This window comes from Homo sapiens, chromosome 22, assembly GCF_000001405.40.
Source record: "Homo sapiens chromosome 22, GRCh38.p14 Primary Assembly".
NCBI classification, from domain to species: Eukaryota; Metazoa; Chordata; class Mammalia; order Primates; family Hominidae; genus Homo; species Homo sapiens.
In genome coordinates, this window is record NC_000022.11 from 26,973,411 (window position 1) to 27,045,499 (window position 72,089).

Below are 72,089 nucleotides of genomic sequence, written 5' to 3' on the forward strand. Positions count from 1 at the left end.
ATAAAGTGACTTTGAGCAGAAACCTGGATCAAGTGAGGATGGGGTAAGCCAAGTAGAGATGCTTCAGCAATGGGAACAAGTACAAAGGTCTTGGGGTGGGACTGAAACTCAGGTCTATCTGTGGTTAACACCTTTTCCCCCACTCTGCTGTATTCAATTCAACATGTACTTTACTGAGCATGTGCTATGTGGCAGCCTGAATCAGAGGCTGGATAAGATAATGAATTCTGCCAGACCCAATTCCTGCCCTCAGTGTTTTTCACAAAGTAACAGGGGAGATGCACACATCCAGTGGACATTCTGTGAGGACCCCAGGCAGATACAGAATAGGTGAAATAAAATAGGAATGGGAGCTTGTCTGGACAAGGAAGAACTTGCCCTGGAGTTCGAAGGCAGTTGGATTTTTTTTTAAAGCTCCTCTTAGTAGTATAAATACACCAAACAAGTGCACGGCTTGATACATTTCACAAGATGAATGCCCCCAGCACCCTCATCATGAAACAGAGTATGGCAGGCTCCCCAGAAGTTCCTGAAGACTCCTTCCAGTGACTCCCAGGTAACCCTTAGCCCGACTCCTAGCACCACAGATTATTTTTTCCTGCCTTTTATGTCTGGTTTCTCTTGCTTAAGACTATGTTCGTGAGATCCATCCATGTTGTGTGTAGCTGTACCTCATGCATTCTCATTACTATCCAGCACCCCAGTGTGTGGATACACCATAATTTATTTGCCCATTCTGCTGTTGCTGGAGAATTGAGTTGTTTCCGTTTTTGGCCATGGTGGGTTGTGCTGCTATGACATTCTAGTGCATGTCTTTGGAGGAACATATGTACACATTTCTGTTGGATATGACCTAAGAGTAAGCTTTCTGGGTCATGCGCTGTGCATATGCTGAGCTTCAGTAGACTCTGCCAAGCAATTTTCCAAAATGGTTCTACCAATTAACACTCCCACCAGAAGTGTATGAGCATTTGAGCAGTGTATCCTCAATAACATTTGGTATTTTCTGTCATTTTCATTTTACTTCATTTTTATTCTTTTGGGAGTGAGATGGTATTACATTGTAGTTTTAATTTGCATTGCCTTGATGACTAATGCAGCTGAACATGTTTTCATGGTTACTGGCCGTTTGATAATTTTCTTTTGGTGCAGTACCTGTTCAAGTCTTTTGCCTATTTTTATTCTATTGGGTGCTCTACCATTTTCTTATTGGTTATAGGTGATTATACATTCTGGATACAAGTCCTTGGTTGAAGATCCTATTGCAAATATCTTCTCTGCTCTGTGGGTTTCTCTCTCATTCTCCTAATGAAGACATTTGATGGATAGATATTCTCACTTTTAATATAGTACACTTTATCTCTCTTTTTTCTTACAGCAGAATAGAATTTTCTCAAGGATGTTTAAACGCAGAAAGCAGTCTTTTCCAGTGGAGGGAGGGGTGGGAAGGTGGGAAAGTCAGGGTCTTGGAGGACATAGGTGTGACCTGACCCTCAGAGATGTGTAAAAATCTGGGAGGTGGGGAAGGCTGCAGAAGTTTTGGGGGACCAATCATGGAGGCTTCCTTAAAGCTATGCTGTGAAGTTGGACTTCCTTCCTGAAACCGACAGAGGACTGAAGTTTTGAGCAGGGGTTGGCAAGACCACAGCTGAGGTTAGGAATGTTAATCCCACAGTGAATGCCTGATAGAGTAAAGTGGAGTTGGGGAGGGTCCAGCCTGGAAAGACTTGGGGCAGCCTTATAGAGAGGGCTTGACATTCTTTCTCCCCACAGGAGGATAGCCAGGGGGTGGAGTTGGGGACATATTTATGGATGATGTATCCTTAAGGATAATGTCACAGCCCTCTCTGGCCCTGACTTAGTATAGAGCTGTTTTTCTGCTGTTATGTAGAAGCTCAGAGAATAAGCAGATGCATCAGAGGATCACAGGTCAATCCTTTATCCATCAGCCCTCAGAGCTTTGGAGGAGATGGGGCAAGCTTGCCTGTCTTATGTCTGGGAAGAGTTCTCTGAGGTGGAAGACAGGGTGGAGGCCTGGGAAGAACTGGGGGGCATGGGCAGGAGACCTGGATTATAAGCTTGGTTCTACTTCCGTCCATTGACATATGACCTCGGGGAAGTTTCTTCCCCTCTCTGGGCCTGAGTTCCCTTATCCACAAAAAGGGTTGTAAGACTCACATGAATGCATGGACATGAAATGGTCTGTGACTAACACTTCACAAATGTAATGAATTACTGTGTCTTCCCCTTCCTCTCTCCGCCTCCAACCCAGGAACCTGGGGATCAGAGAACTTTCCATTTATCCTGCTAATGATTATGCCTGCACTGGTCTATCTACAGGGACTGTATTACTAGACCTAACCCAGAATTAAAGGTATTTGTCACCTAGGCTTCCTTGCTTAACTGAGTTACGAGGAGTTCCCACCAATACCAACCTCCTCTGTCTGAAATCTAAGCATCTTACAACCCAGATAGGGACATGGAAATTATGTATTTTCATTTGTAATGTATTCTCAGTTTCTCTAAAAATATTTAAGGTGACTGGCAAGATAATAATAACTATATCCTTAGGTCAGACACTATGCTGGTCATCCTGGTAGGAGACACGCTTGGAGTTGTGCACAGACAGGATGCTACCAGCAGAGGCATGTAGTCGGAATAGAGCAGGAGCTCAGAGAGCCTGTGGTGGGGAGTTGCATGTGTCAACCTGGTGAGGCTATCGCACCCAGTCAACCCCACACTGATCTAGGTGTTGCTCTAAAGGCATTTTGTAGATATGGTTAATATCTACCATCAGTTGACTTTAGATAAGGAGATTATCCTGAATAATCCAGCCCTATTCAATCAGTTAAAAGGCCTGAAGAGTGGAACTGAGGTTTCTCTGAGGAAGAAGAAATTCTGTCTGAAAACTGCAGCATCAGTTCCTCCCTGAGCACTTCCAGCCTGCTCTTCTGTCCTGCAGATTTTGGATTTGTTAGCCCCACAATTCCGTGAGCAGATACCTTAAAATAAGTATCTTACTGTATCTCTCTATCTCTATCTCTCTCTATGTACCTCTATCTCTACCTCTATTTCCTTTTCTATTTCTATCATCTTCATCTCCATCTCTATCTCTATCATCTCCATCTCCAATTCATCTCCATCTCTATCTCCATCTCCATCTCTATCATCTCCATCTCTATCTCTATTATCTATGTCTCCAACTCTGTCATCTCCATCTCCATATCTATCTATATCTTTATCTCTGTTATCTCCATCTTTATCTCCGTCTCCATCTCTGTCTTCATCTCTATCTCTATGTGTGCATCTACATCTCTGTCTACATATCCTATTGGTTCTGTTTCTCTGGAAACGCTCCCTGCCAGGCACAGAGCCCTAAGAAAGTACTTAAAGCCAATGTCGGTGGGAGCAGTGGATGATGAAGACCAGCTCTCTGGCCTTAGCATCTTCTATTTTCTCTCCTTTACTCTGCTCTAGCCTCAAAGACCTTCTTTCTAGTCCTTAAACATGTCAATCACATTCTAGCTGTCAGACCTTGGCACTGACTCTTCCCTCCACTCAGAGAGCTCTTCCCCACAACCTGAGCATCTACTTTATCTAGGTCTCTGTGTAGATGCCACCTTGTAGAGAGGCTTTCCCCGATGTCTCTAATCTAAAATATCTACTGCCATCATCCTCTTTTTACTCAGATATTTTTCTTCCCCGTGGTTGTCACTGTTGGCTATTTCGTATCTTTCTTTTAATTGTCTACTTTGCCCACTGGAATAGGAGCTCCATGAGAGCAGAGACATCACTTATTCTTTCCTATGTCCTAGTCCTTATCACAGTGCCTGGCACAGAGTGGCACTCAATGGGTCCAAAATTGTGGTAGATTTTGAATGCTGGGCTAAGTAACTGTAAGGAGTTGAAACCAGCTTCACCAACTGATCTCCTTCTGACAGCTGTGGACTCCCAGAGGGACGGCATGGAGGGAACTTGCAAAGAGACGCCAGCACGAAACAGCTTGGAGGTACTTGACAATTTTCCCTTATCTCCAATCCACGTTGCCTGGCCAAGTTGTTCATGAAGGAGGCCTTATGATGCATCTCAAAAAAGCAACCCCAGCCTATCAATCACTCAGCAAATTTTGGAAGGAAAAACAGATATCAAAAACGAAAGTGCACAGTGGTAACATATGATATCAGATCCGTCATTCTTTACAGCAACATGGATGATGACGTTTGGGAAACAGCAGTTGTACCCAAAAGATAGACAGGCAGTTTTGACATATCTTGCCAGAGAAGGATCACCCACCTCATCCCGGTATCCCCACCTTCCCAACCCGATCACAAAGAATGACAGAATTACAAACAATCAGGCAGATAGCAGAAGCTGCGGACATTTGGGGGTGGGTAGTAACCACAAGATGAAGTTCCAGGGAACCAGGTATCAGCATATTCTCAGTCTAGGCAAGGGGGTGGCTGCCTACAAGGTGAGATTTGGTAGGCTCTGGGAGGACTCACTTGCCTCCAATAATGCTTTCAGTGGTCTGTCCAGGGTGCTGAATTGGCACCGCTCAGGGTTAATTAGTGTTGGCAAGGAGTCTAACAGGTGATGGTTATCAGCCATTGGCTCCTTTGTGAGAGTGAGTTTATTGTGAGCTAATAAAGCTGGAGTAGGGAGTAGATATCTAGAAATTACAATCATAAGCTTACAAAGGCCAGTTGATAACATAAGCAAGTTATAAGGCAATAGGGAGTGGTGGGGATTGTGGTTAAGTTGAGAGTACAGGCTCCACCTAAAAAGGGAAGCCACCACCCAGTTTCAGCTGTTTGAGGCCAGGTGGAATGTGAGACTGGCGATTTTAATCATAATTTATAGGAGGAGCTATACGCCTCTTTTATGTGAGATCTCTTGGTTTTAAATCCTGGCAACTAATTTTAATGTGTTCTAGGCTAACTCCTTATCTTAAGGCGAGGAGATCCAGGCCCAGAGAGGGGAAGAGACTTGCTCATAGCAGCTCAGAAAGTTGGCTTCAGGGTAGGGACTGGAATCCCATTGACTGACTCCCAGTTTAGTGCTCTTTCCTCTTTACTCCAGCATGCTTTCCTCTTCAACAGGAGAAGTCTTTCCTCTCTGACCCCTAAACTTAGAAAATACGAGTGAAGGGAAGAAACAGAGTTGGGGAGATGTCTGAGCAAACCAATTCTAAATTTTACAAGAGCACAAGATAGCCACAATTATTTCATCACACTCTAGCTCAGCTGAAGCTCCAGGCTGAGAGGTTAGAGGCTGGAGAATGAGGATATTAGGATTGATGGAGCAGTAGGCTTTGCAAAGATATGTGCCCCTCCTGGGCCATCTGCAGAGTTCTGGGACATCCCCTTGGGAGCACCTCTGAGCTCAAAGCCAGATGCTCCCCCTTTTCCTTTTATCCTAACCAGGTTTCACAAGAACAGATCCTATTGATCCCCAGTAGTAGCAGATTCTCTTTGTAGGAGTTCTCTGGGCAAGAAAAATCAGGCAGACCATAGGGAATAATCAGCCAGGAGGTATCTGGTCTAGCCACCTACCCTACCTCAATCCCATCCTCCATCTACTCCGAGGCTTGGGGCCCCTGAGCCCTCATCCCCAAAAGCTGGAGGAATCTTTCTTCCTTGACAATGCTGGGGACAGAGTCTGCATTAGACAAATCAACAAGGCCATCTCAGAAGAGACCAAATAGGAAATAAGAGGCCCCATTGCCTAATGGGACTTATCAATTATGATCTAGGGCCATATTTCTTTGAGGGGTGATTGTTTCACGGAGTCTGACATCTCATATAGCTTTAAATTACTCACAACCGGGATGGCTTACAAGATAGCAGTAAAATCAGGAGAGGATTGGGCAATGTAATTATAGTATGGAAATGATGTTGATCACTCAAGCAGGGAGCAGACCTTGAATAGAAAACCCTGCTCTGTCTCCCCACCCCCTGCCTTCCACAGCTCCCACTGGAGCTTTAGCCACCACATCCAGGAAACCGGGAGGTAACCTCCTTCCTACTTGGAAGCTGGAAGGTGGCCAGGTCCCTATGTAGAGTATAATGAGGTGTGGGGCTGGTGTGGACCAAGGGATCAGGACCAAGGGCAGATCCCATGGGACCCATTATCAGGTTAATGGGAAAATCTGAGTCGGCAGGGCTAACCCATTACGCTAGTTTACGAAGGTAACAATTTCCCAAACGGTTAATATGTGCGAAGAACTATATTAGGATCTGAAATTTTATACATATCCTTCCTTCCTCCCTCCTTCCCTTTCTTCCTTCCTTTCTCCCACCCACCCTTTCTTTCATCCATTCATCTATCCATTATCCATCCACTCTGAAATACTTCATTTCATTTTTAATTCCCCTCCTCCTTCCTTCCTTTATCCCGCCCATCCTTCCTTTCTTTCATCCATTCATCCATTCATGTATCCATCATCCACCCATCTGTTATGAAACTATTAAATCCATCCTTTCTTTCTTCCTCCCTCTCTCCCTTCCTTCCTTCCTTCCTTTTATCTACTCATTTACTGAGTACCACCTCCATGCCAGAAAATATGTAAGGCTTTCAAGGATACAGAGATGGATTATTTCAACTATTCAGTGAGCATATACTATGTGCAAACATTGTGCTAGCATCCAGATAAGGAAAAACTCATTATTCCTATTATTCCTCAAATACTTACGGATAATTGACAAGTTTGTAGGACTACTCACTGCTCATCAAATCAATTTCTTTTTTTTCCTGAGCACACAGTTTAAGCTACATCTCCCAGCCTTCCCTGCAGTGAGGTCTGGCCATGTGACTGAATTCTAACCAAAGAAACTTGAGCAGAAGTGATGTGGGCTAGTCCCTGGCTTAGCCACAAAATCATCCTACTCTTTCTCCAACCTGCCAGCTGGGCTTCAGCACCCAGTGTGACCCTAGAAGGCCACTTGTCGAAACTTGCAGGATCATCAGGAGCCTGGGTTCTTGAATGAACAAGTGGAACAGAGCTTCTCTCTCACTCCTGATCCTCTGCTGCCCTGAACCTGCATTGCATCATCAGGTAAATAAGATAAACCTGTGCTTTTTGGGCTGAAGGGGCATGGGTATTGTCAGTTGCAGTAGTCAGCTACACTCTATACCAGGTGCCGGGAATGTAAACATACATGCAAACCTTTCCTTGGCACCTACTGTGGTCCAGGCAGCATACTGAGTGCCCGGAATGTGGAGCACAGCTCATTCATTCAAACACTTATTGTTCTAGGCTCTGGGGCTATGGAGACAGATAAATAGCAATTAATTGGTCATTTTCACAAACATTCATTAGGTAATTAGTATGTCCTAGTCTTGGAGTTAAACACTGGGGGCACAGAGGACAATTTATTCAATCATGGATTAAGTTTCCTACCACGTGCTGGACACTAGGTTAAGCATTAGGGAATCGAAGATAGACAAGACTCCTGTCCTCAAGGCATTCACCATTTGGTGGAAGAGCCACATCACATCCTGGTGGTGTAAGTACAGAAAGTGTTCAAATAGAACTTTTTATGAGGTTGTGTGGTAACCCAGGAAATGATCTCTACTTGGAGCTGAGAAAGAAGAGGTGGGAGCAGGGAAGATTTCAATAAGTGGTGGTTTTATATCTGGGCAGATAATAGGTGGAAGGGAAATCCAGGCAGAGGACACAGCATGTACTAAGGAGGTGTGTCCTGGGATCAATGAGTTCTGCGTGACCGGAGCTCAGAGACAGGTGGCAAGGACAGAAGCAGGTGAACAGGGTGGCAGCCTGACTCCAGGGCAGATGCTCTTCTCTTTCTCCCTGCAGTGTTTGTGTGATTGGAGCTAGCAGGGGTCAGAGGCTAAGACTGACTCCACCTCTGGCTGAGGTGGGAGTAGACATTCTGTCTTATGCCTCTCCCACTTCCAAGGACGGCGGCTGTTTTGTTTCTCCTTTTTAAACAATACCTTTTACGGGAGCGCGAGCTCTTAATGTTATCCCACTAATATTATCTCCATTTTATGAATGAGCAAACTGATTATCAGAGAGGTAAATTACTCACTCAAATCACACAGCTGTCTGATCCCAGGGTTGGCACTTAAATGTCCAAGTGAGATCACATTCACGATGTGCTCGTGGCCCTTGCAGAGTAAGAAACAAGTTTCCAGCCCCAACAAAGATGCAGAGGCTCTGAAAGTCTCTGGGGGTGATTGACTATATTTGGCAGAGGCCAAGGAGCTTCTCCTCCCAAACACTAAACAGAACTGGCTCCACATGGAGCTGGTGTGTGTGTGTGTGTATGTGCGTGCAGTTAGGGGTATAAGGGTGGGGGAGTCCTAGCTGAGCCAGGACCAGCCCGAGCTATGCCGGGAAGGAATAAATCTCTCTCTGAGCCAACATTAATATAAGCTTGGCAGGTTCTGGGCAGGCCCCCGGTTGATTATGCCAATGGACACTGGGGAGGGGAAGATTAAGCTGCCGGAGGGTGGTGTGAATGCATATCACACAGGGTAATGCCTTGAAAATATATAGCATCTAAGCAGGCAGACAACTGAAGGCAGGGTAAAGGAGGATGGTGGGAGGTGGGGGATGGCATCTGTTTGCAATTATGATGACCAGAACCCACTGAACAAGGCTGAGGAATAAGATACCTAGGGTACCTACTTTAAGTGAGTTGCAGGAGAGCCAATTCTAAATTCATTACATGTTTACTGGGCACCTACTCAGTGCCAGGCACTAGGGGTAAAGGAGTGAATAGCCAGACACAGCCCTGCCCTCATGGAACTCATAGACCTAAGTAAGCCATCATGCCAATTGGATACATGTAACTGCAAAATGTGCATTAAGGAAGAGGGCAGAGAACAGTGAGGGCCTGTAGCAGCTTAGGTGGAGATCAGGGAGGTCTACCTGGAAGAGATGACATTTGAAAGGAGAGCTGGCCGGGTGCGGTGGCTCAGGCCTGTAATCCCAGCATTTTGGGAGGCCAAGGTGGGTGGATCACTTGAGGTCAGGAGTTCAAGACCAGCCTGGCCAACATGGTGAAACCCTGTCTCTACTAAAAATACAAAAAATTAGCTGGGCGTGGTGGCAGGCGCCTGTTAAGCCCAGCTACTTGGGAGACTGAGGCAGAAGAATCGCTTGAACCCAGTAGGCAGAGGTTGCAGTGAGTCGAGATCACACCACTGCACTCCAGCCTGGGCAACAGAATGAGACTCCGTCTAAAAAAAAAAAAAAAAAGCAAGTGTATTGGGGTTAATTGGTTCATTTTATCCCAGCACATCTGTGAGGGAATTTGACAAAGGTCATGAGGCTCAGCCCAGAATTTGAGAGCCATGGACAGCCATGTCCTAGAGAAAGAGCATGATGACCTGCATAGGAGTCTGGCTTGGAGATAGCTAATGGGAAAGATCTGAAAAGGCCAAGGGTCTATGGAGAGCCAGAGACCTCAAGACAGCATAGCAGAGCAGGTCACAGAGTAGGCTTCTTATCCCAGGGCTTTGGAGGCTAAGAAGCTGCCTTGAGCACTCATCAGCTGGAAATTCAAAAAGAAAATAACAAAAACCAAAATAAAATTTAAGATTATTTCCTTTGGAAACATCTTCTCACCTCAAGTTTGGAACGAGTGGTCTAATCTATTTGTCATGTATTAGTATGGTCATATTCAGCCAACATAGTGGTAATTATGGTAATAATGGATACCGGTAACAATAATTCATTCATTTGGTGAACAAATGAGAACTTACTATAGGACCAACACTAAACTAACAACTGGGAATAGATTGGCAGAGACTGGGATGAAGTCTGCTTCCATGGAGCCTGCTGTTTTGTCTAGGGTAATATTAACTACCCTTAGTTGAGAGTCTGCTAGGCACCATCTAAACAAGATGTGCCATGTCCCCATCCCCTTCCTTAACCTCCCAGCCACCCTCTGGAGATGGCACTCACAGCAGACATTGTTGGTCCCTGTTCAAATCCTCTTTGCCTGGTCGGTGCACCCAGCCCTGAGCTACTATGAGTGTTGGTTGCTGACTCCTCTCCCTGCTTCCCAAGATTGGCTCTAGAACTACCTTGCTCAGAAATGCCTGAGAAGTTAGGCACACTCAGGGATTGTCTGTAGTCAGTGACTAATATAGGAGCTCCCCTGTCTTCCTGGAGGGCAATATTTTGGTGTCATTCATGGTCCACAGCTCCCAGGAATCAGGCAGAGGTGAGCACTGAATTGAAACCACTACTTTGCCTGGCTTCTTCCCCTTCTCTGTTCAGTTCCCCTCATCTTTACAAGTTTTTCTCCTGAGAGCTCTCCCAAAAGAAATCTCTTGCATAAGAGTCACCAGAGCCTCAGGGACAGGACTAGGGTGAGGCAGAAGAGGCACTCAGGGCACAAAATGTAAGGAGGCTTCTACTTTCAGGGGTTGGCTTTGCACCTGTATGTGCCGGAGAGTGAGGGTTTCTTTAAATTTTGTACCCTGTGCACCTCACTTGCCATCTAAACAAGATGCGCCATACACACCCTCTTCTCCTGTCCTCACTCTGGCCCCAGTTCCAGACTTAGGTTCTCCTTAGGAAACACAACTCAAGACAGTATCTTCTATTGTACCTAATCCATAGTTGGAGACATGAAATTGGACAGACTCAGAAATTTATCCAGGATCCCACAGCTTGGAAGTGGTGGACCTCAGATAATTTGAAGTCAAATCTGATTGTATTGTCTTCAGGGAAATATGTTTGCTTATATTGGGAGCTGAGACTCAAAGGTGAGTTAAATTGAGAAAAGACATCCCAGATCTTCAAAGAGACCTCCAGTTTTATCTGGTGCAGCCACTGCCTCTAGGCACCTACGACAGTTGCTATGGCCATTTTAAGGATGAGGAAACTGAGAACCAGGTGGTTAAAAGTCAAGACTGAAGCCACACTAAAGGCTTAATTCACCCTTTCAGAGCTACCTGAGTGAGGAGGAACAGAATCAGGACTTGGATGCTCATGTCTCTGGCTTTGACACTTTGAGGTGGTCTTGAAGGTTGAGAGGGATCTGGGGGGGCAGCCGGTGGTGGGTGGTAGAAGTAGACAGTGCTGCCCAAGATGGTTGGCATGATCCAAGAAAGGCAAACCTCTACCATGGATCTGACCTGAGTTTCAGAGGAATGGGGTTGCCCTCCATATCTTTAAGCCTGGGGTGTGTACCACTGTCTGTTGGCATGGGATTTATTCTCTGCCTGTAATCCATGCATGGCCTTGTAACTGCCTCTCTGCTAAGTACTGACACAATCAGGTCTCAAGGAAAAACGGTTTTCCTTTGCTCACCTCATATTTATCTTATTATGATCTGTCCCTGCAAATAGAGCAGCTGATTGTGCTATTATAATGATGGCTTAAGATGTCCCCTCCTTTTCTAGTTCAGTTTCTAAGCGGAATTACCTGTTAAACCTGCCATCTTGGAGTTGCTAAAATGGAAATACAGGAAGAAAGGAATTAACCTGTGGAATGGAGGATCAGTAGGCTGGAGGGGGAACACCTGGGTGTGTGATCTTTGGCCAGTCATGGCTCAGTCTGGACTATAGTTTCTTCCTCTGTAAATTGGTGGGAGGGAGGCTCTGTCCAACCCTATTTTCTCTCTCCATCCTTCTAGATGATCCCACCTCCCCAAACTCTATGGTCTTCTGGATGTGCAAGATATGTGCACTGGTGATGCACGCGAGCCTAGGAGGGGGTAGATTCCAGAATATGAGTTTCTGGGGCCTCGGAAAGGAAACAGCTATTTATCATGCATCATTATACACCCTGCTGTCTGCAGATACTTCAGTGTTACTGCAGGGGATTCTCTGAATTTCTCCGCTTTTGGCTTCCCATTTTCCCCTTCCCCCAGCTCAATCCCCCATTGATCCAGTCCCCTGCACTCTGGAGGCTGTTTCAATGGAAACTTATGATCTAGATCTAAATGACTTTTAAGTCACCATTGCCTGGTTCTGTGCCAAACCCATGCAAAGGAGGAACTGCAAAATTACCTAACTTTTCAGAGTCCTGGTTCCGAATCTCTTACTCCATGCCATTCCTTACTGTGTACTGGACTGTCTTCTGCTTCCCCCAAGTTTCTTGCTCCATCTTTCCTCCCCTTGATGGCTTGATGTTTCCTGCAACATGATTCTGGATAGATTCTCAAGAAAGAGAATGAGCTGCTGTATATGAAGTTCTATGTGTCCCAAATGCTTTCAGCTAGTCCAAAGACCAGGAACCATATCCCTAGGTTTTACCTCTTCCCTGTATCCCTGACATCTATAAAATAAAGGCTTAACTCTTCAGCAATACAACAGCTAGTCTCAATGAGTCCTTCCCCTCTCCATGCCATTGTCCAGGCTGTTCTCCCTAATTCTCTCTAATTAACAGTTAATTAGAGCTTATTTTGTGTTTTTATGACAAGGGGATGCAATAAGCAATCTCGAGAGCTGTGGATTCCAGAAGAGGGAGGGCTGGATAAGATTGTCACTCCCCTCTTGTATTTTGCTATAATCCACATGGAGAATCTAAGGCTTGCTGAGTAATGTTCAGGGAGCTAGTTCTCTTCTCTAAGCCTCTGCATTGCCCATCTGTTCAAATGGGTGGGCTGGGTAGACTCAGAGCCAATGGTTCTCTGAGATGAAGCCTTATGTGCTGTCTGCTGGTCTTTCCTGAGTCTCATGGGGCAGAAGGGTTTTGAGAGCATTCATCAGTTAATGCATCACTTGTTCATTAAAGATTCTTTCTAGACATTCCACTTTTCCAGGCATTCAACCCCCATTCCCAACCGTGCCGACAAATTGCTGCTTGAAGTTCCTGGTCCCAGAGGCCTTCTTAAAATGTTCAGGAATGCAGGCATGGAAGGTAAGGAGGGGAGTGTGGGGGCGTGCTGGCTGGAGGCCAGCAGCCACAGCCGCGGGAGGAAGGGACAGAAGGGTGGGGTGCAGGCACCCCGAGATTGCTCAGACAGCAAGGCGGTCAGTGGCATCCTGACTTTGAAAGCAATCCAAAACAAGGCCTGCGTCTTAGTCTCCAGTGATGTCACAGCTAATCATTAGCCTGGTAATTACATTGAAAGCCTTCTGCGATCTTATCCTCAGCAGGGTCATTAATGCAAGGCAACCACACCAGTAAATGTCTCATTAGTCTTATTTGAGACTTATGTATTTTTCAGGACTACAGAATTTTAATAGTCTGCTTTCCTCTCAGCTCCCCCTCCTGCGACATTAATATCTATTCCTCATGCCAGACTCTTCCAACACAGCCCCCTCCCTGTTTTCCCTGCCTAAATCCCCCAAGAGGAAGGCCCAGCATGGAAGGGAGGCTGGAGTGGGGGTTGGTAGGGGAGAGTCTTTGGCTTCCTCGCTAGCCCCAGCTCTGTTTCTGGCCCCAGTCTTTTTCCTGTAATGACAGCCTTGTCCTGTGTATTCTATGTCTTCCTCAGGAAGCCTCACTCTTTATTTTAACCCTCTTTAAACCGTTTTTTTCCCTTATTATTAAAGAAATGTATGCTCATTACAAAGACAGGAAGAAAAAATTACTGTTAATCTCAGACTTCAGGAAGAATGATTCCCCGACCGTCTCTTGCTCCCCACTCCAGCTGTGCTGGCTTTTCTTCTGTCCCTGGAGTGGGCTGGTCCTCTCCCCTCTCAGAGCCTTTGAACATTGCTGTGCCTTCTGCCCAGAGCACTTTCCTTTCTACTCTGCCCCTAGCTGACTCCTGCTCATTCTTCAGGTTGCAACTCAAACATCACTTCCTCCTAGGAGCCCTTCCTGCCTGCCGTTCTCATTCAAGTTTAGAATTGTGCCTCTGTCATTTGATGCCATAGTCTCTGCCACACATCCCACAGGTCACAATCACCATTAGCCATCTATATGTGACACTGATTGGTTGCAGTCTGCCTCAGTAGGCAGCATACTTCAGGTGGGCAGAGACTACCCCTGTGTGGCTCATCAGCTATAGAGTCCCGTTTGTCACTTTATGGGCAGCAGATACAAGGAAGTACTCAATAAATACTTGTTGAATGAATGGATGAATGGGTGGATGGATTGAAGAGTGAGTGGATGAAGGGCTGCATGAGTAGATGGCTAGACTGACTGATGAATGGATGAATGAATGAATGAATGAATAGATGGATGGATGAATAGATGAGTAGATGGATGGGTGAATAGGTGGTTGGATGGATGAATAAATGGGTGGATGGATGGATAGATAAATGGGTAGTTGGGTGGATAGACCGATGAATGGGTGGATGTTTGGAGGAATGAATGGGTGAGTGGATGAATGGATACATGAGCATATGGGTGAATGGGTGGATGAATGGCTGGCTGGCTGGCTGGATGGATAGCTGGGTGGATGAATGGGTGAGTGGATGGGTGGATGGGTGAATGGTTAGATAAATGAACGAATGGAAGGATAGCTGAACTTATTCTGCATATCCTTCTTCAGTTTTTCCTTGACAGTTTTAGATATCAATAAAATAATACAATGTGTAATTTTGTATCTGACTTTTTCATTCTACGTTTTTCTATGTATTAACAACTATAAGTACTTTTGATGGCTGTGTAGTATTCCATTGGGTGGACACTCCCTAATTCACTCAATCAGTTTCCTACTGGTGTGCATTTGAGAAGATGATATTTCATGAAAGTTAAGGCATTGGGCTCCAGCCCTAAGCACCAGGGTTCAGAAATTGCCATACCAGCATCTCAGCAGCATGACCACGTGATTACAGACAGGCTGTGTAATCTCTCTGTGTCTCAGTTTCCTCATCTGTAAAACAATGGTGATAACTTCTGGAGTTCTTATAATGATGAAATCAATTCAAGTAAAATATGGTGAACAGTTCTCGGTACCTAGTGAACACTAATGACTGTTTTCAGTTGTCACTCATACATGATTCAGTGAGGACTGTCCAGGTGGATGGAGCCTTAACTGTATCTCTGACTGTTCTGTCAGGATAGTCAGAGTGTTGCTAGAATTCTAAACCTTAGAATACTCAGGACAGGAGCCGAAACATCTCCTTTTCCACTAATGGACTCACAATTTAAAGTGACCATTCTGCAAAGCATGTCTGTCAGCAACCTGTACTATCATTTCTCTTTCACATTTCTGGCCTTGTCCTCAGATCTTTCCTCCTAACAGTGTGGCAGGAAGAGCCAGGGCTTTGGAGTAAGGGAGGCCTGGAGAATTTTAGAAAGTAACTTTCAGTTTTTGAGCCTTAGTGTTATCCATAAACAGTAGCAAACATGCCCAGATTGCAGGGGTGCTGAGAGAATCAATGGACAAATATATGTCTGGTGTTTGACCTGTGCCAGTGCTCTGACCTCTTATTCCTCAGTGGTCACCATCCTCAGACATGTGCTGAGTGGCCCCTGTGTACCTGGCCACATGTCAGGGGCTTGCCAGGCTGTATCACAGTAAACAAGCAAAGAAAGGAAGGAAGAAAGGCAGGCAGAGAAATGGGTAGATTTTGATTATGGAAACTCAGAGATGCAAAACAGACCTTTTCCTCCTCTTTGCAAGCTTTGGTTCTGAAACGTTCCAATAACATCACCCTTGCAGTCCTCATTTATTTAGCATCAAGAATTTCATGGTAGGTGAGGATGATTCCATGAGATAACTGTTAATACACAGTGAGTAAGCTATTTTGTTTTCCTTTACTGTAAAAAGGGACAGGCCCCGAAGAACCCGAAAGTCACAGAATCAGAGTGTTATGACTGGAGAGGAGCTTGGAGATCGGGTCTTCTTACTCCTAGAGCTGGACAGACCCTCTGTCCTGAGTCACACTGCCTCTGGTTTCCATCATTGATGCTTACTGAACTCAGAAATGAGGTAACTATCACGTGTCCCCCACCTCACCTTACTCCCAAATCTTTTTTCTCATTGCTATGGAGCCTGAAGGCCCTCTTACCAGACTATCACGCTAGGTCACGAAGATGTGTCATGGAGTTTGGGGACCTTTTCATTGGTGTATGTGCATCACAGGGTATGATTCATGTGGATCTTTTTTGCTATTGGGTACACAGAGACTGGCATAGTGCCTGGCCTGGACACATGTAGGGGCCTCATAATTATCTGTTGAATGAATGAGGGAATACATTTTTACCTGGAGAAGGAGCTGCAAGCCTAGAGAGGCCAGCTGCCAAGCCTCCTTCCCTGGCTCCTTCCCTGAAGCCTGTGATATTTAATTAATATGAGCCAAGCAGAGCCCACTTTATGGTGCTGGCCCAGGGGCCACCCATAATTGAGAAATGATAGGAGGCACCTGTGACTTGACCTTGGCTAATGATGAATGGACCCATATAGAGACCAGGAGCCAAGGATTCATGGGCTGGAGCATCCATCCAGAGAGCACATGTGGAAGAAAGGGAAAAGAGATGTTTGTAGCCCTGGTCTGTGATCTCAGAAAGTGGAACAGCTCCTGTGAAATTCTGATGATAGCATTTCCCAGGGGGAACATGCAGAGGTGTTGAGGGCTTGCCAGAAGCCAGGCTGTGGCTGAGCACTTTACAAGGAGCCTTAGAATGACAGTAGGTGCTGGTGTTCTTTATGGGGACTTAGTACATATCTGTTTGTTGAGTAAATAAATGAAAGAATCGAGGGATGCTTTGTAGGGAAGCAGAATAGAAATAGCATCTCACCAGGTGAAGGGGAATGAGCCTTAGACTAGTGCAGCCCTCTCTGCTCCTGCCTTTTGGCTCTGGTGATGTTTTGGGGGTGAAGAGGAGCTCTATGTTGCAGACTCCAGTCTGGGGTCAGCTCGTCTGCTTCCCTGGCTCCAGCATCTGAATCCTCAAAGATACAGCCCCCTTATTTCCCTCCCAAGGGAAGAGGGCTCTATTTGAGGGAGATGCTGCCATCATTTCCATCTCCAGAGAAGCAGAATCTTCGGGGCCTTAGGTATCCCCCACCTGTGCTGAGCAATGTTCTGGCACAGAAAGGAACACCAGAGGCCCTTTCACACCCTCCAGAGGAGACATTGCACTTGCCAAAGGTATAAAAGATGGAAATAGAATTCAGGTAACAAGGCTCTGGTGGGTGGTGGTGGGGCCTTCAGCAGGGAAGACATTTGGCTCCAGCCACAAGGTCACAGAAGCGTGGACCTCCTATGACCAAGAGGTGAATGCAAAACGACAAGATTGCAGAAAACAGTGCTTTAGAGTTGATAGGGCATTTTTCAAATCCAGCATGGAGAGAAGAAAAATACAATTTTAATGTTTCTATGAATGGAGGCACCAACTGCTGCTTGGAGAGCAGAAGCTGCCAGCCGAGGGCTCAGGGCTGAGCAGTATCAGCACTGAGCACCGAGATTCAAACCACGGTTCCAGGCCAATGCTCTGCTCTCTTCCCCCAACCGCTCTCCACCCCTTCTGAGCCCTCAGGAGAGAAAGAGAGAAAGAGAGAGAGAGAGAAGAGAGAGTACACATCTCACCCTCTCTCTCTTTTTAATTTTGGTAAAATACACATCACATAAAATCTACAATTTTAGCCATTTTTAAGTGTACATTTCAGTGACATTAAGTACATTGTTATGCAGCCATCACCACCATCCATCTCGAGTACTCTCTACATCTTGCAAAACTGAAACTCTGTACCTATAAAAAGATAACCCCATTCGCTCCTCCCTACCTTCCAGTTTCTGACAACCACCATTCTACTCTGTGAATTTGACTCCCCTAGGTACCTCATATAAGTGGAATCATTTGGTATTTATCTTTTTGTGACTGGCTTATTTCACTTAATGTCTTCAAGGTTCATCTATGTTGTGACTGTATATCAGAATTTTCTTCCTTTTATTGCTAAACAATATTCCACATATATGAGTTGCATGGATATATCACATTTTGCTCATTCATTCATCTGTTGATGGACAGGGTTTATTTCCATGTTTTGGCTATTGTGAATATATTGCTATGAACATCGGAGTTCAAATATCTCTTTGAGATACTGCTTTCCATTCTGTAGGGTATATAACCAGATGCAGAATTTCTGGATGACAAGATAATTTTTGTTTAACTTTTTGAAAATCTGCCAGACTGCTTTCTGCAGCAGCTGCACCCTTTTACATTCCCACCAACAGTGCAGATTTCCGGTTTCTCCGCATCCTCGCCAACACTTGTTATTTCCTTTCTTTCTTTTTTTTTTTTTAATAGTGGCCATTCTAATGGGTATGTGGTGGTATCTCATTGTGGTATTGATTTGCATTTACCTAATGTATAGAGGATGTTGAGCATTGTTTTCATGTGCTTGTTGGCCATTTGTAAATCGCCTTTCCATGTGATGCAGAGAAAAGAGCCCATCTTTTAAGAGTCCAAAAGGTCCCCTGCTAGCCTAGTCACGGCTCAACCTTTAACTTCTTCACTGTGTGACTTTGCAAAAATGGCTTCACCTCTCTGGGCTCCAGTTTCTTCATTGATGAAATAAAGAAAATTATGCATGCCCATGGGGGCCAACATGAGGACTTGAGGAGGGTTTAAGATTCTAGTTTCTAGCTCATATGAAACCCTTAATGAATGCTAATTCATTTACCTCCATAGTTCATCTTCTTTTGAAGTTGGGATGCTGGTGATTGACTAGGGGTGCAGTATCTCTGTGAACTGGCCTCAGTGACCAGCCAGAGGCACAAACAGGCATTCAGGGAAAGGGTGATTCTGACCTATGTCTTTGCTTTTTTAAAGAATGGGCTTGAGGCTTGCACCATATCCAGTTTGGCCACTCCAGTGCTGTGCCGGTGGCTCACCACCCAGAATTTGTGGTTCTTTGAGGGCTGGAGTCATGCCCTGTTCCTTTCTCTGTTACTCCATAATGGCTAGCATTGTAGATAAAGCAAAGACTGTCTAATTGTTCAGCACACTAATTTTCCATTGCATCTAGACCTATAGGAAGGCCGCATTTCCAGCCTCTCTTGCTGTGGGTTGGGGCCATCTTACTGCGTTCTGGCCATGGTCATTATGAGAAGGGTCAGTGGTGAGGGGGCTGCCATACCCACTCGGTCATAAGGACTTACAGCTGAGGCCCATCCTGTTCCACTCCCTGCCTGGATTGTGCTTCTGACTCCCTGAGCAGTTCTACCTCCCACCAGAAGCAGCCTCTGATTACAGTCACACTGTCTCCAAACCACCCTGACCAGGCAAAGGACTGTAGCCCAGTGGTTTCGAAACCCAGGTCTACTACTGCCTCACTGTGTGAACTTGAACATGAGCACTCACTGAGCCTGCTGCTTCCCTTGTAAAATGCGTGTGATTAAAATTCCCACTTTGTTGGGTTGCTGTGAAGTTGAAACAAGATTATGCCTAACATGCTGACAATGATGACATTTCCCGGGGAACCCAGTTAGTCTCTAGAAGGTCAGCATCTGTAAAATAATCTTGGTGAATCACTGTGGAATATCAAGTGCTCCCTGTCACACCAGGGGCAGCCTTGGGAGAATGGGGATCAGCAAACTACAGCCCATGAGCCAAATCTGGCCCACTGCCTGTTTTTGTGCATAGAGTTTTATTGGAACACAGTCACACTCACTTGTTAGTATATGACTGTTCATTAATGTAGGGCTGCTTTTGCAATATGATGGCAAAGGTGAGTAGTTGCAACAGAGACCTTGTGGCCCTTGAAGCCTAAAATATTTCTCATCTGGCTCTCTACAGTGAGATTTTGCTGATCCTTGGTGTAGAACAATATGAGCACTGGCACTTATAAGACCAGAGTTCGAAACTCGCCTTTGCCTTCCTTGGCTGTGTGGTGTTGACACATATTACGTAAAACCACCGTTCCTCATTTGCCAAATTGAAGTGATAAATTTACACCATAGAATTGTGGGGGTGATGAGATAAGATGTTTGTGCAAAATGCTTCTCACTGTGTCTGCATGCAAGAAGAACTCAAGGAACCTTCAGGCTTTAGCTACTGTGTGTCACAGTCCCTGGTATCCAGTGAGTGCTGAATATGTTCCTGTTGCCTCATGCAGGAATCTTCCCCATCATCTCTGCCTAGGCAGAGGTTGGGGACCTGATCTCTGCTACAGAGTAGTTAGTTTCTGGCCCCATGGTGGGCACTCAGCAACGGCAACTAAAATGAGTCCACTTAGCCCTTCAAGGCTCAAAGCAAATCCACCAATTCAAAAGCTGCTGTTGGCCTGGGCATGGTGGCTCATGCTTATAATCCCAGCATTCTGGAAGGTGGAGGCAGGTGAATAGCTTGAGCCCAGGAGTTTGACACCAGCCTGGGCAACATGGCAAGACCCTGCTTCTACAAAAAATGCAAAAATCAGCTGAGCATGATGGTGCACACCTATAATCCCAGCTACTCGGGAGGCTGAGGTGAGAGGATCACTTAAGTCCAGAAGGCAGAGTTGCAGTGAGCCAAAACTGCACCACTGCACCCAGTCTTGGCGACAGAGAGAGACTCTGTCTCAAAAAAAAAAAAAAAAAAAAAAAAGCTGCCCTTAAAACCAGAGTGGCGGCACTTTTCTGTCCTGTTGCCCTGTACTCTCTGCTCAACTGCCATCACACTTCCTGTAAGTGATGGAAAGAAGTCAGTCAGAGGAAAAAGACAGATTGAGTGCCTCCGTGGCCCTGGCATTTCCCTGCAGATCTCTGGATTTCCATATATTTGAAAACCTAATATAAACAACAGAGAAGAAATTTGCATTTCGGGCAGCAAGGAATGAAAAATTGAGGCGGTGTAACGTATTGCTGAGCCAGAAAGAGGGATGACCGTGGTGAGTCCAACCTCTTACGACAGACCCAATAGGCCAGTGGTAAACTCATTTCCTGGCAGAATATAGGGTTCATCTGTTGGAACATTTAACAGGCATCAAAGAAAGATCGCTTCCACCTCTCTCGCCCGAGATGCCGCGCTCCTGCCTCTCTTCTTGCCATTTTATTAAACCCCTTTATGTGGTTTTAATACAATATGTATGATCCACATGGAGACAAATAAATTCTTATGTACTTTTCAGGATTCGGAGTGTTCTAATGGTTATGTATGCTTTATTTATATTTTCTGAGAGACATTAAAAGGACGATGTGTAAAAATACGCAACCCAAACCAATGGTGATTTATGGTTACTCATGGAATGATGGCAAAATGGAAAGTTATGAAGTTAATTTCCGGATGTGTGGCGGTGGGGAAGGGGACACTATAGCCTGCAGTAGTGGCAAAGGTCTTAGTTCTGGCAAAGGCTGGATTTGGTGGGAAATTTGTCATTGGGATGATCATAGCTCTAAGGCCTTTTTTGGAAGCAGTGTAAAGCCAGTGGGAATATTAAGGGTGTTTCTTTTGATGCTGGAGATGGGGAAGGGCTGCCCAGACAGGTTAAGTCAGTTTTCTAAAGTCACACAGCAAGGGATGGCAGAGCTAGGATTAGAAGTCCTTATGTGGTTCCTCCTTTGGGTGTCACAAAGCTGCTTAAGCATCTGCCACAGGTTTCATAATGCCTCTGGTGGCCTCTAAGTGGTAGGAAGACAGCCACAACTCTAAAATGGGCAGACAAGGGCAATCTGAAGTCCCTCTTTGACCTTCTTCTAGCATGCCACACCAGGGCAGAGTAGAACCAGCACGTGCGGAAACACTGGAGCTAAGATCTATGCGAGTGGCTCTGGGAATCCACTCATGGGGGCATTGGGGATCTGGAAGCTGGCAGTGCCACCCACTTCATGGACCAGACAGGCATGAATTTACCTATGGCACTTGGCTGGAGATGTTGGTTTACTGGGAGCCTGGAGGGTGAAGGGATTCGGGGAACTCATACTGAAACAAGTTCTCCCCTTTCCTGCTGGACTTCCCCCACACTCTGCCCTTCAAATCTGATGTCCACTCAGCTCTTGATGTTGGAGTCAGTGATTCTGCAGAACAAGTGTTTAGAGCCTAGGCTGCCTGGGTTCAAACTTCAGCCTCACTGCTTAGGAGGGCTAGCTGCTTAACTTCTCCGGGGGCCTCATTTCCTCACCTGTGTAGAGGGATGATGACTCTTACTCTGGAGAAGTGTTGGGAGCTGGCGATAGTCCAATGCACAGAAGGAGCTTAGCAACGCATTCCCAGTCCAAATAAATGCTGGCTTTCATCACTGCTGTTATGTTCCACCTGTTTCTGGACCTCAGTTTTCCCATCTGCACAATAAAAGAACTTAAAGAGTTGATCTGAAACTCCCTAGGCTGTGTCCTGGACTTTAACAGGGCAATCCCAAAATCTGGCAGCTCCAACATTCACTAATGCTTGTGGGATGATATTTACAAGGGGTCCTTCTACTTTTTGGCTTGATGTATCAAAAGCTCTAAAAACATTCATTTCCTTTGATTCAGCAGCTTTTACTTCTGGAAGCTTTTACCTTAGAGGATTAATCATGGGCATATGCAAAGCATTAACTACAAGCATTTCTGTTGTGTTGTTTAACATAGAGAAAATTGGAAGTGACCCAAATGGGAACAATGGGGAACAGGTTAAATCCACTGTGATGTAGCAGTAGAAGATCCAGGGGGCTAATTGGGCACTTACTGTATGCCCAGCCTAGGATGAGCACTTGACACTTTTGCATTGTGCTTAATCCCAAAATCACATTGATAGGTTGTGATTAGTTTGGCCACAAGGGAGCCAAGCTCAGAGAAGTAAAGCACCCACTCTGGCAAGTGGCAGAGCTTGGAGCCAACTTGAATTTCTGACTCCAAACCTGGCCTCTCTCACCACACCACGTTCCTCAGGTTGATGTCAGGAAAGTGGCTCCAAGGAAAAAGGGCTCCTTAATGACTGGCGCGCATGGAGTCACCTGTGAGTTACAGGCTTTGAGACCATGAGAACACAGCAGTGTACTTAAACTTCTATGAAGCCACCATGTGTGACTTGATGTCAATTTTATCATTGTGTGTTTATGAATTTGCCCTGGACCACCTTGCTATGGTTTTTATCTGTGGGAAACATTTACCTTTTGTTTACTCCAATGTCAGTTTTTAGGTTCTAAGATTATGATGACTCAGCATCACGTTTATGTTCCTACTTTTCATCCATCCCTCTCAATGTGTGTAGATGCTCATCTAACCACCAACTCACTCCTTCACTCATCTGTCCATTACCCATCCCTCAGTCCATCCATCCATCCATCCATTCATCCATCCATTTGCCCATCTACCTGCACATTCGTCCTTCCTTTTATTCACTCATCTACTCACCCATCCATCTACACAATCACCCATCAACCCATTCACCAATATACCTGCCCATCCATCCATCCATCCATCCATCCATCCATCCATCCATTCATCCATCCATATATTCCTCCATTCACCCATCTATCCCTCTGACCATCCATCCACCCATCTTTCTATTTATTCATCTATTTGATTGATTGGTTTCTTCATTTTTCATTTATTCATTAAATCATCAAATATTTATTGAATAACTCCTAGGTACTAGGCACTGTGCTAGTCACCAGGGTTACAGAAATGAACAAGCCAAACACAGCCTCTGCCTTGAAGGATCTTGCAGACCAGTAGGGCTGTTGAATGAGCAAGCAAATTATTGTGATCATTTGCCAGTCAATAAAGATTTATGTTATTCTGCTTTATTTTTCTCCGTAGCATTTATCATGCACTGCCAGGACACTGTATTTTACTGCTTATTTTTTGTCACCCCACATGCTAGCTCCATGAAGTCAGGAATTTTGTTCTGTGATTACTGTATCTTCCACTCTAGGTGAGTATCTGCTCAACACACAATTAATTAATGACAAGATGAGTATATGGAGTAGACTGAAGCTGATGTGATCTTGGCCTTGCCAAGCTCATTGTGTCTTGGGAATTCAGATAATGATCAAATTATTAGAAAAATGATGTCAGTTTGGAGGAGACGAACAGTGCAATAAAAGTCCCCAATAGAGATTTTGAGTCAGTCTGAAAGTTTCGGGAAGGGGTCAGAGTTTTCCAGGTGAAGGGGTACCTGTATGTGTGCAGGTAGGGCACACATACAGGAAACAGGATAGATAAGGACTTTGAGATGCAAAAGAGCCTTTAAAATAATCAGATTCTACCCATGTACGTAGCACTTTCCAGTTGGTGAAACATTTTTCTTCTCTATGGTCCTTTTGTATGCAAAGCACATTTATGTGGCAAGACAACTGTTTTCTCTCTCTCATATTTCTGGATAGAGAAACTGAGGCCCCAGAAAAAAGTCCCATGGCAGAGTGAAGCCTCATGCCTTGACTGCAGTGCTGGATGGCCATGTGGCCCTGCTACTCATCATGGTGATCATTGGGCTGGAACATAGAATATGGTTACTTTACCTTCATATTGGGTGAGATAACTATCGAATGTATTGTAGGTTGGTGAGTGAGCTCTGCTTCCAGGTGAGGTGGTGGTGATGTGAACACTGACTCTGGGGCCAAGCGGATGGGTTCACATCCCAGCTCTACTAACTCCTCTCTTTCTTCTCAGGTACAATTAACTAAAAAGTGGAATGAACTCACGCCTGTAATCCCAGCACTTTGGGAGGCTGAGGTGGGTGGATCATGAGGTCAGGAGTTTGAGACCAGCCTGGCCAACATGGTGAAACCCCGTCTGTACTGAAAATACAAAAATTAGCCAGGCTTGGTGGCACATGCCTGTCGTTCTGGCTACTCGGGAGGCTGAGGCAGGAGAATCGCTTGAACCTGGGAGGCGGAGGTTGCAGTGAGCCAAGATCAAGCCACTGCACTCCAGCCTGGGTGACAGAGTGAGACTCCGTCTCAAACAAACAAACAAACAAACAAACAAACAAACAAACAAACAAACTAAGGAACGAAAGTGGAATGAAGACCTGACACCCATGAGTAAGTCCTCAGTAAATGTTAAGATTTCCTCCCAAAATACTGACAGAACCTACTCTCTGCAGCCCCTGTACTATGATCTAGGGATGCACTGATAACGAAGACCAGATGTTATTATTGTTTATACACCAGTAGGCTGTCTAGGAAACCTCTCTTCCTGATGTTTCCCAAGGCAGATGTCACCACGTCCTTTCCATGAAGGAGCTACAATTGTTGCATAACTTTGCTCAAATTTTTGGATCACCCTGGGGTTTGGTTTCCCCATATCTTTAGTTACTTCTCCAAGCCAGACATTCAAGATTACCTGACTCTGAGTGACCCCATGATGGCATGGGACCTCATGGCTGACACACCTACCAATGCCCAGAGCCCTGGAGGAAGAGCAAGCCCACTTCTGATCACACAATGAAATTGGGGGCTTTCTGCAGAAGACTTTAATCCTGCAGAGGCTGACAGTCCCAAAAACGAGCTGACAAGGAGCAATTTATTTGAGACTGTCCTCAAAAGAGAGAATAAGGCTAGTTTGTAGGAAACGTGCCCAGACATCTGAAGGCACATTTCCAAGATGGTACTTCCTGCTGGAGGCCCTGGGTGATATGAGGCCACCTCTCTGGCCTGCTTTGAGGGTCCACCTGGCACTGGGAAGTGAGGCACCAGGAACCCACCTCTCTTGCTTTTAGGCTAGTGCTGGAGTTGCGTGTTTGCTGTGAATCACTTACAAAACTTTCTTGAGACATCAGCATGTTGTCTTGGAGCAGAGAGTTTCTTATGGAAATTCTAGTAGCTGGGAAAAAAAACTCCTAATGTTTCCTTCCTTCCTTCCTTCCTCCCTCCCTCCCTGCCTCCCTCCCTCCCTTCCTTTTTTGACAGAGTCTCGTTCTGTCGCCCAGGCTGGAGTGCAGTGGTGTGATCTCGGCTCACTGCAAGTTCCGCCTCCCAGGTTCATGCCATTCTTCTGGCTCAGCCTCCTGAGTAGCTGGGACCACAGGCGCCCGCCACCATGCCTGGCTAATTTTTTGTATTTTTAGTAGAGACGGGGTTTTACCCTGTTAGCCAGGATGGTCTCGATCTCCTGACCTCGTGATTTGCCCCCCTCAGCCTCCCAAAGTGCTGGGATTACAGGTGTGAGCTAAGAAACCCAGGAGTAGAAAAAGAGGGCTTTCATGTGAATTACTCCCCCTCTTTGGAACATCTAATGAATCAGTCAGCAGGTCCTGTCAGTTCTGTCTCCAGATTCACCTCTGGATATCTCTAGGGTCTGAGCCCAACTCACTATCTGCGTTGCTCCACTCCAGCCCAAGCCACTATCATTTCACTCCTGGGAGGCAGTGAGTCTCCCACCGGATCTCTGTGCTTATTCTACTCCTGCCTCCTGCCCCTGCCTTTTCTCTACCAGCACAGTGGAACACTCCTCTGAAACAACATAACTAGGATCCTGTCTTCCACCTGTTAAAATGCTTCAATGGCTTCCTGTGGATGGAGTCCCACATCCTGCCCCTGACCCAAAGACCAGTACTTCTTATCACCGAACTCCTAACATCATTCTGATTCCACTTCCCCTTGCTTCCTGTGCCCCAAGTACCTGAGTATTCTTTTATTTCCTTGAATATATCAAGACTGTTCCTACCCCAGGACCTTCTCAAATGCTACTTATTCTGGGAGGGGATGCCCTCCCCTCCTAAACTGTGACCATCTTTCAAATCTCAGCTTCACCATCACACCCCTTCAAGTACGTTCCCTATAGTAGCAACCAGTCCATGAATCTTTCATAATAGTTAGAACTATTTACAACTATATTTTGCTTTTTTTTTTTTTTTTTTTTGAGACGGAGTCTCGCTCTGTCACCCAGGCTGGAGTGCAGTGGCCCGATCTTGGCTCACTGCAACCTCCGCCCCCCAGGTTCAAGCAATTCTCCTGCCTCAGCTTCCCAAGTAGTTGGGACTACAGGCACCCGCCACCGCCACTCCTGGCTAATTTTTGTATTTTTAGTAGAGACCATGTTTCACTATGATGGCCAGACTGATCTCAAACTCCTGACCTCATGATCTGCCTGCCTCGGCCTCCCAAAATACTGGGATTACAGGTGTGAGCCACCGCACCTGGCCTATATTTTGTTTACTTTTTTACCTTGTGTTTTATGTACTGGACTACAAGCTCCATGAAGGCAGGAATCACATCTGGTCTGCCCACTGCTGTCTCCCCAACTCCAGTTTTCAAGCTTTCATTTTTTATCATGAACATAAGAACAATGCTGCCCTAATCATTTGCATCATTATGAAGGGGGCTAATGATCCAAGGCCTAGGTGAAATTGTGGATGTGGAAATGTTTTCACAGGTTTCAATGACCCATGGTATGAAGGGGAGGTGCGGGCGGATTTTCTGAGAGCATAGTGATCCTGTGACCCCTATTTGCTGAGGAAGCTCTGAGTTCAAGAAAATGACTTCAGTCTAGCAGGGGAAAAAAGAGCCCAGCCTTTGGAGTTGAACTAACTTAGGTCAAATCTATTTTCTGCTTTCTTACCACCTATGTGCCCATGAGCAAGGGACTTTGGTTTTTCTCCTGTGTCAAATGGAATAATGGTGTCATTAGGGTATTTGGGGGGTTAGTGGGTGGAGCTTCATGAGGAGCCATAAAACAATCTCAATACCCATCCAGTGTCAGTGTCCTTGTGTTGTCTTGATCCTCAAGATGACCCAACATTTGAGTCCATGGACATGGTCCTCGCATCTATCTATAAGACCTTGAAGACCTCTCCCCACTCTAAAGTTCATGGAAATCATACTAATAAAGTGACTTTAAAAAACTCGAAGTCCAACCTAGATGTCCATAAAAGGAAGAAATGTGGTATGCCGCCTCAAAGTGGAAAAGGAATTCGGAAGTCAAGCACGCTTCTTTTAAATCTGTCTCCTCTCCAACCTGTCCCCTCCCCAACCTGTCCCCTCCCAGTGGTGAAACCAACAACTCACTGTGCCCTGCAATATGAAAAGCTCATGATGGAAGGCAGTTGAGTCTATTGCAAGCTTGTCCAACCCATGGCTTACAGGCCACATGTGGTCCAGGTCGGCTTTGAATGTGGCCCAGTACAAATTTGTAAACCTTCTTAAATAATTTTTATAGATTTTTTTGTATTTTTTTTTTTTTTTTTTTTTTTTTTGCTCATCAGCTATCGTTAGTGTATTTTTAGTGTGGCCCAAGATAATTATTCTTCTTCCAATGCGGTTCAGGGAAGCCAAAAGATTGGACACCCCTGGCCTAGTGATTAAGTAAGCACGGCTGCTCTGCCACTTCAGAGCTGTGTGACTGTAAGAGGTGGAATGGCACCCCTAAAATATATGTGTCTCTGGAACCTCAGAATGGGGCGTTATTTGGAATAGAGCATTTGCAGATGTAATTAAGGTAAGAATCTCCCGATGATATTATCCTGGATTAAAATGAGCCCTAAACCTAAATTTATGTTGGGGCTCAGAAGGCCACACCCCGAAGACTGGCGCTTTGACACGCAGAGAATCAAACTCAGAATCGAACTCCCTCCCACCTTTTTTTTTCTCTCCTACCCCAAGCCCAGGAAGGGACTCTCTCTGGAATTTCCTTATCTGTCTGAAAAAGCTTCTTTCCAAAAGAAACACAATTGCCTTCCTCCCCTTTCTGAAATCTCATTATCTATCTTAGAAAAGAAGACCAAGGAGTGCAATCATACCTGGAGGGACTTTTTCACAAGATAATGTCTGTCTCTAGGGCTCATTCAAATTTACAAGTTAATTTCTGTCCCTTCCTTACCCCTAATAATCACTAGCTGACCCTCGAAAGTATTATAGACATTCCCTAACTCCCTCTGCCCCTATGGAACAGGGTACATAAGCTTCCCTACCTCATTAGGTTATTGGGGAATCATTGTCTTGTGATTCCCCTGTGTTTTGTGCATTAAAGTAAATTTTGTGTGCCTTTTCTTCTCTTCATCTGCCTTTTGTCAGTTAACTTTCAGGGAAGATTCAGAGGGCGAAGAGGAAGTTTTCTCTTTGCCCCTACACTTAGAAGAGAAAGGAAGAAGGGAAGACAGTGACCCAGAGGAGAATGTTATGTGAAGATGGAGCAGAGACTGGGGTCACCAGCCTACAAGCCAAGGACTGCTGCTGCCCCCAGAAGCTAGGAGAGAGACGTGGTACAGATTCTCTCTCAGAGTCTCCAGAAGGAACCAACTCTGCTAACTCCTTGATTTCCAACTTCTAGCCTTCAGAACCGTGACAGTGTAAATTTCTGCTGTTTTAAGCCTCCTAGTTTGTAGTATTAGGTCGGTGCAAAAGCAGCTCTGGTTTTTGCCATTAAAACCACAGTTGCTTTTGTGCCAACCTAATACTTTGCTATGGTGGCCCTAGGAAACGAATGCTGTGACCTCAGCCAACTTGGTTAGACTTTTCAACCTCCCTTTCTTCGTCTATAAAGTGGGCATCTTGTAGACTTTATTCTTGAGAGGCATTGAAAAATTAAGAAAAATCCAGCCTGCAGACTATTGGGGATATTGCCTGGCACATAGTTGGTGCTCAATAAATTGTAGTTATTATTAATTGTTGTTAATACTGATGAGTCTTCTCTTGAGCTCCTTCTAGCTTAAACCAAAACAGTTCCTTGCCCTCCCTTTAGCAAGAAAATAGCCTCCCTGGAAAAGGCAGGGAGTGGGGGTGGGGTGGGAGGGAATGGAGTGCCCTTTAAGTTGGCCATGACAGTAAAGAGGACACTGATCTCCCTCGTTGTCAATCCTAATGCCCTTGCCCCTACTTCCATTTCAGCAGCCACCATTACATACCTCTGTATCATTGACATTTCTCTAATAATCTTTGACCCATTCATTCTCAGAAAGAGGAACAGTTTTATTTTTCAGGAACAATACTAGGGAGCAGTTTTAAAAATGCAGTGCTTGCTGATAAATGTTAAGGACTCATCTCCTGGCCTCTCTCTCCTTCTCTTTCTATCTCACTCTTGCCCTGTCTCTTTCTCTATCTTCCCCTCCTTGCCTCTCTCCTCCCTCTTTTCTTCCCCCTCCCTCTTTTTATTGGAAATGGCTATCCTTCAAAGATTTAACAGATTTGTAAAAATCATGCCTCCAAAAGGCTACCATTTAATAGGAGCACTCAGAGGACAGCGTGTGGGTGAGAAGCAGCACCATAAATTGAACATCGCCAGCCCACGGTGCGCCAGCTCAGGGCGGGCCCAGAGTCATAACTTTCTCCTCTTCCCCTCCCTACCCTCCAATTCCATGGCCTTTGCCAACACCATTCTATTTTCAGGAAGGCTTCCTTGACCCGTGGGTCCTTCAGCCACAACAGAGGTGGTGCCGACTGGAATCCAGGCATGAAATTATGAAAGAATGGGGCTGCTGCTGACTCCAGTTGTGCACTGGCCTCAGATGTGAAATTGCCATTTTTTTCTCCCCTGTCTCACTGGCCTGTCGCATGCGGGGCGGAAAAGATTGTATTTATCACCTGTCAGGATCTGCCAGAACTGAGTTACGTGAGGCAGGACAGCATAAAATTATCATACACAAGCATGAAATTACAAAATCGCTCGGAACTGAACAACAAAATTATTTCATTTCGGAGGGAGGCCATTCCATTTTTTAGCCCTGACACCTTGACTGCCAAACTTTGAATGGAAATTGAGTGTGAGGGCCATGGAGTAGAGACAGCAATAACAAGAAGTAGCATGTAAACTAGCCATGCAGACACACAACATTAATGGTCCTCGAAACCTCCCACCAGAGATATGTAACTAAATAAATGTCACATGTCCCAGTGACTCAACTTGCCTTCCACAACTAGAAATGACTTAGGCCAGTGTTAAAGCCTAGGTCCAATATCTAGGGGTTTCTGGGAGAAACTGGGTCTGGGTTGGTTCTCCTAATCCACAGAGCGATATCCCGATGAAATAGAAAGCTTGCAGGCTTTGGAGTCATGCATGCATAAGTTTGAATGCTGGCTCCAACATTAACGAGCTGTGTGACGTTGAGTGACTTTCTTAACCTGTCTGAGCCTCCATTTCCTCATCTGTGAAAATGAAGACAATCATTTCTGTTTCTTCAAGTTGTTGTGAGGACAAAAACAGCTCAGATATGGAGTCTGACGTATAGTAGGTTTTCAATATGAAGGTTGGGACAAGTGAATTACCTGCCCTCATCTTTCCCCCTTCAAAGTTTTTGTGCCATTTTTACACTCTGTGGTGAAAGCATTTATCCAACAAACTTTTGCTAAGCATGGAAAAAAAAACTGTCACAGTTAATTTGTGTTTAGATATAAAACAGAGTTAGGCTGGATTATTGATTTTTGTTCCCAATGTTTCAAGCTTCCATGTACCTCTGCCCTTTGCCATGTGACTTTGAGGCCCTTCCTACTAGAGGTGGGGCTTATTTCCTCATCCAGTTGTTACTGGGCTTGGTCATGTGACTTAATTTGACCAATGATCCCTGAGCAGACATAATGCAAAGGGAAGATTTAAATATACTGTGTGGTTTGCCTTGGCTTCTTGCAGTCCTGTTATTTGCATGAGAACAGCATGCCCCAGGTACATGCCGGTCTATGGAGGAAGAGAGAGAGGTGAAGCAGCCTAGAGTCAAATGCAGTCAATCTGTAGGGCTTCTGAGTAAGAAAAATAAATGCTTTTTGCCAGTAATTGAGATTTTTGGGATTATTTGTTACACAGCAAACACTGAGTAATAAAATAGCTAGACTCAGGTGTTTATAAACAAAGGTTTACCTTCATGAATGTTCTATAGAACATTTAAAATTTATGTGTGACTCAGGGTGATTCTTTAGTGAGTGCGAATTACAGTATGACTAGAGTCTCTGGCTTCTGCCACTTCAATATCAATGTTGACCTTTCAATATGGGAACTAGACAGTGAAGCTCTGCCTTACCAGACCACACATACTCTTCGTTATACACATTATAACCTCCACTTCACTATTCTGAATTGAAAATCATACATTTCATCTACATATACATGTAATTTCAAAAAAGTTAATATAATGCCCTAACTGTAAGGGAGGAATAAAATGAAAGCAATTTATAATAAAATAATATCTATTTTAATATGTAAATTATCAAAAACCACTATATGCCAGGAAACATGATGAAGCGGTCTGATGCTTGTGTCTACTTATAATGAGTAAGTTGAAATTTCAGACAAATATTCAATTGAATATTGTCGACATTTTTTTCTCTATTTTTGACATTTTGAAATAAGAGCTAAATTAGTATATTCATATATATGGGTAGTGTCACTGTGAATAGGACTGCAAAAGTCGACTGACACAGGTGTGCAGGCAGCAATTCACGTTCCACGATCAACTTTGAGGTCGATGCCTGGATTTTCCAAAGTGAAAAACAACTCTTGTTGGGGTTTTGGATAAAACAAAGTATTCCCTTCCCCCAATTTACACTGCAACTACATTCAAGGAAAATCCCATGTAAAGCAAATCTGTGCCAAAACATTTAGCTGTATGTAAGACGGATTTAAATTCTAGGCTCAGATAATTATTAAGGAGGAATTATATCTACATGAATGCCCAGAAGGGCACTCAAAATTCCTGAGGCACTTGGGGCCATTCTTCTTGCTGTGGGACTGTCTTGGGAATTGCATGTCCTGCATTGCTGATGTAATTCTCCCCAATTACTAGGACGGATCTTCTCAAAGTTAGTACCATTGACATCTTGGATCAGATCAGATTAAGTCGTTATTGTAGGGGGTTTTCCTGTGCATTGTGGGATGTTTAGCAACCTCCCCGGTTTCTGTGATGCCAGAAACATCTCCCCCTTAAGTTATGACAATCAAAAATATCTCTAGATATTGCCAATGTCTCCTGAGGGTGCAAAATATCCACTTGTTGAGCACCACTGGGATAAGATAATAGAAAATGCTTCACATCCTACATTCCTAAAATTCCCCTTAGGAGATGCTACTAACTCCATTAAGATACACTTGTCCAGGAAGCCCTGGATTTTATTGTATTATTTCATTCCAATACCAGAAATTGAGCACTTATGTTGTGTCAGGTGTCATTGATGTAGCAAGGAATATGACGATCTTTTAACTCTTTGGGTTCAAAGACTATCCTTCTGCCTCCCCTCTGCTGTCCTTGCTCACAGTGGGAAGATGGCCCCCCAGGGAGTTGGGAGCTGGGACTGGATTGTGGAAAGCCTTGAATGTCAAGCCAAGGAGTGGTCAAACCTCAGAATTAGGATGAATCTTAAGAAACGTCTGGTTGGCCGGGCGCAGTGGCCCACGCCTGTAATCCCAGCATTTTGGGAGGCCCAGGCGGGTGGATCATTTGAGATCAGGAGTTCAAGACCAGCCTATCCAGCAGGGTGAAACCCCACCTCTACTAAAAATACAAAAATTAGCTGGGTGTGGTGGCAGGTGCCTGTAATCCCAGCTACTTGGGAGACTGAGGCAGGAGAATCACTTGAGCCTGGGAAGTGAAGGTTGTGGTGAGCCGAGATTGCACCAATGCACTCCAGTCTGGGTGACAGAGTGAGACCCTGTCACAAAAAAAGAAACATCTGGTCCCCCAGTGGCCATGTCCACCAAAACAAGACCTTCTTCTGAGGTGATGGTGTCCCCTGTAGATCCCTTAAAAAGGAAAAAAATACAAGGGGAGAGTTAGGTTATTCCAAGATCAGATAGTAGAAGGGCGGGGGAAGAGGTGCAGAATTTAACTGCAGTCTGCGGCAGCTCCTTCTCATTTCCTTTCCCCTGCTGGGCTATGAGAGTTACTATCTTACAGAACTTTCTCAATCCCTTGCATGGCAAGGAGTATTATTCTCATTTTACAGATGATAACACTGAGCCTCAGGTAGGGAAAGTCATTTGCCAAAGGTCACTGAGCCTGTAAATGTCACAACTGGAATTTGAACCAAATTCCCCAGAGATTCGGCCAAGTGCTAGTACCTCTTATGTGGTGACTGGACGAGTCTCCTTAATGGTTTCATTGAGTCCATGTTAGTCACCCCACCTATTGGTCCTTCACTCCACAGCAGAGGGGTTTCAAAACGTACAGATCTGATGTGATGAAGTTAGTGCATACCTTTCTCTTCCACTGATTCTAGGGCTAAGCCCTAGAATGGCCACATCCACAATGGCCACAATGCCCTATGAGAGCTTCCTCCTGCTTATCTCTCCAAACCCATCTCTCTACCCTTCTTTTTGCTCAGTCTCTGAGCTTCAGGCATACAAGTTATCTCTTGGCAACTTGGGGCCTTTGTGTATGATATATTCCCTTTGCCTATTCAGATGCTTTTCACCTTCTGCTCTCCCAAACCTCAGATCAAGCATCACTTCTTTATGCAAGTCTCTTCCATCCCCATTTATATCCCCAGTCGTCTGGGTCAGGTCCATGTATTGTATATGCTCATACAACAGTGTTTCTTTCTATTGTATTATTAAATGTTAATCTATTCTCTTCCAGTAAACTTCCCACAAAAGCACCAGCTCAGCTTGCTATGGTCTTCTCATTCACTGGCTTACTGCATGGCACATAGTAGGTGCTCAATAAGTGTCTGATCGGTGAATGAATGAATGTCTGACTCAGATTCCTGTGCTTCATCTTCTGCTCCCACCACCTTAACATTTGTTTGGCATTGCCTTGAGGGGGTTTGCCACTCCTCTTACTCATTGGTGGGGTCCATGATAGCCCATCAGGGGGCATGGTGTCTGGAGTCTCACAGTAAATGGCTGTTGGCTTCAAGCTGTGCTGGACTACCAGCACCCATGAGGAGAGCTGCAGGCTGCAGTGGGGAAGCAACACTGTCATTTTGCAGAGTGCTAACAGCTACAGGTACCAGTCACAGGCCATTGCCCCCCAGCCTTCACCACGTAAATCCTCCACTAACGATTTGTATAAACTTCTGTTACATGTGTTATTTATCACTGCAAATAACTTCCACAGTGGGTTGGACTGTGTGCTTTGTGCATTCACACACACACACACCTCAGGGAAAAGCATGGGCTGAGTGGAGGAGGGGGTCCCGTAGTTAAACTGCCTGTGTAGGGCTCCTGGCTCTACCTCCCACTTATGAGCTGGGTGGCATTGGGCAAAATCCTACCCCTCGCTTTGCCTTGTTTTCCTCAACTGTTCTGTTGGGATAAGAATAGTGCCCACATCAAAGGGGACTGGAAGAATTAAGTGAGGGCAGATAAAGCCTCACATGGGGCTGGACACATAGTAAGCACTCAATAAAAATTAGTTGCCACCACCACCACTACCATCATCACCACCACTATCATCATGATCACCATCACCACATCATCATCACCATCATCACCATCACCATCATCATCACCACCATCATCACCATATCATCATCACCATCATCATCACCACCATCATCACCATCACCATCACCATCATCATTATCACCATCACCATCATCATCACCACCATCATCACCATCACCATCACCATCATCACCATATCATCATCATCACCATCACCATCATCAATATCACCATCACCATCACCATCACCATCATTACCATATCATCATCAGCAGCAGCATCATCATTATCACCATCACCATCATCATTACCACCATCATCAACATCGCCATTATCATCACCATCATCATCACCATATCATCATCATCACCAACATCATCATCATCATCTTACACAGGGACTCTAGGCAGCATCCCACTCCACGAGGCTGTAAGAGCAAGAGAGAAGGGATTCCATCTCCTGCTCATTTAAAGTCTCTAGCACACATCTCTGTCACACAGTAGGTGCTCAACCAGTATTAGTTAAATGAGATGAGACAGATTCAGGCTCAGAATCAGCTACAGCCCTAAGCCAGTTGCATAGAAGGGGCCAGATTCACGTGCCCTTATGCCCATTTTCTAGTCAGTGCAGATGGTGACCTACTCTGGCCAGATGAGTGACCTTGGCTAAGTCACCTCACCTCTCCCAGCCTTGGCTTCCTCATCTCAATCAAATTAAAAGGGGTGGTGGCTTCCTTTCACCATCCTCCTAGATTTTGGAAGACCAAGTGAGATAATGGATGTGGAGTTCACTCAGAGTCTGGCATGCAGTGAGTATCCAAAAAATGTTGGGTTCGAGCATTCATTCAATCAACAAACTTTATTGGGTGTTTCTATGTGCCAGACACTGTACTAGGCACTTGGGCACACCAGTGACCAAAACCCTGTCCTCAAGAGTTTTCATTCCAGCGGGAGGAGAAAAATATGAAACACAAGTTCTGAAAATTAATCTCACTATTGAAAAAAGAGTATGCTGAGGGGATCAACATGATGGAGCAAGGGGTTGCACTTATTGGTATGGTGGCCAAGGGAGGACTCATTGAGAAAGATGCCATTCAAACAGACTTGAAGAAGTCATGGATATATTTCCCAGTATCTGTGGGAAAGGCATTTAAGGCAGAGAGAACGCTTGTACAAAGTCCCTGAGGTGGGCATGTGCCTGTTCAAGAAACAACAAAAGTGAAGGAGTTGATTTGCCTGGGGCAGAGTGAGTGGATACAGGAGATGAAATCAATGAGTTCACATGGACCTAGACTGTGCAGTCTTGTGGGACATCATAAGGACTTTGGTTTTTACTTTTAGTGGGATGAAAGTCATGGGAGGCTCTTGAGTAAAGGAGTGCCAAGATTGGACTTAGATTTTGAAAGGATCACTTCTGCTTCCATAGCAGTGGAGAAAGAGCAGAAGCCAGGAGATCAGTTAGGAGGCCACTGCAGTGCCCGTGGCACAGGGCCATGGAGGCTGGGTGACACCTTGATACATCTTTGCTGGGGCTTCTCATGTCACCCTTCTTAGGGAAAAGAAACAGGAAGGCATTCAGCAGACAACACTCACTTCGGCTGTGAGAGCCATGCCCAGTTTGAGGATGGCCATTCCACACTGGGTGACACTGTCTCCCTCAGCACCTCAGATGTGCAGGACACCAACACTTTCTCCTTCCAAGCCCCAGTTCTGTCCATCTCATTCTGACTCCTTGCTGCTCCACACCTGCCTTGCCAAACCCCAGTTGTGTTTGGCAGCCTGTGTGAACCTTGGCTACCACCCACTAGCCACCTGGCCCGCAGCAGCCCTTGGGAACAGCAGCTGGCTGGGTATGTCCAGGGCCTGATCCTCCTGGGTCATTGGTCAGGGCTTTGGGCCACTTCTTCCCTGTATCAGTTTCTAGGGCTGCTGTAACAAAGTACCATAAACAGGGTGGCTTAAAATAGTAAAACTTTATTATCTAACAGTTCTAGAAGCCAGAAGCTCAAAATCAAGGTGTTGACAGCGCCATGCTCCCTCCACGCGCTCTATGGAAGAAACTTCCTTGCCTTTCCTGGCTTCCAGTGGTTGCTGGCAATCCTTGGCTTTCCTTGGCTTTCACAGGCATCACGTCAAATTCTGTCTCTGTCCTTACGGGGCTTTCTTCTGTGTATGTCTTGCCTTTGTACATCTACAAATCTCCATCTCCTTATAAGAACGTCAGTCATTGGATTTAGGGCCCACCGTAATCCAGTATGACCTCATCTTAAATTGGTTGCATCTACAAATATCCTATTTCCAAATAAGGCCACGTTCACAGGTACCAAACGTTGGAGTTTCAACATCTCTTTTTAGGGGCATGACTGTGGTTTGGTCTACCATCTCCTCTCAACTTCCTCACTGGTCTCCCTGCCATCAGCCTCTACCTCTCCTGTCCAGCCTCCTCCCTGCAGTCAGAAATCTCTCTAAACTATCTGAGAGTGCCACTTCCTTGCAACAAACCCTTCCATGCCCTCCCAATAAAGTCAGCACTCCTTAGCATGTCATTGAAGACCCTGTTGTTCTGGCCCTTGTAGACTCTCTCTTCTCCCTGTGTTTGGTCTCGCTAGTTTAGCTTGGTAGTTTTCACCACTGGCTGCCTATTACAGACAACTAGAAACTTTCAAAAAATGTCCATGCCTGGGCTCCTGGACTAATTAAAGTGGATACCTGGGATAGAGGCTGGTTGCTGTGTGCTGTGGAAACTCCCAGGTGATTCCAATGAGCAGTCGGGGCTGAGGACAACTGCTCTGGCTCTACCAGTGTTTCTCACACTGGAGCAAAACTCAGAACCCCCTGGAGGGCTTGTTACAATAAGGACTTCTACCCCTCAGAGTTTCTGATTCAACAGATCTGGAGTGGGGCCAGAGAGTTTGCATTTTTAACAAGTTCCCAGGCAATGCTAATGCTGCTGGTATACTGGAGTTTCTCAACCTTGGCACTATTGACATTTGGGCTGGGTGATTCTTTGTGGCGGGGGCTGTCTTGTGCATTGTGGGATGCTTAACGGCATCTTTGCCCTCAACTGTTAGATGCCAGTAGCACCCCTATCCCAATACACATACTTGTAATAATCTGAAATATCTCCAGACATTGCCAAGTGTCTCCTAGAGAAGAGGAGACAGAATTTCTCCACACAGTGGCACTGGGTAAGCACAGATGCCAGGCTGGGGCCAGACAGTGATCAGGGAAGGCCTTGGTGGTTGTGATAAATGACAGATAACTCTCATAAGTGTGACTGACATGGCCTCTCCTGCCTCAGGGCCTTTGAACATGCTGATCCTGTTGCAGGCAGCTCTATTCCCTTGTCTTTCCCTGACTGTCTACTGTGGGTCGGTCAGCTCTCAGTTTCTCCATCACCTCCCCCGGGAGGCCTTCTCTGATCACTGCCTGATGCCAGCCTGGCTTCTATGCTTACCCAATACCACAGTGTGGAGAAATGGACAGTCCACAGCTGTTCCTGACAGCAACCCCAAAGGGATGCCCCACAGAGGAGTAAAGCAACTGTGCATGGCTAGAGTTCAGGGGAAGGAACGTTCCCTGGGGCTAGGCCAGAATGGGAAGGCTTCTGGAGGAGGTGGCCTCAGAACCATAAAGGATGGGTAGGTACTGGATAAGCTGAGAGGAACTAGGGGGACACTGGTCCTGAGGGAACCTCGATGCGTGAGTGTGGAGGCTGGAAAGCCAAGGCTATTTCCTTGCCTGTAAAATGAGGCCAATAATCACACCTGCTTTACAGAATTGCTGGGGGGATCTAATGCATGGTATGCGCCAGGTAGGAAGTGCCCAGTAGATGTCAGAGAGGATGAAGATGATGGTGGGTGGGGAGCCTTGATCATTCCAGTGCGGCTGGAATGGGTTGGGTAGGGAGGGGGCTTGTGGGAGAGAACCAGAGAGGGTGCTTGGACTTTGAGGCAATGCAAAGGCATGGAAGGGGTTGGGGCGGGGCAGGGCAGGGGATGTGGAATACGGGCTCTTTGGGGAGTCTGTCTGCAAGGCGAGGTTAGAAGCAGGAGCACAGGGAGAAAATGTGGCAGCCAAGGTTCTGGCAGGAAACAGGTGGAATCTTTCGACGGGAATTTGAAGAGTAGTATTAAAGGGATTATTTACAAATGTGGGGACAGGATGTAGGGATATCAGAGAGCAGGGGCAGCACTGGGGTTAGTCATAGCAGGAAGCTGTTACTACCTCTAAGCGCAAATGGGCAAGGGAGGTGAGAGGTTCCCAGAACCACAGGATAGGGAGGGTGAGTGATGGGAACCTGCGGACAGGAGCTGTGGACCTCAGTGGTGGGGACCAGCCTGCTCGAGGGACTTCCCTCATAGGAAGCCTTCAACCTTACTTCTGTCATCTCCTGCTGGTCCTTGCTGTTGGCTTAACACAACAAGAAACCCTTGATGCATGCACAGGTGGACCTCCAGGGCAGAGAGTGGGGTGGAGAAGGGTGCAGAGTAGGGCAGATGGGCTGATGGAAAAATTGCCAGCACTGACTAGATAGGAAGGCCAGAGTGTGTGAAGTGTGTGTGTGAGATTATGTGTGTATGTGTACTTGTGCACATGAGTGTAAGAGAGAGTCTATATGTGTTCATTTATATGTGAGTGTATATGTGTGAAAGGGTGTACATACGCGTGTACATGTGAGTGTGTGTAAGTGTGTGTATGAGAGACTGTGCACAGAGTACATGAGTGTGTATGTATATGTGTACATAAGAGAGGGTATGCAGGGGAGGGAGAGTGTGTATGTGTGTGAGAGATGGAGTGTGTGTGGGTACATTTGTGTACGTGTGTATGGGAGAGTGTGTGTATGCGTAAGAGTGTGGATATGTGTGTGCACGAGTGTGACAGGGATAGAGTTGTGTATATGTACATGAGAAAGATGGAGTGTGTGTACATGTGTACATGCATATATGAATGTGAAAGTGTCCATGTGCATATGTGTGTACATGTTCTTATGAGAGTGTGTACATGTGTGGACAAATATACATAAGTGTGTGATTGTGTACGTGTGTGCACAATATACATGCGAGTGTGTTTGTGAGAGAATATGTACATATGTATACAAGCATGGATATGTGTGCATATGCATGTGTGTGAGAGGGAGTATGCACATATGTGCACACATGTACATGTATATGTGTGTATGAATTCACATGAGTGTATGTACATGGGTCTGCATGTGTCTATGTGAGAATGTGTGCACATATATGTGTGTGAGAGAGGAACGGGAGAGAGAGAGAGAGAGAGTGTGTGTGTGTGTGTGTGTGTGTGTGTGTTGGGGAATGAGGGAGACAGTGGCTGGGGAATGTAGAAGTTCTCTATCACCTGGCCAGGTTATAAAAAGTGAAGGTCTCAGGTGTGAAATAAAACAACCACCTTGGTCACAGGCTTCCACAATTTTTGGTAATTATGCAGATGCTGCAAAGATGCCTACTACTAGAAGCCTTCTTCCTACGTGCTGTGCACCTCACGTGCATGTGACACTCACCACCTTCACAGTGGGTATTGCTTTCCCCCTTTACAATGAGGCACCGAGAGGTGAAATGACTTCTCCAGGGTCACAGAATTAGTAAGTGGCAGCACCAGAACCCAAACTCAGGTCAGCCCCACTGCAGCACCCCCAATGGCACAGTGCCTTCAAGACACTGTCGAGGCCATGCCCTGGCTTTCTAGATGGGGAAAATGCTCTGAGTCAGGAGGGGCTGTGACTGGGAGCTAGAGCCCACAGTCTCCAGCCTGCAGTTCCTCTATCCCCTGGGTGGGTCACCACCATCACCCCACGGCCCGCATGGATACCAGCTTTATTCCCTGAGAAAGAGCCACTTGTTTCTCACAAATAAAATACTGTAGGAGTGTTGCTGGGTGACTCTCAAGGCAAGATTGAATTGGTGCTGTAGTTTCTGCTCCAGCTCTCCCTGAGGACACGCATCTTTGGGCCCTGAGGCTGCCATGTGACATGTTTGTGGCCCTGAAGCTGCCATGCTGGGAAGACCATGTGGCGAGAGGGCATGGAGACAGAGATGCCCATGGATCCCTACTGTCCCAACCACCAGCTGTTGTATCTGCCCAGCTCAGGCACCAGGCATGGAAGTGAAGAAACTTTGAAGGTATCCCCATTCTGGCCACCATCTGACTGCCATCTCAAGAGAGATTCCAAGCCAGCACCACCCAGCAGGGCTATTTCCAAATTCTAAATCCCCAGAAACCATGAGAAATAGTGAGTAGTTGTTATTTCGGGCAACCAAATTGTGGGATTATTTGTTATGCAGCAGTACTTAACTGATACATGGCTGAAGATTCCTGCTGTCTTCTCTTTATTTGGCATAACACCCCATTTCTTACACAGGGAATCTGTTCTGAACCCAGATACCCTTTTCTGACAGTGGAAACTTCCAATTATTGGCCAGTTGGTGCATGTTGGGCTCTGTGCTTAAAGCTAGTATGGTACATACATGATTTCCTTAATCTTCTTAACAACCACACAAAGAAGATAGCATTATTTTCATTTTACGGATGAGAAAACTGAGGCTCAGAGTAGTGGAATGATGCTCCCAACTTAAAGATGGGCCCAGTGGCCTCAAACCTGAGCATTTTCCCTGAGCTAGTCTGAACTGAGCTAGCCAGGGGGTCAGGTCGTGGTCTTATCCCTGGACATTACAGGCTTCTGGGACAGGTAGCCAGGCAAAGCAGGGTATGAGGCTGGGTTGGAGGCCTGGTCTGAAGAGCAGGTCAGAGGAGGGGAGAGTAATTCTGCTACAAGGGGCTTCCTTAGCGCCAGTGACCCAAGATAGATTGACGATAGCCTTCCATACCATCCTGACCTTCTGGAAGTGTGGAGACTGCTGTCTTACCCTGCTCAGGGAAGACTGGTGTGGCGCCAATATACTGTGGATGCGGCCCCCGTGAATGTGCTGTCTGCAGCTCCCTCTTCATCTGAGGCTAAGCCCAGGTGCTCTCACAGAGGCCCCTGATGCCCCAAAACGTGCCAGGCTCTGCCCATCAAAGCAGATAGCATCATCTCACTACCCCAAGGCTCCATCTTGCAGCCCATTCTCGGTCCAAGCTTCCAATAGATAATGATACTTCATTTAGACCAGTTTCCTGTTCATTTTAAAAAGATTTACTTAACAATTAAGCATTTATTACCTTTCTCTTTATGAGAACAAGGCAAGCACATTATAGAAAATGTGCAGGAAAAATTCCTCTCCATCCATTCAACAAACATTTCTCATGCACCCACTGTATGTCAGTGCTGTGTCAGATGCCAAGGACATAGAGGTGAGAAAACTATCATGTCATTCCCACTCCACTGACTCACACATCATGGAATTGGGGGAAGAACATCTTAAAAATCTCTTTCTACCTCCCAGAGAAAGGGACCATTCACATTTTGCCGTATTGCCTCCAGGAACGTTTCCCCATAAAATTTCTATGTATACATATAAATATATATATATATCTATAAATAATATATATCTTTGAAATATAACCTCCTACCATACATGTTACTCTGTAACTTGGTTTTTTTAGTTGTAGTTTTTTTTCACTTACGAACTGATTGTCAACATTATGTCACATCAATACATTTTCTACAATATCACTAACTACCTAGGGGAGGTGGGAGAAATTTCCCCAGTGCTCAATTATCCAGCGTCAGATATTTCTGTTCTTGAAAAGAATAATAAGGACAAGTGAGGTTGTGGGTAGGAGCAGAGTGAGAGAGAGGCCCAAATCAGTATTTGCTACCCCTCAAGATGCATCCCCTCCTATTCAGAAGAGTCTGCTTGCCTCCACCACCACCCAAAGGCTAGACCTGTTCTGTCAAGGTGGGAGGTGTTAACACTCTTCTGGGGATGTTTCTGTTTTAAGGAGGGATTTTTTTAAAGCAGAGAACATAAATACCCCTGGGGTAGATAACCCACCCCAAGTAGGCAGCTGCCTGTGTTACCAGCTAGGTCCTGCAGAGTCCAGCCCTGAAGGCAGTGATCTGAGAAGCAGGACCAATGAGAATCAAAGCTGGAAGGGGACTTGGTTAGCTCCAGGGCAAACCTGCCCATTTTAGAGATGGGGCCACTGGGACCCAGAGAAGCTCACACACTACCTGAACAAGACCAGAAGCAGGTCTCCAGCCTCCAACTCATCAGTCTTTCCCAGGTTGATTAGGGTGGAGGAGTTTCTCCTTTGAACGTAGGAACAAGTCATCTTTACATGAGTATTTTGGAAACTTCCAGCACACATGGAAGACCAAGACAGGCACGTTGCAGGAAGAATAGATCGCTGGAAGCTATGAACCAATGGGGGAGATGGAATGGAAAAAGACCAATTGCATCGTCCAAAAGCCATTTGACTCAAGGGCTGCTGTCTCCCTGGTTGGAAGGGCTCACTAGGGGAGGGAAGTATGTGTCCCCCTGGGAAAGGCACCTGCAAAGTGCTCTCCTTTCTACTCTCCACACAAATGTGGTGCAGTGAAGCCACCAGCCCTGGAATCTACAACTTGAGTGCAGATCCAAGATCTGAAGCTTCCTGGCTGTGTGACCTTAGGCAAGTAACTTCACCTCTCTGAGTCTCAGTTTTACCATCTATAAAACAGGGCTGATAATGCCTCCCCAGCAAGATAGTGGGAAGCTTGCAGATAAAGTATGTTAAATGCCTTACATGTGGGAAGGGTTCAATTAAAGTTATCTGTGGTAGAGTTAACCCCTAAGAGGCTGTGCATCTTATTTTTACGCTTTATAAAAACACAACAGGGGGCATCAGGTGCCTTGAATTCTCATCTCAGCTCCTGTGTGACCCTGGACAAGTTAGCTAACCTCTCGGGCTCTTAGTTTTCTTATCTGCGAAATGGGAATAATAATAGAATTGACTTTGCAGGGTTGGGATATGGAATAATTAAGATAATTACTATACACAAAGAACTTAGCTAAATACCAGACGTGTAGATGGAGTGTAGTTCATGCTAGCTGTTATCATTATTAGCAGTGGTATTTTAATTATTACTACCCTTTGGAAACATGGAAGACCTTTCTCTGTTAGCTATTCTCCCCATCCCTTAATCTATGTCCCAGGAGGGGAACTGTTATGGGAAATACATTCATTGGGCATCTACTATGTGGCTGTTATGGGGCAGGTAATTACACATGCTGTATTTCAGGTAATTTTTCTGAAGTCTTCTGAAGTAGAGTATTGTCCCCAACACCATTAGTATCTATGGAGAGAAATTAGAAGCAGGTGAAGAGATTGGCCCAAAGTTACAGACTGACAAAATAGACAGGCTGGGATTTGAACACAGATCTGCCTGAATCCAAAATCTTAACCCTTCCTTCTCCACCAGACTCACCCGTGTCTTTCTCCAATTGCCCCCCTCAGCAGTTTCCTAAAAATCCATTACTCACGTTATTCCTAGAAACTATGGTTCCCTCTCTTGGCTTGTGCTTCATATTGTAACTAATGGTTTACTCATTTTTGCCTTCATTTATTACATTTATCAAGGATCTACTATCCATCAGGAGCAACTGCTTCATTTACTCAATTGCTCAATGGGCATGAAACATAATAGTGATGCCCTACATTTGTACAGTCCGTTATATGTTGTATAGTGTTATTACATAAATGATCTCATTTCACCCTCATGACAGCCTTCTGAGATTAGAATTATTTTACAGATGAGGAAACTGAGGCTATGATATGTAAAATAGTTTGTTTTAGGTCATTCAACTTGTATGTGATGGAGTGAAGACATCAACCAGATGTTTTTAGTTTGATTTGGGAGCCCTTTCAGCCATGCTAGTAAGCACCTGTTATAACCATCCATCCATCCATCCATCCATGCATCCATCCATCCATCCCCCCTTGTACCCATCCATCCTTCTATTCACTCACACATATATCCGTCCACCCACCCTTCCACCCATCCTCCAATCCTCCCATTCTTCCACCTACCCACTCATCCATCCATCCTTCCATTCATTTATTCATCTACCTATCCATCCATTCACCCATCCACCCAACCATTCTTCCACTCACCCACTCACTCACTCACTTACTCACTCACACATCCATCCATCAACCCCCACATCCATTCTTCCATCTATTCACCCATCTACACATTCATCCTTCTACTCACCCACTCATATATATATCCATCTGTTCACCCATCTACACAACCATTCTTCCATCCATCCATCCATCCATCCATCCTTCCATGCACTTATTCATCTATCTATCCATCCATTCACCCGTCCACCCAACCTTTCTTCCACTCACCCACTCATGTATCCATCCATCCACCCCCCCATCCATTCTTCCATCTATTCACCCATCTACACATTCATCCTTCTACTCACCCACTCATATATCCCTTCATCTATTCACTCATCTACACATCCATTCTTCCATCCATCCATCCATCCATTGTAAAGCAGGGATTGCAAGGCAGGTAAGACATAGTCCATGTTTTCAATGGTCTTTCTTTCTAGGTTTGTGCTGTCCAATGTGGTAGACATTTGTGACTATTTAAATCTAAATGTATATTAATTATAGTTAAATAAAATGTAAAATGTGGTTTCTCAGTCACATCAGTCACACTGCAAGGGTTCCACATGAAACTGGTGGCTCCCATATTGGACAGCTCAGATATGCAAAGTTTCCGTCATCACAGAAAGTTCTATTAGAAACAGTGCTGCTCTAGAGGCAGAAGCTGAAAGATATACAATTATGAAAGCATAAGGCAGGTGGTGAGAACTTCTGTGAAGTATGTAAAGAGCTACAAATACAATCAACCACAGGACAACAGCAACAGCCACGGTTGCTTGTTGGTTAAGAACTTTATAATTTGCAAAATCCAGGGGCACCCATTTGCTGTTTGAACACTTTGCTAAATGGGAATTTTAAATATATTTTACAGATAAGGAAATTGAATATCATAGAGATAAAGAGACAAACACGGGGGAGTTTGGGAATTATTTTTTTCCTTCCTTCCTTCCTTCCTTCCTTCTTTCCTTCCTTTCTTTCTTTCTCTTTCTTTCTTTCTTTCTTTCTTTCTTTCTTTCTTTCTTTCTTTCTTTCTCTTTCTTTCTTTCTTTCTTTCTCTCTTTCTTCTTTCTTTCTTTCTCTCTCCCTCCTCTCTCTTTCTTTCCTTCTTTCTTTCTCTCTTTCCTTCCTTCCTTCCTTCCTTCCTTCCTTCCTTCCTTCCTTTCTTCTTTCTTTCTCTTTCTTTCTTTCTTTCTTTCTTTCTTTCTTTCTTTCTTTCTTTCTTTCTTTCTTTCTTTCTTTCCCTCCTTGGAGTTTGCAGAAGGAAAATATCTTTCAGGGCTCTATTTTCTCTTGATCGGAAAATGCCCAGCACCAAAACACACCTCCCTTGGCATCCTGTCATTTTTCTTTTAAAATTTCTTAGCTATGATGAATCTGATGCAGCCAGCTTCATGGCTTCTGGCTTCTCTCCTTTCAGTCTGACCCAACAGTAGCTACCAGAGAGGTCTCCCTAAAAGGCAAAAAGACCAAGCCTTTCTCCTGCTTAGAACCTTCCCTGGCTTCCCATTCCTTTTAGGGTAAAGTGCAAACTGCACACCGTGATCCAGGCCCTGCTGACTCACCTGCTGAGAATCCCCTCATTCTTCGACACTTGGGTTAGTTCTTTAGGGCTGTCATTCCACAGGTCGCTTTATGCTCCTTACCATATAGTATCCCTTTGCCCCGACACCCTTCTGGCTCTTGACTGCCTGATGGACTTCTAGTCTTTTTCCACCACTGCTCTCAAATATGCAGAGCTGCATCTAGTCATATACCTGTATGTGATGGAGAGAAGCAGAAAGAGAGGTGGGGGGAGAGAGAATGGGAGGGAGATAGGGAGGCAGACAGAGAAGAGAGGATAGGAGGGGAAAGAAAGGGAGGAAGACAAAGGGGCGAAGAGAAAGACAGAAGAGGGGAGAGGAGGAGAGGGGAGGGGATAAGAGGGATAAAGAAAGAGAGGAAGAGACAAGCAGAGAGAGATGGGAAGGCTGAGAGAGAGAGTAAGGGAAGAGAGGGGAGGTGAGGGGAAAGGAAAGAAGGGAAGGAGAGAGGAGACAGATGGGGAGGAAGAGAGGAAAATAGAAGGAGATATCTAAAACGATATTTGCCCCCCACCAAATGTTAAGTGATTATCCTTGGGGGGAAGAACTTTGGAAGTTACACTTTCAATTTTGTATTTTAAAATTGTGTGTATTTTTAGTCCACTTACAGATACACTTTTTCCAAACAGCATACAACGACAAGAAAGTAACATTCAAATATTACCAGGTCACTTCAGCTGTGAATTCTTTTCAGGACCCCCCTTTTTTCTTCCAGAATTATGCACATCTTCCCTTCCACCCACCTGCCCCAAATGGAGGGGTGTAGCTGGCCACCTGGGAGTTGTTGAAAGACAGGAAGATCAGTGCCTTATCTTCCTGGTCTCCAGTGTTCTGCACCGAACCCGGCCAGGACAGGCCGGGCCTTGTAAATATTGGTTTAATGACCAGACGCTGGAAACTCATTATAACACCATGCATTGTCCAGGTTAAATAATGGAAAGGATTATTACAGCAATGATGCTGCAATATACTCTCAATTAGCCATGGCAATGAGGAGCACGGGGACAGCTCATGCCACTAAGCTGGGGATCATCAAAAGGCAATTTTCCCTTCTGTGGACCACCATGCCCTCTTTGTGTTTTAGTTATTGGTGATTCCCTATGAATACACCATCCCCCACACCCACATCCATACACCTTTTTTCTTTTTCTTTTTAGGGCAGGGGCACTGACTCAAATCTCAATCATATCTGGTTGGAGTTGATCACAAAACCAGCTAGTTTCTTAACACAGGTGATGAACCGCCAGTGAGCAGCTGTTCTCAAAGCGTGGGCCCCGTATTTGCAACCTCGGCATTGCTGCCTGAGAACTTGTTAGTAAGGCACATTTTGAGGTCCACCTCTGAATCAGAATCTTTAGGTTGGTGTTCAGAAATCTACACTCCCATGAGTTTTTCAGGCGATTCTGATGCATGCTCAAGCTTCAGGATCATTGGCCCGAAAGGGGACTCAGTTGCTTGGGTTCCATTTCTGGCTGTGCTGCTTGTTGGCTGTCCCACCTCTGGCAAGTCCCCTCACCTCTTCATGTCTCTGCGTCCTCACCTGTAATATGGGTACATCCACAGTGCCCATCTCATAGGATGTGTCAGGATGGGTGAAGAGCAGTCAAACAGCACTCACACTTAGTCCCAGCAGATGCTACCTGGTACCATATTTCATGGAGTAGAAGCTGCCTTTGATCATCAGACTCATCCAGAATTCACATAGTAAGTGTAGGGCATAAGTTTTCCTTAAAACAGTATTTCTCAAACTTCAGCGTACACACAAATCACCTGGGAATGTTGTTAAAAGGCAGACTCCAATTCAGCAGGGCTGAGGCCAGAGACGCTGCATTCTTAGCAAGCTCTCATGTGGGAGGATGCTGCTGGTCCCTGGACCACATTTTTGTTGTATGGGTTGGATCCAGAACCAGCACCTTTGTGTACGGATTGGATCTCACAGTGGGCTCACATGATGTGCTGGCAATGGTCATGGACTGGTCCTGGGACAGGGTGGTGGAACAGGATGTAGTTCATTTTGCTCATTCTTCTCTGGCCAAAGGACAGCAAGGATTGACATAAGAACTGGAGACATGGTTTGAGCTCCTTGTAAGCCCACTCACTGGCCTAAAGGAAGCCCTTTGATCTCAGCATCCTTATCTGCCAAATAGACCACTCAATGCCCACCAAGTCCATTCTAAGGGCAAGTGGGGAAAATCAAATACCCATGTTCTCAGTGAGTGAATTAATGACATATCTTTCCTTGGGACCATGGTTTTTCCAGAGTTTAAAAATAATGAAATGATGTGGATATTTAAAGGCATCAGGACAAGGCATTGCTGGTGAAGTTGGCTAATTATTACATTACCATATGATCATCATCGGTGTGAGTCATAAGCCCTGCACTCTGATTCTCTTCTGAGCACCAGCCCTAGGAATGGCCAGTCCTTACAATCACCCTGGAATTCTGACAGTTCCAGGGGACACCTGTCAGGCCACCCTCCTGGGTGGGCTTAGCATACTGAGGGCCATGCAGAGGGAGACCCGGTTGTATCCTCAAAGCCTCATTACTACAACCATCGTCTTTGCAGCCACTCTGATTTCAAGGCACTGCTCACTTCCTAGGGGACATGACAGGGCTGGAGAGAGAAGGGGTCATGCACCGCTCAGTTCCAGAATGAACAAAGAACACTTATGAGGGAGAGAAAAAATGCCTCTTGACCGCCCCCAGCATATGTATGCACAAATACACACACAAACACACACATACACACATGCATGCACATGCACACACATACACGTGCACGCACACGCATACACACACACACACACACACACACACAGGCTGCCCCAGCCTGCATGTCACCATCAATCAGCGCCTTCCCACTTGCCGTTTGCAGGCAGAGTTCCCCACAGATGTGCTCGGGGGGCTGGGAGAAGGAGAAGAAGGTGGAGCTGGGGCTAGGGAGGGAGGGAGGCAGAGATGTCCTCAAAGAGTTAAAACCTTGCCTCACCAGACTGCGAATCCTCCTCGACTCTCCCCCACCCCCATCCCCCTCAATCCAGCCAAACAACAGCTTGACATTTTCCATCCTTCACGAGAAAGACAAAGACGGGAAGATATTCCCATGATCCCTTTCTGCATGCCTAACCGTGAGCTCAGGTGCCGTAGCGTTTGCCCTGCGCCGGCCCCATCAACATGAAGGGCGAACTCATCCTTTCTGCATCTTTTTCTCGCCACTGCTTGATTAATTGGCTGACTACTACGCCGGCGGAATACCTAATGCTTTTCCTTCCCCTATTCTTCCTTCACAGTTTTTTTTTCCTCCTTTGCTCCATTTACATATACTTTATATTCCATAATTTTCACCCAAAAAGAAAAAAAAAAAAGAGCGGGCCCATCTCAGTAATTTGATGTAATGACGGCATGTCACCAAAAAGAGGAATTAGAAAAATCTGTAGGTATTTAATTTATTCTTGTTTTTTTTTTTTTTTTTGAAGTAGAGCTCTCTGAGAAAAGCATTAATATTCATGGGCAAGAGAAAAAAGTATACTCAATAGGAAAATTCCAGATTTTTTAGGGGTGGGGAGGCAGCTACATTCAATGCATTTTTAAGCACCATTATTTAACTAATAGTGCCTGAGTCCCTCTGGCCCTAGTTCCTCCCTTTCAATGAAAATAAGTGGGTTTTAGTTTGCCTTCAAGGGTTGTGTGTGTTGGGCTCACACCCACGCTGTTGAAGCAGGAAAGCTGGGCTCTGTGCTTTCCTCCCCTCCTGGGAGGACTCAAATGAAGAAGAAAAACATAAATAAAGGCCTTTCAGAGTCCCAGGGCTGGAGTTTTGGTTCTCCTTCAGCCTCCCCTGTTGGCTGTCATAGTTTTCTGATGGCTCTACAGACAGAACAATTTCCTTGAGGTTTCCCACTAGACCAACCCCTTCCTGTTAACTTGGGTTTGGGTTTTATGCTATTAATTAACTACTTACTTATCAAAATAAGTGTTGAGTTATACCATAATCATGATCGTTACCAATGAAGCAGGAAATAAAATAATGAAGCATCAGACCGATGCCATAAATATGAGACCTGAGACCTGGAATGGGAGCAGTTTTTCTCTCTCCAAGGCAGGTCTTTCCAAAGGGTCCCAGGGTGTGTGGCTCTCCTAGTAACAGTGGTAAGTTTGAGGCATCTGAGGATTTGACTCAGTCTAGTAGGAAGATGAGTTCTCAGCCATGGGGACCCAAATGCCCACCCTCATCTTAATCAGTGGGATCGGAAACATGTATGAGTTTATGGGCCCTGAGTCTAAATTATTTGCCAATTGTGATCATAAAAATTATTATTAGCATAATGATTATAATAAGCAATTCTATGTACTATTATTTTTCTTTATTTTTAAATGGGGTTATAACTTACATTAAGCTGCACGAATCTTATGTGCAGCTTGATGAATATTTTACCCATGTTTGTACTTTACCCAGATCAATATATAGAACATTTCCAACACCCTAGAAGGATTTCTTGTGCCACCCAAGTCAAAGCATACCTCCTCAAAGATGGCCACTCTTCTGACTTCAGGCACATAGATTCATTTTGCCGGTTCTTGAACTTTAAACAGATGGAATTATACAGCATATACTATTTTGTGTTGAGGCTTTTTCTCAAAAACAAAGTTTTGGGGACTGATCCATGTTGCTACGTGTCGCGGTAGTTCATTGTTATCATTGTTGTGCAATATTCCAATGCATAAACACATTAGAATTCAATTATCCATTTTCCTGTGGATGGTTATTTGGACTCTCTCCAGTTTGGGCTATTTTGAGTCAAGTGGGCATGAAACTCTCTTCTACGCCTTTGGGGTAATAGAAGTTCTCATTTCTCCTTGGAATATACCCAGGAATGGGATATTTGGTCACAGGGTAAATAGACCTGTAGCTTTAGTAGAAACTGCCAGTTTTCAAAATGGTTGCACCAATTTACACTTCCACCAACGGTGCCTGGGGTTTCAGTTGCTCTGTATCTTCACCAACTCTTGGGATCATTGTCATTTCTTTTACCTTTAGCTATTGTTATGGGTGTAGGAGGGGCAAGAAGGAACCTTGTCAGAAACCAAGCAAGGAGAAAACAAAGGATGCTTACTCAGCAAGACACAGAGAAACAGAATCAGAGACACACACACAGAGAGAAATAGGAAAACAGCCAGGAAAAACCAGAGAAATACAGGTGGAAATGAAGACAGAGGAATGCTTTGAGAGCCAGGTAAATGGATGGGGAAAGGGGCCCAGAAAAGAGAAAAAGAAGAGAGAAAAATAAAATGGAAAAGGTGAAGTTGAAACGGAAAGAGGAAAGGTTGATAGAAGAGAGAAAAGCAGGCAAGAGAAGGGAGGAGAGAATGAACAACCCTGGGTGACCGGCCAGGGGAGCAGGGCAAGTGCAGAAATTGGTCTCTTGGTATTTTATGAAACATGGCCCTTTCTTTCTTTCTTTTTTTTTAAAGGGCTTCTTGATATTTTTATGTTTATATGTTTTAACTTGGGCCCAACCTCATGGAAAATGCATGAGAAATAAGTGGTTTCTAGGAATGTTTTATACATGGCCAGGGAGTTGTAAGGATGCAGAGGTGGGCAGAAGAGAGGGAGGGTGTGGACAGCCCCTTCCTTGGGTCTCTCTGGCAGGGCTTGGCTGTGGGCTGTGGGCAGGTGCTCTCAAGGTTGTGTAGAAGGTAGCCCAGGGTGGCAGACAGCAGGTGCACCCAGGATCTGCTCCAACCGTGTGACTTTGGGCAATCCACATCCTCTGCTCTTAGCCTCAGTTTCCTCCTCTGCAATATGGGATGCTAGCATTGCCAGTTTTGCAGAAGAGGGGGGCTCTTAATCTGATCCAGGGCCGGGTGGGGACCACAGGGCTCTAGGAAATCTTAAGCAATCAGCGGTTTAAAGCAGAGGATGAAATGCAAAAGACTGTCTCTGAAATCAACAGAGGACTCAAGAAAGCTTCCTGATGCATCTACCCGGTAAAAACTTTCCTAGTGTGAGGTTCTTGATATAGGCCCCATCTATTCCCATGCTTTGCTGCCACCATCCAGGAGCCCCGTCCTCAAGGACTCTGTTTTTCCAACATGCCACATAACATTGCATCCCTTGTCACTGGACACACTGTTGCTGTAAGTTGAAATGCCTCCTTATCCAGTAAGACAGTGCTTCTTAAAATCCCTGTGGAGGAGCAGAGACTAAAATCCATTTTACCAACCAGATGGGAAATTGTACACCCTTTCCCAAGGAAAACAATGCACATTCTCACCGTCTTGTTTACAACGTCAATGGTTTCCCTGGCCTCAATAGTCCCATCTCTGAACTCTGATTTAGGAGTTTCTACTTCAAGAACTTGCTGCTAAGGTCATTGCCTTCATAGAAGCTTCTATCCAGGTTTGCCCTAAAACACCATCAGCCCCTCTCCTGAGATTGGTCTCCCTGGGACTTGGGATTTTGCTCCATCATGTTTATGTGTCATCTGTTCATGTGTCTTTCTCCTCCACTAGCAGAGGAGGGTTTGTGCCTGTCTCTGCATCCCTGAAGCCCAGCACAGGAACTGGCCCAGGGGAGGCCCTCAGGAAACATCAAATGCATTTGTAGACATGTCTCTTTTGGCCTTCATGGTCAGAGTTTTGCAGTAACTGCAAAGGCAGAAAGGGAGCCTTTTAGAGATTCCCTTCTTGAAGCTGGACCTTGTCTCTTTGCAAGGATGAAGGCATCCTCCAGTGGAAGGGTGGGTTTGTGTAGGGAAACCAAGGCCTCCACAAAGCCTAACACACTCAGTCCCGAGAAGCAGGAAGCCTCCCAACACCATGAGCATACTTTATGCTAAAATTGGCAGAGGCAGCTGCCAGTACAATGGAGGAAGTAAACTGTAAGAAGTAAGGAGTGGGTTCCCATTCCAGCTCTGTCACTGTCTCCTGTGTGACCTTGGGCAGGTCTCTTTCCCTCTATGGGCCTCAGTTTCCTCATCTGTATATTGGGGTGGAGTGAGAAAGGATTTGGGATCTTCAAGGTTCCCCCCAACTCTGAGAGTCTATGAGCTCTGAAGATGCTCTTCAGGAAGGCTGTGATTTATATCACAGACGTGCAGGAGAGAAACAGTTGCAGAGGAGTCAATTTTTCTCTTGTAAACGGGATCTTTTTTAGAGGCCTCCAGGGAGAAAGAAAGGGACAAACATTTCTAGAAGGCCTACGATGAGGCAGAAGACACCGTGTAAACCTGGTCTTGTTTAGCTCCTTACGCTAAAGTTTATTTACCTTGCAAATGTATTATATGACTAAAATTTAAAAATAAAACAATAATAGGTTGATGTTTTGTCTCAAAAAAAGGAACCACATGATCCTGAGGAAAATGTGGAAAATAAAAAAAAATAGGAAGTAAAGGGACAAATAATCCATTCATTCAACAGGAATTTATTGAATACGCACTATGTGTCAATTATGATATAAAGAAACTGGGTCTTTACATAGCTTTATATATATATGTGTAAGTGTACGTATATGTATATACATATGTGTGTATGTATACATACACACGTATATATATACATATATACACACGTATATATATACATATATACACACGTATATATATACATATATACACACGTATATATATACATATATACACACGTATATATATACATATATACACACGTATATATATACATATATACACACGTATATATATACATATATACACACGTATATATATACATATATACACACGTATATATATACATATATACACATGTATATATATACATATACACACACATATATATGATTATAAGCATAGGGTCTACAATATTTAAATTCTGCAATTTAATTTACATTTCAATTCTATTCATTTTGGTGTTGTAATATAGCTAGTTCTTAATAAGCCTACCAGTTACAAGTCAGCTTTCTTTTTTCTGATTATAAAAATAACACACATCTTTACTGAAAAATATGTGGACATTACAAGCACATAAAAAGAAAGGAATAAAGATTACTCATAATCTACCACCCATACTTTTTTCTACTTATACATTTAGACTCTCAAAGTACGTGGATATCACCTCCTTCCTTCCCCCAGGGGACCCCCTATTGCCCATTCATCAGCCCCCACCAAAGTTACACACACAATAATGTTGCATGCTACCCCAAATCAGCAATTCTGTCTATTTAAATACTGCTTTCTATTCAGCACCTTGAACAGTGCCTGGTGCACAGTAGATGTTCCATACCTCACAAATGCTCTCTATAACGGAAGCAATGACTGACAAGGGGGTCATAGAGAACACAAGGTTTTATAATACGCTTTTAACAGAAATACCACCATGCCACAAGTAGTTTCAATACTTGATCTTAGCCAAAAGGCTGCAAAGCAATTGTAAGTACTTTCTGGTATTGTGAAATATTCTGCTGTAATATAATGGATGCTGTCTTCCTTATATCCTGTCACATATAGACTAATCATAATTACTTTCCCAAGTCTCATCTTGTGGCCTTCGAAATGATGGGTTCAGAAAGATCCTGGTAGCTGTTCTCTGCACAATTTCATGATCATTTTCTTGGGATAAGTTTCCAGATGTGCAATTGGTGGGTCAAAAAGCAGGCACATGCAATGGAACATTACTCAGTTGTGAAAAGGGGTGAAGAACTGATGCATGTTACAACATGGATGTACCTGGAAGACACCACGCTAAGTGAAAGAAGCCAGACATAAAAGATCACATGATCCATCATTTGTATGATATATCCAGAATAGGTGAATCCACAAAGACAGAAAGTGGATTAGTGGTTGCCAGTGGCTGTGGGGAGGGGTAATGGGAGTGACTGCTTAAGGGGTATAGGATTTTCTTTTAGGGTGATGAGAATGCTTTGGAACTAGGTAGAGGTGATGGTAGTATGGTATCATAAATGTACAGAATGCTGTTGAAATTATTCACCTTAAAATGGTTAATTTTATGTTATGTGAATTTCACCTTAATTAAAAAAATAAACAGGCGTGACATCAAGGCCAACTTTCTGTTCCCATTTGTGTATCCATCATTAATGCTATTGAGTGCCTGTTTCCTCAAAAAATCAGATTCTATGAACCTGGCCAGTGTTGTAAGCAAAATATATTGATTATTAGTGATATCAGTGTACTTTTCTCATGGGCTAGTGGATATTAATATTCCACTGACATGCTCATATTTGCCAATCATACTGGAGTGCTGGTCTTACCGATTTCCAAGAATGCATTTCTCCATTGATGATAACCCTTGCCATGTACATCTCAATCTTCATCACCTATTTATTTTTGCCATCTAATTTTAACATAATCTTAACTTTTTAATTGTAACTGACCTACAACCAGTGACTACAACACCATCCTGTTGACTGCCTGCTAGACATTGAGCTCCTACACCCATTTTCCTCCTCCTCATAGAGTCCAAGTCCACCATCTGTGTCCTGGAGCCAGCCCTGCCTCCAGTCTCAGAGAGCAGGCCCTGACTGACCAATCCAATTACAGCCACTTTATTTATCTTCTCAAGATTGGTTAAGACCTGGACATATGGCACGATCACAGGCCATGAGATATAAAGAAATTTTGCTGGGTGCCCCTGGGAAACTTTGTTTGGCTTTTACAAAGAGGCATTCATGAGGCAATGTCCCCATTCTTTCTCTAAATGTGGCTGGATCTGGGTGTGATGCTGGGATCTCTGCAGCCATTTTGTGTCCATGAGGAAAGTGAGCCCAGGCAATAAAGCTAACATGTAGAAAAGGACAACTGCAGGCACCTTCTCAGTGCACTCTCACTCTGGGCTTCTCATAAGGTAAGATAGTGGATGTCCTGACCCCTTCAGGCAGCTGAGTTAAGATGCCTGTTGCTTGCAGCTGAGAATGTCCTAAACCACCAACCCCATCCAGGGCAGTTGTTTCACTTTTTTTGTTTTTTAAATTTACAAACCAACTGCTTCAATAAGCACCTTCTTAAATAAAACTTTTTCCATAGTTTGATACACATCTTCAGATTGATTCCCAGAAGTGGAATTAAAAGATGACATGATATTAATTTTTTTTTTTTTTGAGAAAGAGTCTCGCTCTGTCGCCCAGGCTGGAGTGCCGTGGCGCAATCTTGGCTCACTGCAAGCTCCACCTCCCAGGTTCACGCCATTCTCCTGCCTCAGCCTCCCGAGTAGCTGAGACTATAGGTGCCTGCCGCCACACCCGGCTATTTTTTTTGTATTTTTAGTAGAGATGGGGTTTCACTGTGTTAGCCAGGATGGTCTCGATCTCCTGACCTTGTGATCTGCCTGCCTTGGCCTCCCAAAGTGCTGGGATTACAGGCATGAGCCACCACACTTGAAGTCACTTGATTCATATTTTTATTTGCTTTCCAGTTGAAGGCTCTACAGAATTAGTCTCTAAAGCTAGAAAATAAGGGGGTTGCGGGCTAGACCCCAGGTCTTCTGATATCACATCCAAAGCTAGATATGGAAAGTGAGCTGATCTTTACTTCCTTTAAATCTGAAATCATGGGTAATGGGTTCAGTTTGCCTGAATAAAGCATCCCCTGGATAGCCAAACCATGCTGCTATATGCATTTCTGTGCTTTATACTTTATTATGCAGTGTTTCAGAATGTATCTCTAAGTGTGATTGGATCTGGGGGTGATGGTGGGGCTTCTGCAGCCATTTTGTGTCCATGAGTAGAGTCAGCCCCTGAAATAACTGTCCCTGAATAGGGTTGGTGGTTCAGGATGCTCTCAGCAGCAGGTAAAATGCACCTGAACTCAGCTGCCTGAAGGATTCAGGGCAGCTTTTTTTGTTGTCGCTGTTGTTGTTTTTTAGATGAAATCTCACTCTGTCACCCAGGCTGCAGTGCAATGACGTGATCTTGGCTCACTGCAACCTTCGCCTTCTGGGTTCAAGTGATTCTCCTGTCTCAGCCTCCCGAGTAGCTGGGATTGCAGGTGTGCACCACCACGCCTGGCTAATAGTTTGTATTTTTAGTAGAGATGGAGTTTCACCACGTCAGCCGGGCTGGTCTTGAACTCCTTACCTCAAGCGACCCACCCGCCTTGGCCTCCCAAAGTGCTGGCATTATAGGCGTGAGCCACTGCGCCCGGCCAGGACAGCTATTATGTTACCTCGTGGGAAGCCCATGTAGGATTGGGACCGACATTAATGGTTGTAATTTGAGGTGGGGTGGGTCATGAGCCCCCATGATGACCTGATGAAATGTGTGAACCATCCCCCAGAAGGTGGCATGCTCACCTGTGTTGGTCTTCTAGGGCTACCATGACAGGGTGCTGTAGACCAGGGGGCTGAGAAAAAGGGAAATTTATTTGTTTACAGGCTTGGAGGCCAGAAGTTAGAGATCAAGGTATGGGCAGGGTGGGCTCCTTCTGAAGGCTGTAAGACAGCATATGTTCCAAGCCTCTCTCTTATCTGCCTGTGGTCCCACGGGTCCTTGGCTTGTAGATGGCTGTTTTCTCCCTGTATCTTTCCATCGTCTTTGTTCTATGTATGTCTGTGTCCAAATTCCCCCTTTTGATAAGGATATACCCCATGACCTTATCTTAGTTTGTTCATTGGCAAAGATCCTATTTCCAAATAAGGTCCCATTCCCAAGTTTGGGAGGTTAGGATTTCAACATCATTTTGGGGACACAATTCAACAGATAACACCATCCAAATGCATAAGCTTGCACCTAGAATGTCAGGGGTCATGAACATATTACGGTTTATCTAGAAACCTCGAGGCAGGATTTTATTTTATTCTGAACTATTCATTAGTAATAAGAATTCATGGGTAATAAGAAAGAAGTGATAGAGAAACCAAGGCCTGAAGAGGGAAGCACATGTTCTCACAGCACCCATGAGAACATGCAAGGACTGGAACCAGGACTCCTGGGCTTTCATGGAGCATCTCATCAGGATTCCAGCCTTTGCTGAGTCCAGTTCTCCGGCACTCACAGAAGCTGAGCCTTTGAATTAGACAAGCTGAAAAAGGACTGGCGAGCCAACTTCAAGGGAGACAGAGAGAAGCTGGCAGGAGCTGTGGGTCCCTGCCGGGGGACAATCCTTCCCTGCCAGGTGAAGGAGGCTAGAGCGCTGGGAGTCAGGGGCAGGAAGGTGTCAGGTCCTGGGGAGGCCAGAGCTTGTGCAAATCAATGCAGATCCTAGGAGGCGTGGGAGAGGAAGCTCGCTCTCACAGCAAACTCCTCAGGTCACAGCGGGGTGGATTCTGGCTTCAGTTCCCATTGACCATGACCCCTGGCCATTTCAGGGAGCAGCCAGGAGGGGGCGAGGAACCCTCCTCTCTGCTGCCTGTGCCAGCTGCCCGTCTATAGGAAGCCAACATGTCAGCCCTCCTGCCCACCGACGCCAGCCCAGAGGTGCCAAGACACCAAGTGCAGCGGAGCCAGCTGGCAGCGTAACGGAGAGCCAACGGCCCGGCCGGCCGGCCCATCTGCTCCTCACTGCCAGCTGCGTGCCTGTGGGAGGCGGGCCGGCAGCCCATCCGAGTGGCCGAGGTGCCAGCCACCGGGTGCTCTGGGCCAGCTGGCAGGCTGACAGGACTGGCCAGCATACCCATCTGCCCGCCGGCGCCAGATGAACGTGCAGGGAAACTGTGCCCGGGGACCTCAGGGTGCCAGCCTGCCTCGGGTTCCAAGGCATCGGAGACCCTGGTTCTCCTCTTCCCTCTGTCTCAACCCTTGTGAGCCCTGAGATGTTACTAACAAAGACCCAAACGAAGGCATGGGGAATCACAGAGGGGGGACAGGAAGTAACCCTTCTTGCAGGACTCCAGATCGGTGAATTTACAGGCTGTCAGGAGCACAGCCCATCGGTGATTAAGAGCATGGACTCTGGGGCCAGACTGCCTGGGTCCAGATTGCAGCTCTGACACTAATTAGCTGCATGACTTAGGGCAGGACTCTTAATTGTTTGTAGCCTCAGTTTTCTCACATGTAAACTGGGAAAGTAGCATCGACTTTATTGGGCTAAATGAGGAAGAAATAGAATGTGGTAAACACCCAATACCTGATGCTTATTATTATCACTCACATTATTAGAATCAGATTCAAGGAGTGTTTTAAACTCAAGTGTGCCTCAGATATCATCTGGTCCAATTTCATCATTTTAAAGTGGAGGAATAAAGGCCCAGAGAGGAGAAGGGCCATACTCAAAGTCACAATCACGTAAGAGTCATTTGGGGTACAGAGGCTAAATTCCAGGTCTCCTGTCACTCTCCCTAGTCTGTTGCCATGAAATGCTCCCCTGAAATAGAAGAGGATGGATGGAAAAGTAGGCAGGGGCCTTCCTGTCCTGCCCAATGCACCTAAATGCCTCAGGTGCACAGCTGCCACACTCCCTGGTTAGCCCTCAGAATGCACTGCCTGATATATGAGTGTGGGTGTTTCTTTCTGAGTGTTGACATCTATACTTGTGTATCTACTGTGTGAGCATAAATGTTTGGTACTGCCAAATGGATCCAAATCTCAAGTGCCGAGACCATGTTTTATTCAGGAACATCAACCCCCACCCCCACAAAGTCACCCCTCTCGAATGCTCAGATGTCATATCCAGAAAGCCTCTGACATCCCTGAGCCCCTATGCTTAGCACAATACCTGGAATATAGACATAGCCCTGGTTCAGCTGGTGCAGCTCCTTTAATTTGATGAATCAGAACTTTTACTGTCCACCCAACAACCAATAAGAGCAAGGATCCTAATGTTTTAAATCCTTTATGCTAATCTGCAGCCCTTGGATCTCACTTAGAGCCTAGCTATTCTTGGTTTGCGCACAGTACTAACGAAGGTGGTTAGCTGACCTTCCTGTCTACAAATTGAATTCAACAAATAAAAAGGGAGAAGGAAAAGCTGCAGGTAATAAAGGCCGATAAAGGTGGCTGGTGGTGTCTTCATGGGCATCAGAAATAGGTAGGATTATTTGAAAGTAGCCTCACTAATGGCAAAAACTGAGCGGTCTAGGGCCATTTTGTGAAGGGGCAAAGGGGGAGACCACTTCTCATTGTACAGAGCCTTTCATTTCTCACTGGAAAATAAATGATGCTCATAATGATAGCTCTGAGATTTAGTTCAAGGGCCACTGCCCAAACTATCAAAGAGCATCGTGCATTTTACAGAGATTTTCATCCCAAACATAATTTTTAAGATGATAATTAGAGGCGATCTTCCATCAACCAGAAACCTTGGCTTTCTCAAATGACTAAGTCAGGGAAGGTTATATGCTACGGGATCCACTGCTCTTTGTGTGGATGGAGATGACAATTAGAGAATTTAAGGGAAGCAAAGGGAAAGTGGAAGGTGGAGAGGGGGATCAATCAGGATTGCTTTGCATCCTGGACATGAATGTCAACTCCCCTTAGCTACATATGTATAGAATGGGCAGTTTTCAAAACTATTTTGCACCCATTATTCATCATCTCATTTATTGGGATTCTTGTCGACCAAAGAGGAAACACATGCACATATGTGTATGCACACACACACACAGAGATGTGTACACATACATGAGGATACACATCCATACACACGTACATGCAGACACTGACACACAGAGTAAGTCCCATCCTAAAATACCCAAGAAGCAATCGATGAAAAAAAATCACTTTGCAGAAAAGTACATATATATGCACGATGCACACCCTCAAGCATGCATATACAAATACACACACATGCGTGCATAGAGATACACACAGGCTCACACACATCTACACACAATTACATGCAAAGATGCACACGTGCACATGTGCATGCACATAAACACACAGACATGCACACATGCTGCCATCCTTTATTATTGCCTCAGAACAGCGAGCCTGAAAGATTTTTTTCACGGTCTTGGATTGGTGAAACTCCACATAACTTTGGGATCGTGACTTTTTTTTTTTTTAACAGAGTTTCGCTCTTATTGCCCAGGCTGGAGTGCAATGGCACGATCTCAGCTCACTGCAACCTCTGCCTCCCGGGTTCAAGCAATTCTTCTGCCTCAGCCTCCTGAGTAGCTGGGATTGCAGGCGCCTGCCACCATGCCTGGCTAATTTGTTGTATTTTTAGCAGAGACGGGGTTTCACCTTGTTGGCCAGACTGGTCTCGAACTCCTGACCTCTGGTGATCCTCCCACCTTGGCCTCCCAAAGTGTTAGGATTACAGGCGTAAGCCACTGCTCCTGGCCTGGGATCATGACTGTTAGGAGGGGATGATGATATTGTAACTGCCACCATTCTGAGAGGGGGCCTCATATGTTCAAGATCTTGTGCCTGGCATTTGACACTCCATTTACCACCCTTTATATCTTTTTCTTTTCCCCCTCTTCCTTCTTTTTTTCTTTCTCTACCTTTTTCTTTTTCTCTCTTTCACGAGCAGTTCCATGAGCACTTTCTTACTGTAAAACATCAACATTATACACAAAACAAACCTTCCTCCTGTATATTTCCTGCCTTCATAACCACTCAATTTCTGAGCAATAATGGCTGTGATCAATTTCAAGTGGAACCTGCATCCCCCAATTTGACATGCAGTTCTATAGTACATACAGAAAAGCCCTGAATATCCGCAAACAGGATGAAGGTTAAGCACGCTCTGAAATACCATACAATAGCTGAAAATAACCAAAGCAAATTTTTGGAATAATATTAGTCAGCATCTACCAGCCGTAAATAGGAGTTGGCACTCTCCCTGCATTCCGTCATTTAATCCTTTCAGATACACCTGCACATGATTAATATTCCCATTTAACAGATGTGAACACCGAGGAAAGGTGGGATTAGGACGTTAGGACATTTGTCATGCTCATACACTATAATTGAAATGATATACAGATGATTAGCATGGTCCCTGTGCAAGGATGACATGCAAATTTGTGAAGCATGTTAGGACATTTGTCCAGCCAGCATGTTGCAGACCTGAGATTTAAACCACGTGATCTGTCTCTAAAGCCTGCATTCTTCTTCTTCTTCTTCTTTTTTTTTTTTTTTTTTTTTTTTGAGACGGAGTCTCGCTGTGTCATCCAGGCTGGAGTGCAGTGGCGTGATCTCAGCTCACTGCAACCTCTGCCTCCTGAGTTCAAACAATTCTCCTGCCTCAGCCTCCTGAGTAGCTGGGATTACAGGCACCCACCACCATGCCCAGCTAATTTTTGTGTTGTTAGTAGAGACAGGGTTTCACTACGTTGGCCAGGATGGTCTCGTACTCCTGACCTCTTGGTCGCCCACTTTGGCCTCCCAAAGTGCTGGGATTACAGGCATGAGCCACCGCACCTGGCCTTAAAGCGTGCATTCTTAAGACGCATACTAAGATAACCAAGAAACAATAAGTGAAAAAAAAATCCATTTGCAAAAGAGGGCGCACGATATGATCCCGTTTATATAAAAACTGAATACATATATGTGGGTGCATACATGAATGTATGGCTTTCTATAACTCTTGCAACATCCCAGTACACTTTTAACAAATGACTGGTGCAGCAGAGGTGAACGGACTTTCTGTGGCTGTGGAGCTGGGTTCAAGTTCACCTCTGTCCAACAACACAGCTTGTGCTGTATTCACAATACTTTTCTTCCTATGATAACAGAGTGAACTTTGCGTGGGGGTGGGTGAATTGGGAGAGGATTGTTTTTAAAGAGTTTGCCACCAAAAGCATCTTTTGGGGAGAACACCTGTCCCTCACTGTTTCATGCTTCTAGAAGGGAATGGGTAGCTCTATGAAGTCAGAGAAGAAAGAACTCTAGGCTGTATAAAGTATAAGCCATCACAGAGGGAGGACCCCTCCAGCACTGACGATTGAAAGACGCCTCCAATGCCTCCATTATAGGGCGACATAGTTGACTGGTCTCTTGGTTTGGCAGTGCAAAGTCTCTTAAAAAATCTTAGCAAGTTTCAAATGCACTATGGGGCTGAGAAAAGTGCTTCAGCTGGGGCGCAGGAGACCTGGGTTGCAATCCTATCTCTGCTTCTTGCTTACTGTCTGTCCTTTCCCTACTGTGTTTTCCAACTCTGCTCACTGGGGCAGGGGTTTGGACTTGGGGAGTGGACTTGGGGAGCCAGTGGAGAGAACAACAGGTTTAGCCTTCAAAACTCAGCCTCATGTCTTACAAAATTCACGATGTGAAGCAACACACTTGATATCTTGGAGCGTCACTTTCCTCATCCATGAAGTAGAAATGATTATTTGATGCATATCTGTCTCATGGGTAGTTACTATTTACGAGTTCTTGGTGGTGTTCTAGGCAGAGGCAATTGCAAGTGCAAAGGCCCTGTAGCATCATGCTTGATGCTGTATGACTGCCATCTCAGACAGGAAGGCACCAACTGTGGGCCACCTTGCATTGATCACTCCACCTCTACTCATGATGATCAAGAGGACCAGAGTGGTCAAGTAACTGGCTCAAGGTTGCAGAGCTCTCCGATGACAAAGCAAGGACTGGAACCAGACAGGACTAAAGTGAGACAATTGTTGGACACAAAACTTAAGGGGCACCAAAAAGTTCAGTAGTCAAGATAAATAACACTAATAAAACATTACTTAAAAAAGAAAGTTAATGCAAATGAATTCCTGATGAGCAGAAGATCAACATTTTAAACCATTACAGGATGAGTATTACTGATTTCTCCATTTGCTTCAGCCTCCAAAATGTTTCTTCATAAAGCTTTTTTTAGAATTTTTAGACTTTGTTCAATGTGGATTTTTCCATTAAATTTGATTTTTAAAAATACCACATTAAAATATTTATTTTGGCTATTGAGGTTTCTGGTGCCCCTTAAGTTTCATGCCACTCATCTTACCCTGGTCTGGGCCCTACAGGTCTGCCAACCAGGTTGCTTTGTTCCTTCCCTGCATCTCCTCTCTCGTTCATTCATTCACTTACTTATTTGGTCAGTCAGCAAGTATTTTGGGAAGTCAATGATTTCAGGAACTGGGAAAATGTCAGTGTATTAGTCTGTTTTCACACTGCTAATAAAGACATACCCGAGACTGGGTAATTTTTAAAGGAAAGAGATTTAATTGACTCACAGTTCCACATGTCTGGGGAGACCTCACAATCATGGTGGAAGGCAAAGGAGGAGCAAAGTCACATCTTACATGGCAGCAGGCAAGAGAGCTTGCGCAGGGGAACTCCCGTTTATAAAACCATCAGATCTCGTGAGACTTAGTCACTACCACGAGAACAGTAAGGGGGAAACCACCCCCATAATTCAATTATCTCCACCTGGCCCTGCCCTTGACATGTGGAGATTATTACAATTCAAGGTGAGATTTGGGTGGAGACACAGCCAAACCATATCAGTCAGTAAACAAGATAGTCATTGTATCTGCTCTCCTGAAACTCATAGTCTAGTTGGGGAGACAGATATGATTCAAATAATCACATAAACCAATGTAAAAGTAGAAATGTGGAAATAGAACAAAGGGGCAGTTATGGGGGCATTGACCAAGAGAGGCAGTCAGGGAAGGCTTCCCTGAGGAGGTGGTGTTCAGGTGAGATGGAATTAACCAGCTGGGGGTGGATTGAAGATACGTGGCTAAGAATGATCTAGGCAGAGGAAACAGCAGGTGCAAGGGTCCTGTGGCAGGATCAAGATCGTGGAGACTTCTAGAAACACAAAAGAAGCCAGTGCAGCTGGCATGCTCAGTGCCAGGAAGAGCAGGGGGCAAGACAGGGATGGAGAAGTGGGCCTGCAGACACAGTGGGGAAGGATTTGATCTCTGGTCCAAGGACAATAGGGAGCCTTGGGAGGGTTTCGAGCTGAGAAGTGACATGATCAGGTTTGCTCTTTGGAGCGATGCCCCTGGCTGCTGGGTAGAAGGTAGGCTGGCATTGTGGATAGATCCCAGACTCCCTAGGTTTCTAGTCCAGCTTCCCCCTTGCTTGTGGTGTGACTGTGGGCAAGTTACAGAGCAGTTGCTTTCTCTGTGAAGCACTTGCTTCTGAAAAGCACTTGCTTTTTAGTTCACTCATCTGTAAAATGGGTTACCAGCCTCTTAAAGTTGTTGAGAAGATTAAATGAGATATGCGTTGGTCTCCTAGAATAACGCTGGCATAGGGTTAGCATTCTATAAATGTTGCCGTGATTATTATTACAGATGATAGATTTGGGGACAAAATAGAAGACAGTGAGAGATCAGCTCCTGCCCTCAGCCCCAGGGGTGGCTCAGTCCATCTTCTCTGCCTGAAGTTCGTGGCTCCCCTCATTAGAAAGTGGCTGTTCTTTCTTCTGTGTGCTCTCTGGAGGAGAGGGCATGGTGGAGGCTGCAGGAATGCTGTGAAGGTCTTAAAAGAAATTATAGCCTGCATAAAAATATTCACTCCAGTGGAGGGCCTTAAACCATTCCCTTGGGCATTGAACAGTGACTGAGAGTATATTACTGTGCACTTAAGGCGACTGCAGCCACCCAAGGTCAGAGAGAACGGAAGGGAAGCACTTAAGCATGGAAGTACCCCTAAGTAGGAGCATCCTTCCCAGAGCTGTTCCTCTCCTCCATCTGCCAATGTCTCATCAGTCCCTTCCTTATCACCAATCCCAAGAAAAAGAGCAGTCACTGAGATTCCTTAGGGAGGTAAGGGAAGGAGAGAGGAAAGAGGATGAGCCCGGGCTGGGAACAAGAGAGTGTCCCAATTTTAGGGTTCGGTGGCTCATGCCTATAATCCCAGCACTTTGGGGGCCTGAGACGGGTGGATCGCAAGAGGCCGAGAATTTGAGACCTGCCTGGCCAGCATGGCGAAACCACATCTCTGCTAAAAATACAGGAATTAATGGGGCATGGTGGTACATGTTTGTAATCCCAGCTGCTAGAGAGGCTGAGGCAGGAGAATTGCTTGAACTCAGGAGGTGGAGGTTGCAGTGTGCTGACATTGCACCACTGAACTCCAGCTTGGGTGACAGAGTGAGACTCCATCTCAAAAACAAACAAACAAACAAATAAACAAAGAGTATCCCAGTCTTAGCCATGATCTAGGAAGAGTTACTTAAAACCTCGGATCTCAGAAGCATCAACTGTAAAATGGGACCTGCCACCTGCTTAGGACCAGGCCACCTGCTTTGTTCTAATTTCAGCTAAGGCTGAATGAAGAATCCCAGCCTGGAATGCCACATAGAAAGGGCTCAAAAATGATCCTTTGTCCTTCTTGTTGCTTTTTTTCTTTATTCCCAAGACATTCTTTTTTCTCTCCTAAACTCTAGGTGACTTTACTTCTTGGCAAGTTTCATAACCTCAGCAAGCCTCAGTTTGCTCATCTTAAAAGTGGATATAGTAACTGTAAGGACTTACTGGTGGATTGTGAGGATTAATGAATCATTTCGAGCTGTTGCATGCTGAGAGCAGGGAGACTGCATCTCACCTGTCTTGATAGGTTTTGTCTCTTCACAGTATGAAGGCAGCAGCAGGTAGATGCCATCTTCACCTACTTACTCCCGTGCAGTATTTTCTGCTCACGGTCTCAGCAGTGTGGAATCATAGGTAGTCCTGGATCTTAGCAGGTCCGTGAATCAGTCCTCTGAAGTCATGCACACAAACTCATCATGTCCTTAGAGAGAGGCCAGAAACAGGTCCCTGGCATCCCAAAGAACAAAGGAGCATGGTATCACAGGGAAAGGTGCTCTGGGCCAGGACTCAGAATCCAGATGTGGGCTCTCACTGGCCCGGGGTCAGACTCTTTAGCTAGTTGTTCTGGCCTCATTTTTGTCACTGAGAAACAATGGGTTAAGTAAGGGGGAAGAACGGAGCGTGCTTCATAGGGTTATTGTGAGAGGTAAGCAGGACAATGCATCTGAAATGCTTAGCACATAGTAGGAACACCAAATCTATTAGCTTGTTTTCCTCTTTCCTTGGGGTAGAGCTACATTTTGTGCAATATGCATCACACTTCCATTTGCTCTCTGACCAGTATAAAAATTAAAATATATATATATATGTATATATTCACACACAGATATATATATTCATCAAGAGAGACTAAATAAAGAAGAAAACTATGCTCACTGGCTAGTAGAAAGATCCGTCACTACCAAGGAATATGTTTTGGTGTATGTGGGGACAAAAAGACATTCTGTGGTTCAATAGGTTAGTAAGCCTTGCACTGATAAAAGTAAATGGGTGTCCATCCTGGCTAACACGGTGAAACCCCGTCTCTACTAAAAATACAAAAAAAATTTAGCTGGGTATGGTGGCGGGCGCCTGTAGTCCCAGCTACTTGGGAGGCTGAGGCAGGAGAATGGCATGAACCTGGGAGGTGGAGCTTGCAGTGAGCAGAGATGGCACCACTGCACTCCAGCCTGGGCGACAGAGCGAGACTCTGTCTCAAAAAAAAAAAAGTAAATGGGTGTCTTTCCCATAAGGTAGGTTGACCCTTAGCATGAGATGTGCATTGCAAAGCAACAAGAAGAACTTAGATATTCGGTGTTTTCTTTTTTTTTTTTTCCCCAACCTATGTGGCGGTGAATGCTCTGTATGGGGCATCTCTCTGGACTAAGCCTCTAGGGCACACTACTAGGGGCTGGGGCAGGGAATTAAAAACTGCAGTAGCCAGTCTCTAAGAGCTCCTCTAACTCGTGAAAGTTGATGCCTCTATTTTAGCTGTTTCATTTGCCTTTTTTTTCAATAACTCCTCTACGTAACTCTTCTTCATTTTTGTCTGTGCTTGTCTTGATGCGGTTCACAATCATGGTTTTATTGACCTTGTTTTCGTGTTACAAAATCACTCTGTGTTTGTGATTTGTTTCATGGTATTTCTCAAGAAGTGGCTTCAATCCCCTCTGGGATAGGCACATTACTATGTACCACAGGGCAGGCCAGGCTGCAGGAGGAGCTTGCAGTCCTGGAGGCTTCTGGCTCTCCTCTCACCCCGCTGCCCGCCCCTCAGTGATTAGTTGGAATCCAAGACAGCAATACAAGATGTGTCGTTGGTGGGAGTGATGGAGTGCCTGCTGAGTGGGCCGCAGATAAGCACCGTGATTTCGGAGGACGCTTCATCATTTCGCCGTAAGAACATGTTAACGGGTGATTGTTTGAATGTCTCCAGCTAATAGGATATTATTCATAACACTCTGGCTAGTTGGAATGGAAGATGATAAGAAATTAAATCCTTAATGGCTTTCTTTAAGGGAGGACTTTTCCCAGGGGAACCAGGAACCCTGGGAAATCGCTCCATGTACCCTGGCAATATCTATACGGAGAGAATTGGCTTTAAATGAACCTCTGAGGGTTACACAAAGGGTAAAAGAAAGAGAACAAAAAGCAATTGACATTAACCGGGTCCCTACTACGTGCCAAGTACTTAGACATTTTACCTACATCACGTTACTTCATCCTGGCCCTGTCTCTGTTGTGACAAGGCACTATTAAGCTCATTTCAGAACTGGGAAAACTGAGGCACACAGAGGTGAGCTGACTTGGCCAAGGTCTCATTTCTGGTGCTGGAGTCACGATTTACATTCTAAAGCAATATTCTTCTCGTGAAATGAATTATGGAGAGAGAAGTTGTCTGGGAGAAGTAGCCCTCACATGCAATTTGAAAGGTGGAGAAGCCATAGTCGCATAGAGGTAGCTGCAGCAGGTGCAGAGGGAAGGCGAGGGTTGTGCAGGTGGCTTCTATTGATGCCTGGGAATCATCTATTTCCTGGATACCTGCAGCCAACATTACCCATGAATATTTCCTGCGGTCCCTGAGCTTCCGCATTTCCTGGAAGCTTTTCTGAGCTTTGCTCTCCCTGTCTTTCCAACAAGTAAGGAAGCTTCTGACTCTATGTATCAAATCCCCTCCTGCTTGAAATACTGAGAAGAATGACAGAACCCTGCTTGCAAAGTACCCTGCGTAAGCATTACACACATGCATGGCACACACACACACATACTCAACTCACAAAGGTAAATTCCCAAGAATAGAATTACAGGTCACACATGTTGGGGACATAAGATATTACAATGATAACAGTAACAGTATGGTTTTTTTTTCCAACATGGAAACCATTTCTGGAACAATTTCTACAAGCCTGGGAAGAAAGAGACCACACTACTTTTTACCAACAACTGCTTTTTACACATAATGAAATCCTCCTTCTAGATAAACAGGACAGAAATGGTGGTGAAATTCTTCAACAAGCAAGATTCACTTTCAGTGGGAACTCACCATAGCAACTGGCTGCAAATATTTAAAAGTGAATGCGATTTTTGTTTGTTTGTTTTGATTTTTGCAGGGTACAAAATATCCAATATGTTCCCAGCCTCCCCACTCTTCTTCCTTCAGGTCTCATCAGCTCCCACAGTGAAAGCCAGCTTGGTTTTCCATTTGCAAAGTTCACAATTCACCCAGCCATGAGCTGTGCCTTTAACCACTGGTAAATTGTTTCCTGACAGCCCTTGCTACAATTTTCTCCCCTGACATTTGATTTACATATGATCTTTAAGCACTGCCATGGCGGTAATAGCGATTTGGTTAATATTCCATGCGCTCCCCCATGCCCCGCACCTTGCAGGGCCATTTCATTGCTGCAGTGTGGCAAAATGCATGTACCAAATAAATGTATTGCTAATGAAATAAACTGATTATGGGGAAGAATCAATTGCCCTGCTGCCGGGATGAGGCACCAGGAGTTAATTTTGTCTGGATCTGCAAGGGTAGCTGTTAATAGAATAGGCTTTTTACCTAATTGGAGGCAAAGTAAATGAAGTACAGTAATATTCCATGATGCATTGGATGAATTTACTTCATTTTCTCTTAGTCTTGCTTGATGAGTGTTTACAGCACAATAGAATTTATGGTCTCTCTCCTCTCCCTATTTTTCTTTTCTTTCCCTGTTCTTCATTCTTTCTGTTTATTCCCTTTACATCTCATTTTCTTTTCTTTCTTCTTCCCTCCTTCCCTTTTGTCCTTCTTTCTATTCATTCACCCTCGTCCACCCACCCATCCATCCATCCATCCATCCTTCCACTCGTATCTATCCACCCACTTATGTATCCATCCATCCATCCATCCATCCATTTCTTCATCCAGCTAAGAAATCAGGGTCTCAAATACAAATGTCTCCAGGAAACAGTAATATAAATGAGAAAATCTTGGTGAATCCTGTGGCAAAAGGGAACCGTCACTATCCTTCTCCTCCTCCTCATCAACATCAATATATCTGTCATTTATTGAATGTGTCCATTCATCTTCCATTCTTTCAACATTTACTGAAGCCTGACTATGCTAGTTAAGACCTGATTGGCTTCTGTGGATATGATCAAAGAAAACAGTGTTGCTGAAAACTCCTTTACACCAATCTGTGTATCTGGCTAATACCTAGCCTCTTACCCAGGGACTTTTCTTTCTCTTCTCCTGATGAACACATTGAAATTCTGCTGCAACAAGTGTGCTTGCTTGCCAAGGGCTGGAACCAATAGGTGTTAGGTGAAGGGTGGTCAGATCAGTGGTATCAGGAGTAGGAGGCGTCACTAAAAATCTTAAAGAGAAGGATCTAGGCACATTCAAGCATTTCAGACTTTTTTCCTAGTGCGAAGTCATGCATGGGAGATCAGATACCAGGGGAAAGAACAGAACATGGCTTACTGAATGGAGAGGTCATGAGTTAGGGGAGGTCATGAGTTAGGGGCCGAGGCTAGGGCAGCTCCAGGGTCAGCCTCAAGGCCTTTAATCTGGGCAAATCTGACCTCGTAAAACAACTCCTAAGATACTCTCTCCAATAGCAATAATCCTAAATGGCATTTACTGAACACCTACTGTATACAGAACATTGTTCTTTCCATATGTTATCTCATTGAATCCTACAGCGAGCTTTCAAGAGGTGAATCCTGTTATCCAGCTCTGGATGAGGAAAGAGACTCAGATTCAAAGAACATCGTGCCATGTTATGCAAGGTCACATGACTGATAAGAAGCAGGATTAGGATTGGAACTCAGGATTTAGAGCCCATAGTTATCTCCAAAATTTAGCACATCAAAATTCCTTGGAAGCTTTTCTAGCCCATTGATTCTTAGTGAGTAAGATCCCCAGGTGATCCTGATGCAGGTGTTTTGCAGACCACACTCTGACAAACTCCACCTGAACCTTGCTGAGACATGTTTGGGGGGACTTTTATTTTTGCAGCATCCTTTGGTTGATCATTGTCCTTAGGAATGTGACAGTGCTCAGAGAAGAATCAACATGGGGCTGGGGGAGTGCCAGGGTAGCAGTTACTTACACATGAACTTTTTGTTTGCGAAAGTTTCAGGTTTTATTTTCAAGGGCATGACTTCATCTTCTATAAATGTGGGATAGACTGGGGTCTGTCATTTTCTTACTGAGGACCAAATCTCTGCACAGATCCAGAACCCAGATTTTGATTTCTAGTTAAATGCTCTGTCCAGGGTGAGTCATTTCCTGAAAGCCTACCACGTGGCAGATACTTTGCTGGA

General features: G+C 45.1%; 1 long non-coding RNA gene and 1 pseudogene across 1 annotated transcript, besides 3 other annotated features; both read left to right on the forward strand.

Annotated features, from left to right (window-relative positions):
- Positions 17,489-17,648: an enhancer, noted in NCBI's record as "active region_18801". NCBI's record gives its function as "activates an Ori minimal core promoter by ATAC-STARR-seq in GM12878 lymphoblastoid cells {active_cell/tissue: GM12878}" and the evidence as "EXISTENCE:reporter gene assay evidence [ECO:0000049][PMID:35858748]".
- Positions 24,726-29,336, forward strand: LOC107985582 (uncharacterized). The gene is made up of 2 exons (XR_001755472.2): positions 24,726-24,776; positions 28,746-29,336. It is a non-coding gene; the product is annotated as an uncharacterized LOC107985582 (long non-coding RNA).
- Positions 46,089-47,288: an enhancer, noted in NCBI's record as "P300/CBP strongly-dependent group 1 enhancer chr22:27415462-27416661 (GRCh37/hg19 assembly coordinates)". NCBI's record gives its function as "activates an origin of replication core promoter dependent on BRD2, BRD4, P300/CBP, MED14 and CDK7 cofactors, with strong dependence on P300/CBP, by STARR-seq in HCT116 cells {active_cell/tissue: HCT116}" and the evidence as "EXISTENCE:reporter gene assay evidence [ECO:0000049][PMID:35650434]".
- Positions 58,776-59,070: a silencer, noted in NCBI's record as "tiled region #1002; K562 Repressive non-DNase unmatched - State 13:Ctcf". NCBI's record gives its function as "represses a minimal TATA promoter and a strong SV40 promoter by Sharpr-MPRA in K562 cells {active_cell/tissue: K562}" and the evidence as "EXISTENCE:reporter gene assay evidence [ECO:0000049][PMID:27701403]".
- On the forward strand, positions 62,477-62,581 carry RNU6-1066P (RNA, U6 small nuclear 1066, pseudogene; annotated as a pseudogene).